General features: G+C 49.9%; 2 protein-coding genes and 1 pseudogene across 2 annotated transcripts; all 3 read left to right on the top strand.

The window, feature by feature from the left end:
• The first annotated feature begins 29,741 nt into the window (after positions 1-29,741).
• Positions 29,742-43,510, top strand: PRELP (proline and arginine rich end leucine rich repeat protein). Its single transcript, XM_070470649.1, has 3 exons — positions 29,742-29,911; positions 37,244-38,229; positions 40,925-43,510. The coding sequence occupies exons 2-3, from the start codon at positions 37,260-37,262 to the stop codon at positions 41,098-41,100; spliced, it is 1,146 nt and encodes a 381-aa protein (XP_070326750.1). The 5' UTR covers positions 29,742-29,911; positions 37,244-37,259; the 3' UTR covers positions 41,101-43,510.
• A 3,303-nt stretch (positions 43,511-46,813) lies between these two features.
• Positions 46,814-55,603, top strand: OPTC (opticin). The gene is made up of 7 exons (XM_070469857.1): positions 46,814-47,031; positions 48,507-48,738; positions 49,614-49,749; positions 51,598-51,756; positions 52,458-52,660; positions 54,307-54,402; positions 54,862-55,603. Exons 2-7 carry the CDS (start codon positions 48,514-48,516, stop codon positions 55,030-55,032), a joined length of 990 nt encoding a protein of 329 aa, XP_070325958.1. The 5' UTR covers positions 46,814-47,031; positions 48,507-48,513; the 3' UTR covers positions 55,033-55,603.
• On the top strand, positions 47,431-47,522 carry LOC139036103 (U6 spliceosomal RNA; annotated as a pseudogene).
• Positions 55,604-70,429: the final 14,826 nt, after the last annotated feature.

Below are 70,429 nucleotides of genomic sequence, written 5' to 3'. Positions count from 1 at the left end.
ATCAGGGTCTTCTACTCCAGCTCTGTCTCCAGGAGAAATTAGATTTCATTGAGAACAACTGGATTCTTTACCAACTGAGCTATCAGGGAAGCCCAAAGAGAACAATGCCATGTCTTAATTAGGTAGCCAACTAATTTTGAAGGGAGGTCCCAGAATCAACCAATCTTCCTTCCCTTCCTCCCTCTAATATTAATTATGGAGCAATTACAAACTGTCGAGCGTGGTGTCAAGTCTGAGAAACAAATGCAGAAAAGAACCAGCCCTTGCCCTTGAGGAACTCACAATCCCCTGAGAAATTTCAGAAAACTGAGGGAGATCTTCACATACACACCCTTACTCTCGGGACAACTTTTCCCCATCTTTACTTTTGAGTTCCTCGTTGAGGGCCCTGAAAAGCTCCTGCTTCTCCCCACAGCCCAGCATCTTCTGTTTGGTCAAGCTCTGGCCAAGCCCTCCTTCCCCGTCCTCTCCTGGAGCTGCTCCAGGTGCAACAGCCAGAGTAGTCGCTGATGCCACAGACAGTTCTCAAAAAGCCTGAGACTTTCACATATCTGGGCTCCTTTCACATATCTGGACATGGCTGGGCCTAGGCCAGCCCAAATTCTCCAGGCCCTAAGTCACACAGGCTCCCAAGCCTGAAACATATAAATGTTCTTTTGGCTTTCAATTTCTTCCCCTCACAGTTACTGATTCAGCCATCTCCTTATGCATAGAAGCTTTCACCACACCCCACTCTCCGTCTGCTGTGAAATCACAGCACGGCCCCTAGAGAGCCATTAGCCACATGGTCCATTCTCAAAGCATTTGCCATCAAATAAACTCAATCTGGCAACCAAAAAAAAAAACTTTCAAAATAACTCAAGTTCTTGAGAATCCTATGAGAAGGATCAAAACAATACATCTCAAAATTCTGTTTTTCCTCTCCTGTTTATTTCTCTGTATACCAGATCTGATCCTGTAGTGCTCTTTTCCAAAATTCTTGCCTCCCAAACTCCTCTTCCAACTCTAGGCACATCCCTTCTTCTCTTCACTTCTCTCCTGATTCTGCAACTCAAAGCCCAAAACACACAGACCCCCACTGGAGAGGTGATGGGAAGATGACTGAGCAAAGCCCTCTCTCCCAGACAAGGGAGAGGGTGAAGCCTGGAAATATTCATGCAATCATCACTTTTTCGCCATCACAGTAGCTGTCACCACAAATAACCCTAAGAGATCACATTAAGCCCCAACTGGACAGGACAATTTCTGGACAAAGTGACCATACCAACCTGACTATTCTGGTCAGTCTTGATCTAAATATTCTGTTGCAATTCAAAGCTACAATGGGCTACCATTAGACAATTGTCCCAATTTTGAGTTGAGGAAAATACGGTCACCGTATCTCTGACCCACCCTTCCTCTTAGTAACCTAAATATATCCTGACTGTATTAAATACTTCCTGTATTGCTACAGACTGAAAGTCTGTGACCCTCTTTATCCTAATTGCCAATGTGGTGGTATTTGGAGGTGGGGCATTTGGACAAAGATCAGGTCACAGGGATAGAGCCCTCATGAACAGATTAGTGCTTCTGTAAAGGAGACCGCAAAGGGCTCCCCGGCCCCTTCTGCCATGTGAGGACGCAGTGAGAAGACAGCACCTTGTGAGTCAGGAAGTGAGCTTTCATCAGATACCAAATCTGCAGGTAACCTGCTTTTGGATTTCCCAGCCTCCAGAAGGATGAGAAATAAATTCTTGTTGTTTATGAGCCACCCAATCAGTAGTATTCTGTTGTAGCAGTCCAATGGCCTAAGACACACATTCTTGTTGATTCCATTAGTGCCTGTTTGGTCACCTGGAGACCGTAGGGTCCTTAAAAGTCTCAGACCATGTGTATTCTCACTCTGTCCTAAGCCTCATGAATGGTTCTGTGGTAGTTAGCTAATGCTGCACAACAAATTATCTCAAATATTAGTGACTTAAAATGATAATAATCATTTATTACCGTTCATTGTTTCTGTGGATCAGGAATCTGAGAATGGCTTGGCTGGGTAGTTCTGATTCAGCTCTCATGAGATTGTGGTCAAAATGTCAGCCAAGGCTACAGTTTCAAAAGGTGTGATTAGGTCTGGAGAACCTACTTTCAAGGTTGCCTATTCACATGGCTGACCAGTTGGTGCTGGCTATTGGGGGAAATCCTTGATTTCTCTTCAAGGGGAAATTTTCATGTGACCTGAGCTTCATGAACATGGCTACTAGGTTCCAAAGTTGAACATTTTGAGATAGAGGGAGCCAGGCAGAAGCTGAAGTTTTTTGTGACCTAAACTTTGGAAGTCACATGGCATCATTTCTGCTGTGTTTTATTGTTCAAGGCAATCCCAGGACCCTGCTGATTCAAGAGGAAAGAGAACATAAAACCTGCCTCTCACTGGGAGGAGTTCCAGTCATCTGTTAAGGAAAGCTTGTACATGTTCAGCCACATCTGACTCTTTGTGACTCTATGGACTGTGGCCCTCCAAGCTCCTGTGTCCGTGGAATTCTCCAGGCAAGAACACTGGAGTGGGTTGCCATTTCCTACTCCAAGGGATCTTCCTGACCCAGAAATCAAACCTGCATTTCCTGTGTCTCCTGGGAAGCCCCGGGAGAGCTCATAGGATTGGATAAATATACAGATGTAGCCACCTTGGGAGAATAGAGAGCCCCCACATCTCTGGCCCTTGCAAACCCATAGCAAATGCTCACGGGTGGACTTTGTATTCACTGGCACCTGGAACTGAAACAGCCGTGTCACAGGAGGAGGGAAATTAACTCAGAGTCCTAACTATTCACCACTCTCTGTACATACATCCTTTGCATGAACTCTTGGCTGTCCTCTCTACCCTGACCCTCGCCCTAACCACATGGCTTGCCTTGACCAACAGGCTGTCAGTAGACATGAGTTTAGCAGAAGCTTTATAAGGCCCTTGCATGTTTCTCCTGGGGCTTCTGCACTTCTGCCCTTGCTGTGAAAATAAACCTGAGCCAGCCCATGGAGGATCCCAGACATGCAGAAAGAAATCGATTTGTCTCAACTGTCCCAGCCGAGAAACCTGGCCTACAAATATGTGAGTGGCATCAGGGAAAGTGAGAACCACTCAGCACCTCACAGGCCTATGAGCTAAACCGACTCCTAGGTTGAAGGCCTGAGTCTGGAGGTTGGTCAGTTATGCTATATATTCAAGGCAATGAGTTACTGACACAGCACTTCATGAGCTGCGAGCCTACTCTAGGTAAGGCTCAGTGTCTGTCATAGACAGGTTATTGACCCCCAATGTCCACATTCTAATCCTCAGAGCCTGTGAATGTGTCACCTCACATGGCAAGCAGGACCTTGCAGATGGGGTTAAGTTAAGGATCTTGAGATAGAAAGATCATCTTGCGTTATCAGGGTGGGCCCAATTTAATCACAAAGGTGCTTATGTGAGGGAGGCAAGTGGGTCAAAGTCAGAGAGGAGGTGTGATGATTGCAGATTTTGAGTGTGTGTTCCTGCTGTGGAGGGCAGGGCCACAGCCAAGGACTGCAGGCAGCCTCTAGAAGCTGCAAAAGGCAAGGAAATAAATTCTCTCCTAGAGCCTCCAGAAGTAACTCAGTTCTGCTGGAACCTTGATTTTCACCTATAAGACACATTTCAGATTTCCAGCCTCCAGAAGTGTAAGAAAATAAACTGATTGCTTTAAGTCATTTATGTTTGTGGCAATTTGTTACAGCAGGAATAGGAAACTAATATAGTGTCTAACAACTACATTCCCTGGAAACAGCTATCACGCTATAAGCCTCACATACTCTTCTGGAAATTGGGGGTGTGTGGTAGATTAAAGGTGGCCACAGACTTTGACTATCCCTCTTTTTGAGATCCAGGTTGGCCTTAGTGGTTTGCTTGACCAGTAGAATATGGCAAAAGTGATGTTCTGGGACTTTTAAGGCTTGTAACAAGAAAGCTTTCTTCCTCCCAGGTGTCGTAAAACACTCCTTAGTAGCCCAGCCCTCCAGCCCCTGTTCCAAGCCAGGCAGCTGGTTATCCTTGCTCGATTTTGCCAAAATGTCTCCTGACACCTCCCCTCCAGTTCCTTCAGTCTCTTTAGGGGGCTTCTAGAATGAAATCTTTGGACAAGTACCCACTGAGCAACTGGACAGAAGTCCAGTTTTCTTCCGGAGTTACAGCTTGGCTCTCCTCTGAGTATCATTCCTTCCACTGCTTCTGGAGGCAGGGCAGAACTGTCAACTCTCCTTGGAGCAATCATCCCAGGCTCTGCCCACGCCTGCCATCTCCCCGGAAGCCAGTGGGTTAGGCCTAGAGTGTGCTGGGGTTGAACAGGTGGGGAGTAGAGTTCACCAGAAGGTCTGGAATCAGAGCCTAGAATCAGAGCTGGACTGGGACAAGGAAGAAGGGAACAAGTTCTTGCCTTTAATTAGAGGAAGTGTTGGTGCATTCCAAAGCTTCCAATTCATTTACTCCAACTTCCCTTTTCCACAAGCTTTTCGCAGCTATGACCGCCAGGTCTGTATTTGTCAAATGTAGGAATAGCATCACCATTTTCAACAGTGAAATTTTCAACCTTTCACAAAAGATGCTATCTATAATTTTAAAATAGATTTTCCACCTCCCCTCTTTTCAAGCACTAGCCTGGCTGTTTCCAGCTTTATATGTGTTATGCGTCTCTCTGCATTCTCTCTAGGAAATGGAAGGGTCTAGGAGTTAAGACTGTGGATTCTAGAATCAGATAGACCTGGGTTTAAATCCCAGCTTGCCTCTTAATAGGCATACAAGTGAGTTACTAAGGCTCTGTAAGCCTTGGTTTTCTTTTCTGAAGAATGGAGTGAATTATTGTCCTTACCTCATAGGGCTATTTGAGGAATTCAGTAAGACAGACCATATCAATAGCCTGGCTTACAAGTGCTGTGAAAGTGAAAGTGAAGTCACTCAGTCGTGTCCAACTCTTTGTGACCCTGTGGACTGTAGCTCACCAGGTTCCTCCGTCCGTGGGATTTGGGATTCTCCAGGCAAGAATACTGGAGTGGGTTGCCATTTCCTTCTCCAGGGGATCTTCCTGACCCAGGGATCAAACCCAGTTCTCCCGCATTGCAGGCAGATGCCTTAACCTCTGAGCCACCTAGCACTTGTTATTTAGACTCTCATTGCTTGGTTAGCTCTGAATAAGTCATTACACAACTGACTTCTCCCTGGATCTTTATCTAGAAGACAAGAATCTGGGGAGACAGGCACAAAGGACCTTGACCCAAGGTGCTTCTGTTCTCCATTCCCACTATGGGTAACGTCAGAGGAGGTGGGCTCATGAGGTCAGAAATACCTAGATTTGATGAGAGACCCTAGGGCTTGGGGTAGCATATTATCCTCTCTGCTCTATTCATTTCTCTGCTCTAGTGACAGACCTTCTAGCCTCAGTCTCATATTCCAGACAGTACGAGAAAATTTATCAAGATAAGGCTTCGTGAGAGCTGGTTTTGGAGGACAGAGCACCATTTAGAGAACTGGGAGAATATAAATATATGCCCAAGTCCACGTCTGTCGGTGTAGTTGAAAGTGGAAGACTTGAAAAAATGCAGAACTGAATGATGGCATTAATCACTCACCCCCTGCTTGCAGGCACTCTGACCTGACTCATGACAAACAGATAAATCCCCAGTTTTCCAGGGGGACATCAGCCAATGGCTTTGGGGCCAGGTGAAATGTAAATGCTCCCCGATGTTTAATGTAAATCCCTCCCCTGAAGCCAGCCTAAGCCCTGTTCTCCCTTCGTGACAGTGAGTGGGCAGTCAGCGGGCCCTCTTCCTCAGCAAGCACATTTTCCAACTGCATGGTTACAGCTCATCCCAGGGGAAGTCGCTGAAGGCAGGCGGTTCCACGGCTCCACCTCACAGAGTTTTTGGGGCCGGGGGACAGGACTCACTTCAGAGGAGCGGGTGAGGCAGCTGTTCCAGACAGCAAGGCTGCCGGGGCGTTGAATACGTAAAGGTCAACGCGGCCTGTGCTGGAGCCTCCTCTGAGTTCCCCTTAGCAGCGGGCGCCAAAACACTGTGTTCATGACCCATTACACCAACTGAGGTGGCAACAGCTACGAGATTGCAAAACATTTTCCATCCTCAGCCCCTGTTCTGGTAACTTCACTCTTCATTGCTAATACTTCTAGTTTTTCCATATTTACCTCAGATGAATGAATGACTAGATTCAGAAGTTTTTTTTGGGGGGGGCGGTTTTTGTTTTTTTCAGTGAAATGGTTGGAAAATTACTGCTAACACTACCATGATCCTCTTTCCCCTTTCTTTTTTTTTTTTTAAAAGAGAGTGGGGTTGGAATAACTTTTTCTTCTTCTTCTAAAAGGCACCTAAAGACTTAGATTCATAGTACAGTGACCACTTGTCTTATATTTTCTCAGAAAGTCCCAGTTTTTTAAAAGGAATTTGTGGAATCTATTCATAAATATGATTTAAATTCTATGAAGCACTATTCACAAACTAATATGTACAAGAGGCGTGATTCATTTTCTTTCATTTCTATTTTGACTTTTTATTCAGTTGGGCTGGCAGAATCTTTGAGAACCAACCTCCTTCCACAAGGTGGTGTCTAATATGCCTAGATCTGATTCTCAGTGCGCCTGTTTGCAGAGAAAGCCTCCTCCAAGACCTCAGCCACCCTCCATGGTCTTGGTGGGTGTGACTCAGGGTGAGTAGATGCCCTGTGTTCTGCCCGCAGTCCCTTCAGGCTGATGGCTCTCTCCGTTATTCTCTGCCACTCTTGGAAGTTTCTGGAGTTCCAACCATGTGCCAGAACAAACAGGAGCCTCCATAAAGCCTTTCCCTGAGTTACACAGTCCAGGCAACGTTTCTGTACACACTTCTTGCCTGGAGCTGTCCCGTCGGTGAGGATCAGACTGCCTGTTTTTGGACCCCTCTTATCTCCCTGGGGTTCTTCCCTCTCTGAGGCTCAGCCTGGTTACTGAGGGAAGAAACAGGTGCAGGGCCCGATTTTCAAAAACTCCTCAGTATTCGTGCCCTTTTGTCGCCCTCCCCTAACTCTGTCTGAATTTTAGGAGGTGTTCCTCTGGCCAGGGTGATGGAGTCTCACATTTCTCTCCCAAACCTTGTATCTAGTCTGTATTCTAATCAAGGGGACAATACTGGGCAGTGGGTGATTTTTGCTCTGCTGATACCACACTGCCCAAGGTAATGAATCAAGAGATCCCCAGCTTTGGTGAGAAAGGGCAAAGAGAAGAAGACAACAAAGGCGGGGAGCGTAAGTCAACAATTCTGAGAGCTTTCCTGCCCAGCCTGAAGACTCACAGCCCTTTAACATGTTGACCATATGTCTGTATTTTGTATGACAGCCCTCAGTTCGAGTTATTTTATTCTTTAAAAGGAGACTCTTAATTAAATCTGTAGCTAACTTTGTTTTAAATTGCATCCTCTGACAGGAATCTCTATACATAACACATTAAAGGTGGGAGAGAGAGGGAGGCTCCCGAGGTGCGCCTTGCTTCCCTCTGCAGGTGTGTCGCATCATTCATTCGAAGTGGTGGTGTCCTTAGGTCCCTTGGCTAACCTGGGTTGAAATAAAACAATGCGCAAAAACTCTTCCCAGGAATAGGGGAGTGTCCCTGAGCACTTCCAGGTCCTGAAGGACAGTGTGTGTGCTTCCTGGCTCCCTGAGCCTGACAGGGCAGCTCGCCCCTCCTCAGGAGAGCTGTGGAATCCTGTCTCCTTCAAGGGCTCTTTCCAAGATGATCTCTCAAGCAGATCATGCCTGAACTTGGAGTAGTCACTCACACCCCATTCATTTCGTTCTCTTCCTGTCCCTTCCTCCAAGGATCACATCCTGCATACTAGCATTTCCTAGTATGTAAATAGCTTATAATTAGGGTCTGTTTTACCTAGTGTGGTGTCCTTAATAAAGGTAAGTGTCATGTATATGAGTCATACCCAAGCCCCATCTGCTTTCTCTCCCCCGCCTACCTTGAACCACCTCAGGGTCATTCCAGCTACCCCCAGGATTTCAGCAAGCCCTGATCTGCAGATGACCCAGTCTCTGTGTCCAGCCTACATTTCTCACTAAACCTCACATCTTTGCACCCATGTGCCTGCTAGACTTCCACTTGGAGGTCAAATGTGAAACATCTCAAATTCAAGTTGTTCAGGAGTGGACTCCTTAATTTCTTCCGTAAACCTGAGGGCCCTTTGCGTTCCATATTCTAGTGTGCCATAGTCTACAGGATTTTTGGTCCATGCATGTTTGTGGATGGACTGGGATGGTGGGCATGTTTATGAACCTCTTAAAATTTTTTGCAAGATTTCCTGTGAACACTTGCTTCCTGCCTGCAATAGAGATGGTAGATTTTTCAGATCCTGACTGAGGGGCAAAATGACCCCTGAGCTAGAGAGTCAAGCTCCTGTCTGTTTCTCTGGCTTCATTTTTTGGCAGTCCACTCTGACTCCTAAGACACACGTCTGAACCTGTGCTCTCGGGCAGTGGCTGACTCTTGGAGTTCTTGGAAAATGCCATCAGTTTCATGTATGCTTGCTCTTCTACTGAAGGGTGTTGCCCACCTTCTTTGCCTGCAACCTTCAAGCAGCACCTCCTCTGGGAAGTCTCCTTTGCCTGACTCAGGCAGAGCTGATCAGCCTTTCCCTAGTGCCCCACCTCCATATGGCATCCATCATACTGTAGGGCAGCCTCTTGCACCCTGGGTGTGCCTCAGAATCCCCTGGGCATCTTTCAATGAAATGCAGATGCTCCAGCCTTGCTTCCTTCCCAGAAAATCAAAATTATGCGAGAGAGGCTCCCAGAGGACCCTAGAGCACACTCTGCATGCTAAACCACAGTTGTAGGGCCTTTTATGGCTTCATATTAGTTGGATGCACCAGACTGTGAAGTCCTTGAGAACAGGGATCTTGTTTCAGTCACTTACCCAATCCCTGCAGCACTTGGAACAGTGCCAAAGCACGGTAGGATGAACTAAGCCTGACCCTGGCCCACTGGGAGCCCAATGCCATTCTGGGGATTTCCATGTACGGCCATTTAGCACCTATGATTTCCCCATGAGGCATGTCATTGATCCCATTTAGACATGAGGAAATATTTGTGAATGAATGAGCGAGTGAATCATACTTTATAGAAAGCTGATTGGTTTAAAGAAATCTGAACGTGATTTATTTCATAAATATGACTTTTACAGGGACAAGAAATAGCTCACTCTGCTCTGATCATGCCCAGGGAGGGGAGAACAAGAGAATCCAGGAACAGATGTGATGATTTTCTGGAAAAGAGACCTACTTGGGTGGTGGCAGAACCAGACCAGGGCTGCCAGGAACTCACCCAAGAGGATCCAGCACAGCCCAAGCTGAGCCCGCTTCTTCCAGACTGGAGGGGTTAGCACCAGGCAGGCCCAGAGGCCACCAGCGGAGGAAGGGCAGCGTTCCTGTCTCCTGCCTGCTCCTCGTGGCCCTTAAGCACAAGGCCCAGCCTCTAGCTGCCATTTGCCCTCTAGGGGGCAAAGTGATCAGGAACCTAGTTTAAATCATAAAATTGTTATAAAGCCCTTGCCTACATAGGAAGTAGGCCACTGGGCCCATTCACTGCCACCCTCAAGCTGAACAATGCCTTTGTGATCACAGAATTCTGCTCCTTACAACAGAAGTAATGGGGGCACCACTCCCAGCCAGAGGTTTGTTTGAAAGGGCACGTAGGTTTCAGAAACGTGCAGAAAGGCGGCAGGTAAGACCGCACTCATACCACAACCGCAGCGCCGGGGTGACCCATCCTTGTTCTAGTTAAAATTTTCCAAAGCCCTGCTCTTCAAGGACCACCTCCTTCAGAAGCCTTCCCAGAATCCGCACACAGTCTCCTCTCTCAGGCATCTACACCCAGCTCAACCCAGGACCTTCCCTCATGCTGACCTTTCCCTCTCCCCGGGGTGCCGGTCCCAGCTTTCCCAGGGGACGTGAGCCCCTCAGACCTGCAACCTCCCATAGGAGCAGCACCCACTGGAGCTCAGGAGCAAACAGCCTGACTGTTTTGTTTACCAACAAGTCTTAAAAAATTAAAACCCTCCCAGTAAAATAACATCCAGCTCTCTGAGTGAAGGATTTGCCCTTACATTTTAATGTAGATTTTAGGGTTGTGCCAGGACAGTTTTCCAGAGACGTAAGATGTTAAAAGAGTACTAAACTCTAGACTGAGACCTCTTGGATTTAAATTCCAGCTCTGCCACTTACTAACTGTAAATTCATGGGCAAGTTCCTTAACCTTGCTGTACCTCAGTTTCCTCATCCATAAAATGGGTATAATAATAGCACCTAGTGATAGGGCTGGTGTGAGGAGCACTAAAGAGTTAATCTAAAGCATTTTTGGACAGTGTCTGCCACACAAACAGGAGTTCATGATATGATCCTGTCATTAAATTGATGTGATTCTCACAACACTAGAAAGCAGGTAATAATATTTCCTCTTCACAGAAGAGGAAACCAGGCTCCAAGAAGTTTTGTGACCTGCCTCAGACAACACAGCTAATACATGAGCACATGGCCACTCACAGCCAGGATTCTGAGCTCCACAGATGTGGCATAAAAAAGCCCTGAAACCCAGCATCCTTACCACGCCTCCATCTCCCCCTCCCCTGACATTCCTGTGGCCGCCCCTCACATTCTGGAAGCCTCCTAGTAAGGGTTGCTTTCCCACCCTAAATCTACCAGAGGCTGAGGGGCTGGTGCCCCCCTTGCCACACGCCTACATTTCTGGCTTGGGCAGAGAGCCACACATGGACCACTCAGAGCTGAGTTGGCACTACTGGTGGGCACTGTGGGTGGGCAGGGGCCACACCCTCATCTGGCTCCCGTGACCCAGTTTGCTCAGGACCCTAAGATCACCTCCGAGAGCCGACCTGCCGGGCTTTGCTTACGCAGTTCCCCGGGCCCGGTGCAGCAGGGCTGTGAGAGCAGGGGGCCTGGACTACAGTTCTCTGCCCTGAGCCGGCGTGTAAAGGAGCTGTGCCAGGAGGAGGCGGGCTCGGCAGCTGAAACAAGCTGCTGACGGAGAGCGGACTGAGGAGCTTGCTCTGCACAAGAGCCAGGTGTGAGCTGAGAGGACACTGATGGTTCAAGGGGATGCGGGTGGGATTCTCAGACAGACGCGACCTGGATGGAGCTTCACCAGCTGTAGCGTGAATGTGATCCTGTCACTGTGTCCTGGGCGTTGTAACTCACCCAGCCCCTTCCGTGTAAACGTTGCCTCTCTAGGTCTCATAACTACCTCTTAGGTAGGTATTGTTATCTCCATTTACAGATGAGGAACTGGAACTCAGACTTCTGATCTCCAATTTAGGGGGTCTTGCTACAGACTTCACTGTTGCACAACACAGATCTAAGCCGGGAGACCAGGCAGGCCCCAGACTTGTGTCTGAGCAGGCGACACTCGGGAGCAGCCTCTGCCCGCGTTCTGATCCCGCCAGGTGGGAATGCAGCCTCAGGATTACAGGGTCTTTGGGTTTTTCCAGAGAAGCTGGAAATCTGGATTTTTAAAATGTGAAATTTCCCATTTTTTAAAGTTAGCAACTAATTTAATTTAGTTTAAAATGTCTAGCGGACTAAACAAAAAACTTCTTGGGCTGGACTTGTCTAAGGCTGCCAATTTGCAGACTTGGGCCAGCACACTGCCTCTAAGATGTGAGTAAGGCTGCGATAAGCCCCATCCTTCTCAATAGAATTAAAATGCTCAAATGACCCGTGTAGGTCATACACATGTAAGTCAACACAAACCAATGACTGGGTAATTATTTACTGGATGCCTGTATATCAAACTTAGTTTTAAGGATACAGGATGTATCTTGCTTGATTGATAAAAGCAGAAAAAACATCAAATTCACAGAATTCACATTCCAATTGGCAGACATATGGTAAAGATAGATTTGTAAAATTTTTAAGGAGAAAAATAAGTCAGAAAGAGGACTTAAGTCTTATGCAGGCTTTTTGATTTCAGACATGGTAGCCAGAGAAAGCCACTGAGAAGGTAAAATGTAATAAAGTCTTGAAGTCAGGGGAGGGAGGGAGTCATACAGGTACCTGCAGGGAGAACAGACAGAAAGAGAAAATAGCAAGTACAAAAGCCCTGAGGCCCAGGGAGGGTTCTGGAGTGGTTGAGAAACAGAAAGGGAGCAAGGAGGCCAGGAGACGGGCAAAGAGCAGGATTAGCTATGAGAGACAGGAGAGTGAGGGAGAGAAGGCCAAAGGATCTAGGGCTTCCGATCTCACTTGGAGGTAGACAGGAAGCCATTGGAGTGACAAGGTCATTATTGTTTCTATGTTGAGGATCAACTGAAGAGAAGCAAGGAAGGAAGCAGAAAGAGCTTTTAAAAGGCTAGTGCAATAATCTGGGTAAGGAGATGCTGGTTTCTGAGGCTGCAGGACTGGCTGTGAGGGTAGTGACACATGATCAGATTCTGGACATATCTTGTGGGTAAGCCCAGTGGTGTGCTGGTAGAGGTTGAACAATAAGCTCTTGCAGGGGGTAGCTAATTTCCATTCCTAACAGTAATGTGAGAGCATCAAGGCTGGAGCACTCCAAGGGGCAGGAAGGTGCCAACTCCACTCTTGCTGGATCAGGCAAGGGCCTGGAGGCAGAGATATGCTTTGCCCACCAATTTTGTTCCCCATCTCCTTCTGTGGGATCTTGGGTACCCCTGCCAGGGGGCGATGAAGAAGTATAAGATGTAGATCTTCGATAGGTGCTACCTGTGTGGCTTTTGACAGGTTGTTAATGTGAATCTCAGTTTCTTTATTTTTAAAGTGGGGATACAGATGAAAATGGATATAAAAATGAAAATGAGGCAATATATTAAGGTTCTTAACATATTGCCTGGCACATAGTAGCCATTTAATGTGTGAAAATTATGATGATGATGTTGATGAAAAGACTAAAACAAGGGGAGCAAGATTAATTTAGGATAGGGTGTCTGTGTGTGTGCTCAGTCGGGTGCAACTCTTGGTGATCTACGGACTGTAGCCTACCAGGCTCTTTTGTCCAAGAAATTTTTTTAGGTGGAATAGTTGTTTAGTTGTTGTTGTGGATCACAAAAAACTGTGGAAAATTCTTAAAGACATGGAAATACCAGACCACCTTACCTGCCTTCTGAGAAATCTGTATGCAGGTCAGGAAGCAACAGTTAGACATGGAACTGGACATGAAACAACAGACTGGTCCCAAACTGGGAAAGGACTACATCAAGGCTATATACTGTCACTCTGCTAATTTAACTTCCATGCAGAGTATATCATGTGAAAAGCTGGGCTGGATGAAGCACTAACTGGAATCAAGATTGCCGAGGAAGTATCAGTAATCTCAGATATGCAGATGATACCACCCTTATAGCAGAAAGTAAAGAGGAACTAAAAAGCCCTTGATGAAGGTGAAAGAACAGAGTGAAAAAGATGTCTTAAAACTCAACTTTGAGAAAACTAAGATCATGGCATCCGGTCCCATCACTTCATGACAAATAGATGGGGAAACAATGGAAACAGTGACAGACTTAATTTTCTTGGACTCCAAAATCACTGCAGATGGTGACTGCAGCCATGAAATTAAAAGACACTTGGTCCTTGTAAGAAAAGCCATGACAAACCTAGACAGCATATTAAAAAGCAGAAATTATTTTGCCAACAAGCTCTGTCTAGTCAAAGCTCTGGTTTTTCCAGTAGTCATATATTGATGTGAGAGTTGCACCAAAAGGAAGACTGAGCACCTAAGAATTGATGCTTTTGAACTGTGGTGTTGGAGAAGACTCTTGAGAGTGCATTGGACTGCAAGGAGATCCAACCAGTCAATCCTAAGGAAATCATCCTGAATATTCATTGGACGGACTTATGCTGAAACTCCAATACTTTGGCCACCTGATGCAAAGAACTGATCATTAGAAACGACCCTGATGCTGGGGAAGATTGAAGGCAGGAGGAGAAGGGGATGACAGAGGACGATATGGTTGGATGGCATCATCGACTCGATAGACATGAGTTTGAGCAAGCTCTGGGAGTTGGTGATGGACAGGGAGGCCCGTGGGGTCGCAAAGAGTCAGGCACGACTGAGTGACTGAACTGAACTGAGACCATGGTGGCACAGGTGGTAAAGAATCCGCCTGCCAATGCAGGAGACGCAGGTTCGATCTGTGGTGAGAAAGATTCCCTGGAGAAAGGAATACCAACCCACTCCAGTATGCTTGCCTAGAAAATTCTGTGGACAGAGGACCCTGGCAGGCTACAGTCCCTGGGGTCACAAGGAGTTGGACACAACTGAATATACACACATACACACATACACACGCACATAAATCAGACAAGCCTTTATTCTTAGAAGAAATTAGGAACAAGAAAATGAAAAAATAATTGGAATGAAAGCATCATTTATACATTACATAAATATGTATTTGTAAGGCCTCCACAGACAACAGTTTTCCATTGTTGAATTTCTTTTTCTTAGGGATGGTTTTGGTTACCAATTCTTGTACAATGTTATGAACCGCCATCCATAGTTCTTCAGGTACTCTATTAGATCTAATCCTTTGAATCTGTTTGTCACTTCCACTGTATAATCATAAGGGATTTGGTTTAGGTCATATCTGAATGGCCTAATGGTTTTCCCTACTTTCTTCAATTTAAGACTGAAGTTTTCAATAAGGGATTCATCATCTGAGCCATAGTCAGCTCCTGGTCTTGTTTTTGTTGACTGTAAAGAACTTCTCCATCTTCGGCTACAAATAATATAATCAATCTGATTTCAGTACTGACCATTGGGTGATGCACATGTGTAGAGTAGTCTCTTGTGTGGTTGGAAAATGGTGTTTGCTATGACCAGTGTGTTCTCTTGGCAAAACTCTGTTAGCCTTTGCTCTGCTTCATTTTGTACTCCAAGGCCAAACTCTCCTGTTACTCCAGGTTTCTCTTGACTTTCTACTTTTGCATTCCAGTCCCCTATGATGAAAAGGACATCTTTTTTTGGTGTTAGTTCTAGAAGGTCTTGTAGGTCTTCATATAACTGTTCAGCTTCATCTTTTTCAACATCAGTGGTTGGGGTATAGACTTGGATTACCAGGTTGTTGAAAGGTTTGCCTTGAAAACAAATTGAGATCATTCTGTCATTTTTGAGATTAAACCCAAGTACTGCATTTCTGACTCTTTTGTTGACTATGAGGGTTACTCCATTTCTTCTAATGGATTCTTGCCCACCGTGTAGATATAAGCATCATCTGAATTAAATTTGCCCATTCCAGTCCATTTTAGTTCACTGATTCCTAATATGTCTATATTCACTCTTGCCATCTCCTGCTGGACCATGTTCATTTACCTTGATTCATGGACCTAACATTCCTGGTTCCTATGCAATATTGTTCTTTATAGCATCGGACTTTACTTTCACCAACAGACACATCCACAAATGGGTACTGTTTCCTCTTTGACTCAACCTTTTTATTCCTTCTGGAGCTATTGCTCCGTCCTTCTCCATTAGCATATTGGACACCTACTGACTTGTGCGGTTCATCTTTCAGTGTCATATTTTTTTGCCTATTCACACTGTTCATGGGGTTCTCAAATGAAGAATGCTGAAGTGGTTTGCCATTCCCTTCTCCCATGGACCACCTTTTGTCAGAACTCTCCACCATGATCCATCTGTCTTGCGTGGCCCCACATGGCATGGCTCATAGTTTCATTAAGTTACACAAATCTGTGATGTATGTGATTATTTTGGTTAGTTTTCTGTGACTGTGGTTTTCATTCTGTCTGCTCTCTGATGGATGAGAATAAGAGGTTTGTGCAAGCTTCTTGATGGGAGGGACTGGCTGTGGGGAAAACTAGGTGTTGCTCTGGTGGGCAGGGCCATGCTCAGTAGGTATTTCATCCAATTTTCTGCTGATGAGTGAGGATGTTTTTCCTCCCTGCACTTTAGCTGAGGCCAAAGTGGTAGGGGCAATGGAGACATTCTCCAAAAGTACTTATTCCAGCACACTGTGTCTCTCAGGACTGCTGCTGCCGGTGACCCTGACCCCGCAGCCAGCCACTGTCAACCCATGCCTCCGCCAGAGACTCCCAAACACTCATAGGCAAGTCTGGCTCAATCTTTGTGGGGTCACTGCTTCTTTCTCCTGGGTCCTTGTGTGCACAGACCTTCATCTGTGCCCTCCAAGAGTCAGTTAAAGGCAAGGGAGAAAAGATATGATATATCCACTTGAATGCAAAGTTCCAAGGAATAGCAGGAGAGATAAGAAACCTTTCTTAAGTGAACAATGCAAAGAATAAAGGAATATAGAATGGGAAAAACTAGAGATCTCTTCAAGAAAGTTAGAGGTATCAAGGGAACATTTCATGCAAAGATGTGCACAATAAAGGACAGAAACAGTGAGGACCTAACAGAAGCAGAAGATATTAAGAAGTGGCAAGAATACATAGAAGAACTGTACAAAAAATGTCTTAATGACCAGATAACCACAATGGTGTGATAACTCACATAGAGTCAGACATCTTGGAGTACGAAGTCAAGTGGACCTTAGGAAGCATCACTATGAACAAAGCTAGTGGAGATGACAGAATTCCAGTTGATCTATTTCAAATCCTAGAAGATGATGCTGTTAAAGTGCTGCACTCAATATGTCAGCAAATTTGGAAAACTCAGCAGTGGCCACAGGACTGGAAAAGTTGGTTTTCATTACAATTCTAAAGAAGGGCAATGCCAAAGAATGCTCAAACTACTGCACAATTGCAATCATTTCGCATGGTAGTGAGGTAGTGCTCAAAATCCTTCAAGCTAAGTTTCAACAGTATGTGAACCAACAACTTCCAGGTATACAAACTGGGTTTAGAAAAGGCAGAGGAACCAGAGATCAAATTGCCAGCATTCGTTGGATCATAGAAAAAGTTCCATAAAAACATCTACTTCTGCTTTATTGAGTATACTGAAGTCTTTGACTGTGTGGATCACAACAAACTGTGGAAAATTCTTCAAGAGATGGGAATACCAGACCACCTTACCTGCCTCCTGAGAAATCTGTATGCAGGTCAAGAAGCAACAGTTAGAACCTGATATGGAACAATGAACTGGTTCCAAATTGGGAAAGGAGGACATCAAGGCTGTATACCATCACCCTTCTTATTTAACAGAGTACATCATGTGAAATGCCAGGCTGGATGAAGCACAAGTTAGAATCAAGATTGCTGGGAGAAATATCAACAACCTCAGATATGCAGATGACACCAATCTTATGGCAGAAAGCAAAAAGGAACTGAAGATGATGAAAGTGAAAGAGGAGAGTGAGAAAGCTGGCTTAAAACTTAACACTCAAAAAACTAAGTTCATGGCATCCAGCCCCATCACTTTATGACAAATAAATGGGGGGAAAATGGAAATAGTGACAGACTTCATTTTCTTCATCTCCAAAATCACTGTGGATGACTGCATCCAAGAAATTAAAAGACACTTGCTCCTTGGAAGGAAAGCTATGACTAACCTAGACAGTGTATTAAAAAGTAGAGAAATCACTTTGCTGACAAAGGGCAGTCTAGTCTAGTTTTTTCCAGTCGTCCTGTACTACAGATGTGAAAGCACCATAAAGAAGACTGAGTGCTGAAGAATGGATTGAGGTATTAGAGAAGACTCTTGAGAGTCCCTTGGACTGCAAGATCAAGCCAGTCAGTCCTAAAGGAAATCAACCTCGAATATTAACAGGGAGTTGTGATGCTGAAGCTGAAGCTCCAATACTTTGGCAAAGTGATGAGAAGACCTGATTCATTGAAAAAGACCCTGATGCTTGGAAAGATTGGGGGCAGGAGGGGAAGGGGATGACAGAGGATAAGCTGGTTGAATGGCATCATTGGCTCAATGGAAGTGAGTTTGAGCAAACTCTGGGAAATAGTGAAGGAAGGAAGGAAAGCCTGGCGTGCTGCAGTCCATGGGGTCACAAAGAGTTAGACATGACTGAACAATATAACAACAATGACATAAATATGTATCAAGGGCCTACCCCTGCTTCATAGCACTACCCCCAATTTTGATATACTTAGATTTATCTATGTGTGTGTTCATTTTTTCCCAGCTCTATTGAGGTATGATTGACAAATAAAAATTATATATATTTGGGTTACACAATGTGATTTTTGTTTTTTGAGGTTATCTTCTGTGTCTTTTGCTAGACTGAACCCTCCAGGAGGGCAGGGACAAAGTCTGTTTTCTTCATAGCTGTGTTGTCTGAGCCTAGCACAGTGCCAGCCACATAGTAGGTGCTCAATAAGCATGTGCAGGATGAATGCCAGGCCTGGGCTGGTGCTGGTACACACTGTAAGCCTTCATAGAACTTTTCATCTCAAGGGGAGGCTGGAGTAACTTAATCCCTCTGAGGGCATTTCTGAGACCTTTGTAAGGCAGGCTGCAGACCACAGGGTTGCAGTCAGGCGCGACTTAGCACGCATGCGCAAGAGCAGCAGCCTTCAGACAAGGGGGCAAAAGTGAGGAGAGAGAGACCAGGAAATGGAGAAAGACAACAGGGCTGGCACATGAACCCTGCCAGGGAGGCGGCAAGAACACCAGAGATGGGCCGGGGTGGGGGCACAGGAGAAAGGGCCCAGTGCTGGGCAGAGAAGGCAGCAAGGGGGCCAGAGGGTGGGGGCGAAGCTTGCCAGAGACAGGCTGTAGAGGAAGCGGCCGGAGCCCCCTGCACCCCCAGGCAGCACGGGCGTCGGGGGTGGGGGACCAGCTCCGGGTCACAGGGACTGTGGAGTCATGGCTGCCCGGCCCGCGCTGAAGGGTCAGGAGAATCCTGGCCAGCTGCAGGGCGCCAAGGCTCTGGGAGGGCTTGGTGGAGGGGAGAAGGCTGCTGGAGGGGAGAGGCCGGGGTGACTTCATCCCGCAGCAATGTGGAGGCTAATGAATTTCATATCCCCTCCCTGAACTCAGCCACAGGAGGGGCCTAAGGCTTGAGGAAAGAGGGAGAAGCCAACGCAGGATGGAGAATAAAGTGAGCCGTCTGAAGAAGAAGAAAGGGAGAGGGAAGGCTGGGTGGGGGAAAGGGAGGGAGCCCAGAGGAGACGGGAGGGAGGGAAAGGGCCGCCTCCCGACGACAGAGCCACTGTGCGGCTCCATGGGCCAGATGACCCGTCTCACTCCTGTGCCTCCACGGGAGGCGACCATCGTAAGTCAAGTTCATAAAGGACGGTCTGGTGGGCGACATAGCCTCTTTCGGGGGAACATCCAACTGCAGGCTAAGGGTGGGGCTAGCTGGCCCCCTGGGAGCCCTGCCTTCCCCCTCTACCCCCTCCTCCCCACCCCGCCTTCTCCCCTCTTTCCTCTTCTCCCCAGAACAAATAGCAGGGAGGTGGCGGCCTGCCCAGAGAGCTACTATATTCAGAAGCAGCAGACAGACAAGCCATGTTCATGACATAATAGTACTAATGACACCACTGTTTACCCAGCACCTATCTCCAGAACCCAAGGCTCTCTTCAAATCTAAGTTCCAGCTCAGGTGGGTGGAGACTTGTCTGCCTGAACACAAAAAAGAAGGTTGAATTCAAGCCTGAGAGAGGCCAGGTAGACTGAAGGAAGAACTTCCTCAGCAGGTCATTGAAACTTAACGTGCTAGGCTAATGGAGACTGAGGGGATGAAGGTAAGACGTGGGGGAGAGTCCTCATTTCTGGGGGTATGCAGTGAAGGCAGAGCCACCACGACCCCAGACTGCCTCCCCACAGCTGCCCACACCACTTTGCTAACTCCACAGCCTCTCACCGAGCCCTGGCCCATGGAGCAGACAGTAGGGGCTGCCAGCCACCTTCCAAAACATGTTTTGCCTTTTTGCCTTCATTTTGTGGCTTGGCTCAACTAGGCCTAAAAATTCCCCACACCTGGGGTGGGCCAAGATGGAATGCTCCACCACTAACATCACTGTTTCCAGCCTGAAAGCCCTGTTCTGTCCTTAGGACAGACTTATGGGGTAGGACAGCAGGCCCTGAGGTCCCAAGAGCCATAAGGGGTGGCTTCCAGGGCCACACAGGGAAAGGACCATCAAGAAGCCACAGTGGAGCCTCTGGGGTCTTGCCGTAGAGCCCCTAGTACCACCCTCAGCATGCCTCCAAGAAAGAGCGTTCACGGTGGTCTTCTAAGACCCGGCCCGAGTGGCCCGATCAGCTTACCGCCAGGAGGTGACTAGATCAAAGGGGTATCATTTGTGCCCAGTGAATTTCTTCCCAATTTGCAACCCTCAGCCCAGAGCTCCCTTGGCTAAATCCTGTTGATGACCGCCAAGGCCTGTGTAAACATTACAAAGGAAACACAGTGTCTCTTGGCAAGGACACTTCATAACAAAGTTCTGAATTCTTCCACAATGCTGTTTCAAGAGCTACAGCCACAAAAAGTATTTATCCTTTACTGTGAATCTCTGGGTTCAGACAGCCGCGATGGGCATTGGTACCAGTTGTCCTGTCTGTGTGTGTATCGTTTGTTTTAGACTGAAAGTCCATGGAACACTTCAGATAGGCCCAACGATGTCCACCTACCCTCCCTGGGCACAGACTGGGAGAACAAGGATGAAGCCAGTCAAGGCTCCTCTTTCCTACACCATCGACTGGGAGAATCCCTTCTCATGCTGCTACTGGGAGATGCCCATCTGATGGGGAGACACCCCTGTCTGGGGGACAATCCAACCTGCCGGTTAGACCATCAGAACCACACCATGTGAAGAACAGAGAAAGGAGATCCAAGAACAAACCGCGGGCAGGCAGGCACATGCGGACAGAAGGAAGGGGAATGCAGCGCAGAAGGGCTGCCGTCCCGCAGGTGGGGAGCTCTGACACAGGCTCCGGGGCAGCGTGCTGGGTCCGCTCTGGACAAGCAAGCTGAGGCCCAAGTCAGCTGCAAAGGTGCTCGCTCCCTCTGCATCAGTCTGCTGGCTGTGTCACCAGCCCCTGAGGCAGCAGGAGCCTCACATACCCAGTTCCGCGACATCCCACGGCAGCACTTGGTAGCACTTCTGAACGTTTGGGGCTGAGAAAGGAGAACTCTGGAACTGAGAGCAATGGCTTGTCTTTGCCTCTGGCTGGGTCTTTCCCCTCTGGTGGCATCAGAATCAGGAGGGAGCTCGGTGGGCAGCCACCCGGCCCAGCCCCTGAGCCCTGTGATTTGGCGTGAGCGAGGCCAGGGCTGTGCCCCGGAGGCTGGCAGAGGGGCCAGGAAGTGAGAGGGGGAAGGGGCACCCTTTCCTGAGGTGCAGGCCAGCCAGCCATTTTTCCAGACTGGGTAAGCAGAGCAGAACATAAGTAAAAAGAAAGAAGGCAAAGCTAATGTGTGTAATGAGAGGAGTAGGTGATCATTGTATCACCTGCTGGAAAAGAGATAACAGCTCTATCTCAGTAAAAGGCACAGACCAGATCTCAGGAGACCAGGGTACCAACCCAGCCTGACACCAGGAGCAGTGTGAGTAGGAGTCGAGTCACATCCTGTTTTGCTAACTAATACCGCCCCCTCCCCTGCCACACACACACACACAAAGCTCACTGCGGATTGCCATTCATTTGCTCAGCAAACGTTATCAGTATAGTGTAGATGGCATGGACACTGGAGCCAGGCCGCCTGGGTTCAAATCCCAACTCTGACACCTAAAAACTGTATGAAAAGTGAAAGTGTTAGTCAATCAGTCATATCCCACTCTTTGCGACCCCATGGACTGTAGTGCACCAGGCTCCTCTGTCCATGGAATTCCTCAGGCAAGAATAAGGAAATAGATTGCCATTTCCTTTGCCGGGGGATCTTCCTTACCCAGGCATCGAACCTGGGTCTCCGACATTGCAGGCAGACTCTTTACTGTTTAAGCTGCTCTGTAAAATGAGGATAATAACAGTAGTACGTACCTACTCCTGTGGTTGTTATGAGGATTAAATGAGCTAATGCACTATAAAGTACATGCAAGGCACATAGTGAGCTCTTGTGAGGGTTAGCTATTCTGGCCATTATTACTCCTCTGTCAAGGTCCTCTGTCAGGAGCTGAATTCCGACCTTGGAGACCCTCCAATCACACAAAAGAGGTAGACTGGGGAAGGAGCAGTAACTGTACTGTGCAGTAAGCGTAATGATAGAGCTGTGCGGTAAGTGTAGTGAACGAGCACAAGCAAGCTCACTCTGCCTGTGGCAATCAGGGAGAGCATCATACAGGAGGTGACGTTTGCTTTGGGCCTTGCAGGGTGATTAGGAGTGCCCCAAATGGAGAATAAGGAAAGAAGGACATTTGAACATAGACTGGGCAAGAACCTAGAGACATGAAAACCCGGGAATACATGACCTCATGAATCTGGCTCTCAAGTTCTGTAGGAATTATGGAAGGAAATCACAATGGCGACAAAGCCAGGTCAAACTGCAGGGCCTCAGCGTCAGGCTATGGCATTTGAACTTTGTTCTGTAAACAACTGAGAGGCACTACAGAATGTCAAGCAAAGGGATTACAAGATTAAGTTTGTGTTTGGGAAAATAATGCACTTATGGATCATGGAAAATAGACTAGAAAGTGAGAGGCCGCTGAAAAGCACCCTGGGTATGTTTTGCACGGCTTGGCAAACACAGAAGAGGAGAAAGTGTTCTAGTGCTTCTGGCCCGCTGCCAGATTACGCTGAGGCCAGGGTTCAGGGAGCTGACACCTACTGTGCGTCAGAAGGCTGTCGGGCCTCAGGGCTGCAAGTAGGGATCAGATCTGACACAAGCCTCTGGGGGGCTGGCAGAGCAGGCAGAGGGCAAGGAAGGGGCACAGGTTCCAGGCTGGGCACACACCAGGGGGTCGCTGGAATATGAGGACAGAGTGCTCCTGGCTTCCCACAGGGTGGAGGAGAAAGCGCTGTCGGGAGAGCGTCCCAGAGGAGCGGCGGCTGCGGCTCCAGGGGGCAGAGAGCTGAGGTGTGGAGACGCGGGCTGCCTGCGGGTCTCTGGGTGCTGTGAGACAAGCACATGACTGGGGTCGAGAGCTTGAGAAATGGGGCTGGAGAGGTAAGGAGTCAGAGCTCTGCCAAGGGCGTGGGTCCAAATCTCTGGTGGCAGCAGCCTTTAAAAATACAGATCTACTGAAATCAGCAAGTATAAGGGGGGCGCCTCAGACATTTTTAAGAACTCTCTGGAGAATCTGACCTGCACCATGGGCTAAGACCAGAGTTTTGGGATTAGCCACCAAAAGGTGACCTGGTCAGATCTGTGCCTTAGGAAGATCCAGCTGGAGGGGCGAGGCCAGAAGACTCAATCAGAAGATCTGGTGGTGGTGCAGGGCCGTGGCCGGCGAGGGGGGTACCTACAAAAGCCATTAAGGAAATGGAACTGACAGAACTTGAGGAGTCCTTACAATCTCACAGTGAAGGGTGAGAAAGAGAGGAGCTGAGTTAGTCTGTATTTTAGGAATGAGAAGTCAGGGCCTAAATCCATGGTTCTCAACCGTTTCAAGTCTGAGCATTTCTTTTCAGCATCAAAAAAAAAAGTGATGATAGTTAAACTTGCATTTATGGAAATTACCTAAGAACACCAGCTACATGGATTTAGAGATCATTTTAAAGAATTTTCACTTTGTTCATCACAACAGCATAGATAAACATGAACAAAAACACTGTAAGCAGAACAAACCGGATTCCAATCTTCAGTTCAGTTCAGTTCAGTTCAGTTCCGTCGCTCAGTCGTGTCGGCCTCTTTGCGATCCCATGAATTGCAGCACGCCAGGCCTCCCTGTCCATCACCCACTCCCGGAGTTTACTCATACTCATGTCCATCAAGTTGGTGATGCCATCCAGCCATCTCATCCTCTGTCATCCCCTTCTCCTCCTACCCCCTTCCCTCCCAGCATCAGAGTCTTTTCCAATGACTCAGCTCTTTGCATCAGGTGGCCAAAGTATTGGAATGTCAGCTTCAGCATCAGTCCTTCCAATGAACACCCAGGACTGACCTCCTTTAGGATGAACTGGTTGGACCTCCTTGCAGTCCAAGGGACTCTCAAGAGTCTTCTCCAACACCATAGTTCAAACACATCAATTCTTCGGTGCTCAGCTTTCTTCACAGTCCAGCTCTCACATCCATACATGACCACTGGAAAATCCATAGCCTCGACTAGATGAACCTTTGTTGGCAAAGTAATGTCTCTGCTTTTTAATATGCTGTCGAGGTTGGTCATAACTTTCCCTCCAAGGAGTAAGCGTTTTTAATTTCATGGCTGCAATCACCATCTGCAGTGATTTTGGAGCCCCAAAATATAAAGTCTGACACTGCTTCCACTGTCTTCCCATCTATTTCCCAGGAAGTGATGGGACCGGATGCCATGATCTTAGTTTTCTGAATGTTGAGCTTTAAGCCAACTTTTTCACTCTCCTCTTTCACTTTCGTCAAGAGGCTTTTTAGTTCCTCTTCACTTTCTGCCATAAGGGTTGTGTCATCTGAATATCTGAGGTTATTGATATTTCTCCTGGCAATCTTGATTCCAGCTTTTGCTTCCTCTAGCCCAGCGTTTCTCATGATGTACTCTGCATATAAGTTAAATAAGCAGGGTGACAATACACAGCCTTGACGTACTCCTTTTCCTATTTGGAACCGGTCTGTTGTCCCATGTCCAGTTCTAACTGTTGCTTCCTGACCTGCATATAGGTTTCTCAAGAGGTGGGGCAGGTGGTCTGGTATTCCCATCTTTTTCAGAATTTTCCACAGTTTATTCCAATCTTACCACTGCCATTATAGCCGTGTGACCTTGGGCGTATCTACCTATGCTTCTGTTACTCACCTGTTAGATGGTTATTTCAGCAGTACCACATCATGGAGCTGTATGAGGACTGAAGAGTTGTTCAAGTCGAAGACTGGGAAGAAGGCTGACATATAATTACCTCAGTGAGCTTTAGCTATTACTACTACTGTTATTCAGGTTAAAGAAGATGTGTGGATGTGGATATAAGGACGCCCAAGGATCACATGTGGATGTAAGGACACCCAAGGTCATGTGTACCAGGTTGGCCTGAGTTGCTCCTGTCCTTTTGAGCTTTGCAACATGGCACAAAATTAACCACATATGTCCACATGTCATAATCACACAGCTGCAGTGTGACTATGCCTATGTAAGGTAATGTTAGTACCCAATATACCAATATACTATTGCATGGAGCAGGATGCCATTGGTGCCTTATCAGAATTATACCTGAAAGCAAGATGTTAGATCCAGGTGTTGTGACTTGCAAAATGCAATTTTACATAAATATTAAGTTAGACTGGAATACCAGACCACCTGATCTGCCGCTTGAGAAATCTGTATGCGGGTCAAGAAGCAACAGTTAGAACTGGACATGGAACAACAAACTGGTTCCAAATAGGAAAAGGAGTATGTCAAGGCTGTATGTTGTCACTCTGCTTATTTAACTTACATGCAGAGTACATCATGAGAAATGCTGGGCTGGATGAAGCACAAGCTGGAATCAAGATTGCCAGGAGAAATATCAATAACCTCAGATATGCAGATGTCACCACCTTTATGGCAGAAAGTGAAGAAGAACTAAAGAGCCTTTTTATAAAAGTAAAAGAGGAGAGTGAACCAGTTGGCTTAAAACTCAACATTCAGAAAACTAAGATCATGGCATCCGGTCCCATCATTTCATGGGAAATAGATGGGGAAACAGTGTCAGACTTTATTTTTGGGGCTCCAAAATCTCTGCAGATGGTGACTGCAGCCATGAAATTAAAAAACGCTTACTCCTTGGAAGGAAAGCTATGACCAACCTAGACAGCATATTAAAAAGCAGAGACATTACTTTGCCAAAAAAGGTCCGTCTAGTCGAGGCTATGGTTTTTCCAGTAGTCATGTGTGAATGTGAGGGTTGGACTATAATGAAAGCTAAGCTGCAAAGAATTGATGTTTTTGAACTATGGTGTTGGAGAAGACTCTTGAGAGTCCCTTGACCTGCAAGGAGATCCAACCAGTCCATCCTAAAGGAGATCAGTCCTGGGTGTTCATTGGAAGAACTGATGCTGAAACTGAAACTCCAATACTTTGGCCACCTGATGCAAAGAGCTGACTCATTGGAAGAGACCCTGATGCTGGGAGGGATTGAACGTGGAAGGAGAAGGGGACAACAGAGGATGAGATGGTTGGATGGCATCACTGACTCAGTGGACATGAGTTTGAGTAAACTCTGGGAGCTGGTGATGGACAGGGAGGCCTGGCGTGCTGCAGTCCATGGGGTTGCAAAGAGTCAGACATGACTGACAAACTAAACTGAACTGAACTGAGACTGGAAATCCAGGATGATGTAGTTGGAGGGTTGGCATCCCAGAACCTTCGAGAACCTCTCCTTGGAAGGCAGAATGCCATTACCACTCTCCTGAACCTGGCTTCTTGAGGACCTGAAGAACTCTGGAGGCGATGCTGACTGAGCAGCCCCCTGGATAGTACTGTCTGCTTGCACCAGCTGATGATGCAGCAAGAGTGCTTAGCTGGCCCACACGTCCTCTAGACAGGATCACGGACGGTGAGCAGAAAGGGCCGTCAGCAGGGCCCTAGGGCACAGCCTCCAGCACCGCTGTGCTCCCCGTGTGGCTGCAGACACGGCTCGCTCCTCCCCTCCCAGTCTCTCCCCTCCCTTTGGTTGACAGGTGAGGGCAGGTCTGTGCTAGGGGAGGCAGGGACGGGAAAGAGCCTATGAGTTCCTTGGCTTCGTTTTCTAGAAACCAGAGCCCTGGGGAGTTTCTGAACATACATACAGTGTCATGGCCAGAAATAAGGAGGACTAGGAAGCTTCTCTGAGAAGAAATGAGCCCTGGTTGGCGCCAAGCCAGGGGAGAATGTGGGATCTGCGGGGCCTGCAGGGTCTGAGCCCCTGGCAATGAGCCAGGAGCCAGCGTGTCTCCAGAAAGGAAATGACCGCCCTGTGGAAGGTTTCTGTTCTGGGCACACAGCCTTAGAAAGTGTCAGAGGTCTGCTAGGCTAGAGGGGCCTTCCAGGACAAAGGGAGTGTCCTGCAGAACTGGAGGGGAAACGCTAACTGCCTACTGACTGGACAGCCCCGGGGAGGGACAATCAAGAGCTGAGATGGAGTTTTCCACTGTACCAGTGATAGGAGAACTCAGACTCAGAAATGAAGTTAACCTTTAAGAGAAAGTTTAAATTGTAGAGTAATTGAACTATCCAGTCTCTAGATGGCAAATGACACCTGCCACATGCAGATGAGAAAACTGAGGCTCAGAAAGGCAAATGAGTAGCCTCAGGCCACTTAGTCAGCGTAGAAAGGAGGCAGAGCCACAACTGGACCCAAGTGTGTGAGACTCCAAGTCCATTACCTTAAAAACGGGTCAGGAGGGGGCAACAAGCCCAAATGTCCATCAGGAGGGGCCGCTCAGATAACTATGGGGCAGAGAGTGAGGGAGAGCCTTAGGTACCAACATGAGTGATCCTCGAGCTACCCTACAGAGCAAAAATAAAAATGCATAGTTGCTTGTACTTATTGCTTACATGTGCATTAAATAAACCTGGCAAGACACAAGAAGCTGGTATGCCGATTGTGTCCTGAAGAAAACTGGATGATGGAGAGAAAGAGGGGAGAAGACTTTTCCCTGCTGCAATCTCTTGTACTGTTTGGAATCTGAATCGAGAGACAGTATTAGCTTTTCAAGCGTTTTTTAAAAGAGAGTGACAGAGAATTTCCTTGTTCAACCTTTTAAATGTGATGAAACAGACTTCTACTGAGCACCAAGGGTGTGCCAAGCCCCGGGTGGGTGCTGCGGCTTATACCATGATGAGCAAGATGCTGCCTCTACCCACCAGGAGCCACTCACCCCAGGTGACCCAGACCCCCCAGGCTGGGCGGTGGGATAAGCAACCACAGGTCTCCCACAGCTCTTCCCTGTTGTGCATTTGCCCAGACCCCCAGCCACCCTAGGCTGGGAGCCTCAGTTGGTGAGAGGTGAGGGTCTGCCCCAGATCCAGCCCTAGTGGGCCTGACCACCAGGAGCCAGTCTGAGCCAAAACTGCCCCAGGCCACACGGCAACTTCCCAGCAGAGTCTCCAGGCAGGGCCGTGGAGGGGTGGGAGCCTGAGCCATCTCCCTGTGGAGAGGATCGTACACAATCACACCCTTTCTTCCCTTGCTTCAAGCACTCACTGCTTATAATCAAGCAGCAGTTGCTGAGCAGATCAAATAAGCAGTGAGCCCTGGAGATGAGATTTCAGCCTGGGTGGGAAGTGTGAGCAGGTCCTGACTCTGGAAATGTATCTGTGATCTCCCACATCGGGGAGCCCCCTCCCTCCCACCGTGCCCTTCCTGCACTTTCCTGCCCCCACATTCTGTCCCCTTGAATACACTTCCTAGGAGCAGGCAGCAGCAGCAGCAGCCCCGGTATCTTGGCTTCCCACCATTCTCCCCAGCAGTAGCTTCATCTTGTCCTTGATACACCAAGAAGAGATAAATACCTCCCTTGGGGTCAAGCTACACCAATTGTTGTCCCCAAGATTCAAGAAAGGGAAGCTCTTTCTGGAGGAAAAGTACAAGTGTCCGTGGAATTCTCCAGGCAAGAATACTAGAGTGGGTAGCCAGCCATTCCCTTCTGCAGGGGGTCTTCCTGACCCAGGGATCGAACTTGGGTCTCCCACATTGCAGATGGATTCTTCATCATCTGAGCCACCAGGGAAGCCCCTTTCTGGAGGAGCTACCTCTTTCTGGAAAAGGCTAAGGGTCGAGCTGTATGAAGCCAGTGAATCACAAAATGCTCTCCCTGTCAATGCTTCCAGTGAAGCTGTTCTATAGAAAATGTAAACATAAGCAAGTTTTCTCAGTCGTCAACTGTGGCAGGAAGTTTTGATGGGCTGCTACTTAACACTTAACTGCAGGTGTGCTACAGTTTTTTAATTGAGAGAAATTCTTAGAGGTGAAGGTCTTACCTGAATGCGTCTCCTGGTAAGACATGGACAGGGGACATTTGGGTTTCCCCCTTTACCATGTTTGATGACCATACAGCACCCAAATCTCTCCTAAGTGTGATATACATGGAGAAGCTGAAAGAAGACACTGACGTTGTCTGCACGGACAGTGACTTTAGGTCTCGCATAAAATCTTTATTCTGCCTTACTTGGCAGTGCAGTCCCAGGCCTGACTTTTCCCTCTCCGGTTCTCAGAGTACCTGGCAGTCAAACCACGGCTATCTCCCATGCCAGCTCACCCAGAGCAGGACTCCATTCCCCTAGCAACATCCTAGAGAAGGTGACCTAGGGAAGGACTGTCACTGCTCAGAAAACACATCCCCACCCCCTACATTTGGGAATTCAAGAGCAGAGGAGTGAGGGGCATCAGAAGCAAGGCAGTTGTCAGGAGGAGGAATGCAAGACTGGTGCTGGACCCAGCCATCCAGTTCTCGCCTGCACAGAGGTTGCTTTCATTCCTTTTCTTCTGTTAATTTGGCCTGTTTTCCAAACATGGGTCAAACAACCCCCCTCCCAGAAGCAGCAGCAGCAGAAGGAAATGTTATTAAAAACGGGTCCGTTAGTGGGCATGGTGTGTGGATGGAGTCTTTGGGATTTTGGCTGCCAAATAAAGACTTTATTGTTGTCATTCCTCCTCTCCCAAGCTCCCCCCCTCTCTTCCCTCCTCCCTTCTTCCCTCCTCCCTCTCTTCCTCCCTTCCTCCCTTCCTCCCTCCCTTCCTCCTCCCCTCCCTACTTACAATCAGCCTGGCCCTCCCCTAACCTAACCTCCCTACCCCAATAGGATCTCGTGGAGGAAGAGTCAGGCAAACACAAGCACGCACACACCACTGGGAGACCAGAACCTCTGGCTGGCTCTCTGCTGCCACAGCTCCACTGCGGGTGGGGGGAGCAGAGGCAGTCTCGCCTCGCCGGAGACAAACCAGAGCTGAGAGGAGAGGCAGGTGGTTCAGGTAAGCCTAAGCCGTCTGGAGGAGGAAGGCTCCGGTCTCCAGCCAGCTCCTTCCCGCCCCATTCACGCCAGGTTACTGCTCTAGGCTCTGTGCTCTCCTTCCTTCCACCCCTCCTTCCTTCCATCCCTCCTTCCTGTCTTCTACCAGATTTTCCTCCTTTCAAAGGAGCTCAAATCAGTCTTCCTCATTTCGTCTCTAGCCTCTCCCTTCTCTTCATCATTCTGCACCCAATTATTGGCTTGTTGCAAAAGTTAAACTTTCTTGGTACAGATGTGTACTGTAGCACAGAGTTATGAGGCACGCAGTATTTCTAAACATCAGGTTCCCATAGAAACTCCACTCTAGAACCCATTTTGCTGCAGCTTTGATGTTTTGTCACACACTGTCACAGGCACACACATGTGCCACACAGATGCTGCACTTTCACTTCACACACACGCACATGCACACACAATGTGAAGGCATCCTGTCCATTCACCTCCATTCTGATGGCATTTGATATGCAGAGCTAGAGCACACAGTGACAAGACCCTGGCCGGAGCACACACAGGCATGCGCACACACACTGCACCTAAGAGAAAAGAGAAAGTGCGTCTTCCCCCCGAGGTGGCAGAGCCAAAGAAATCATGTGTCCTGAGTGCATGCAGAGCAGGAACAGGATGAACAACAGCAGGGGCTGGAAAGATTTCTTTGTTCTTTAGAACTTAATTGGGTGGGAGAGAGAAAAAGCAGCTTTCCAACCTGCACAGTGTATTCCCAGTAGCTCTGACTTTCTCTGCCTCACTAGTCCAAACCACTTTTCTTTTGGAAAGAGAGGGAAGAAAGCAACCCTACTCTGAAGCCTTAGAGGTACTAATTCCCAGCACTGGGGGTATTCATTTCTGTTTCTGGCAGGGAGGCAGAAAAGAATTCTCTTTAAAGCCACTTCAACATAATCCCACATTGGCAAGCGCTCCCTATGGGAGAGGAAAAATGTAGTTCCTTAATCAGTCAAGGGAGGGGAAAACTGAAGTGGGAAACTTAATTTTTTAAATAGGGTGGACCCTCTCTATTTCCCCAGCTCATTCCTCTTCAATTATGCAGAGTGCTATCCCAAGGCAAGAAGGTCATGGTCTAAGAGAGAGTCTCCAAGTATGGTTGGTCTTCGAAATCACCTGGGTGCAGGGGAGGGTGAGAGGTGCTCACTAGAAATACAGATATCTGGACTCTTTGCTTTAGACCCACAGGATCAAGACCCAGGGATCTGCTGTTGTTTCAGGACATGAGAGGCAGCTAGGGTTTGAGAATCTGAACCAGAGGGCTGAGAGAGACGTGTGTGGGACTGAGGAGCCCAGGACTCTGGCAGTGTTAGCTGGGCAGATGGGCTGTGTGCCTTCCCGGACAAGGACTGTCTGATGGAGCAGCTTCAGAGTGTCTCAAAAGGGCCACCCTCTTTTGCAGAGCAGAAGCAAGCACCTGAGGGAACAGGGAAGACCTCCTGTGAGCTCTCCACTTCTCTTCTTGTAAGCACTGGGAGCTGTGTAATGAGGGAACATTCCAGAAAGCAATTTCCCCCAAGGTAGCTCCAAAGAGCTTAGGCTTCCTCCTACCTGCTAATCTGCCTGCCTGGGCCCCCAGGGGCACTGTGCAGGGCTCCTCCCCACCCCTTTTAGATTCCCCCCTCCTGCCCAATAACTGCCTGCTCTGGCGGGACTGCACAGAGGACAGGCCGAACCACCAGGTCTGCACTCCCTCTTCACCTCCCTGGGGGCAACCCCATCTCTTGGGCCTCTGGGGGAAGCTGGAAGGGATAGGCACCCAAGGTTGGGAGGGGAAGTCATGAGTCACAGCGGGACTCCACAGCCAGCTGAGGACAGCAGCCTGCAGTGTCCCTGGTCAGCACCCCTGCAGCTGCTGCCGAAAGGCTCAGGGATGGGAGCCGGTGTTAGTGACGGGGAGGGACAGAGTGAACATTCCCCAAGTGGCTGGGGGCATCTGTGGCTTCTCTAATTATTTGATTCTGAGACCTAAGTGTGGTCTCAGAGGCCTGAAGGGGAGGAACTTGCTCTGGGTAGGAGAGTTGGTGGAAATCCAAGTAACCATCTGCAAGGACCAGCATTCAGTGGAGGGAACGGCTGTCCTCTGGCCAAGCTGAAGGGACAGAGACCCCATTACTTTGAAATAATGTCAATAATAGCTTAACATTCACCGAGCACTTGCTTTTTGCACATTTACTCACTTAACCTTCAAAATAATCTGATAAAAATATGTTAGTACACCCATTTTGCAGATGAGGAAACTGAAGCTTAGTAGAGGTAAGAGATTTCCCAAGAGTTACCCAGCTAAACAGCTGAAGCACTCAACACATCAGACAGATTCTTGTAGGCTTTCTTCACATGGTGGAAAAGCTAGGGAATTGAGGCAGAGAGAAGGACATAGCGAGGAGCCAGGCCGTGAGAGGACAAGAGCCATCTCTCCCTAAATTGTTCCCCTTGCCTTTAGAATGGAAAACTTGTTCTTCTGGACTAGTGGCCTGAGGCCAAAAAACATTGTGTTTACACATTGCCTTGTGGTAGACACTGGGGAGACAGATGGTTTCTCCATTAGAGTGTTAGATTTATTTTTAGCTCTTTTTGATCTGCCGCACATTTTAAAGTCCCTTATCACGTTTACTTCTGAAAATAACCCCATGAGGAACAGAGGGACAGGGAAGATTTCTTTATCTGTGTTTTACAGGTAAGGGAAGTGAGGCTGAAAGCAGGGTCATGTCCCTATAGGCAGTGGCGGCTGGGCGGGGACCCCACACCCTCTGTCTAGTTTGCACCATGATGCTCTCTTTACCTTTGCCCCAGTCAGCCTTACTCCCATTCTGATTTCACTCCCCAAGAAAGGGACAGTGAGTCCGTGACTTGCTGAATTCACCGTGCCTCCATGCTAGCCCTTTCCTCAGAACCCCACAACGCCTACTTGGAGGCCTTGAAGAGTCTCAGGCAGCTGAGGTGGGCCTGCCTCACTCCTCTGTTGGCAGCTGTGCAGAGTACCTGATTCCCCTGGCTTCCAACTCCCTGGTGGGCTTCAGGAAGACTCAGAGAATAGAATGGCTTTCAGAAGTCTGAGTTTTGGACAGAAGGAAGGAAACCAAAAAAGAAGGTCATCCCAACGTCCATGGGCACAGCTCTGGCAGAGGCAGCCCCATTCCAACGGTGGGGTCACTACCTGGGTTAAGCCACGGAGGCTCAGGGGTAATGAGCTAGATATGAAATCTGACAAGAACACCAGGAAGTAGTGTGGAGTCATCTTTCTTTAACCCAAGGAGACACACCCAACCTCACTCTCAACTCAACCCCAATCCCAGGCTCTCTCCATACAAAGCCTATTACCCTAGGATTTGGTAAACCCATGTGGGCCTCAACCCAACCCTGCCCTGAAACTAAACAATGCAAGAGTCCTGGGAATCTGAACCTTAAATGAATGAATTTATGAGCTAAACAGAGACAGGGCTATCTCACTTTAAAAATCAGAGTCTCTTGAGAGGATATGTTCTTTTGCAAACAAATAAATGAATAAATGAAACCCCCACCATTTGCAGAGATTTTATGCTCTATGACATGCCTTCATGTGGATGATCCCATTTGATCCTCACACAGTTGGGGGCCCTGGGCCTGAGGAGGTGGGTCAGAGCCAGGATTCAAGCTTAGGTTTCTAATACTTGAGATTGAAATTTGAATTTAAAACTCTCTTAGGAAATCTTCTCAAATGGGAGAGTGAATTTTGGGTTGGTCAAAGCAATTGCTTTCCACTCACAAATGAGCAGCTTTTTGAGAACAGGTGTTGATGAATGGGGTTACAGGAGGTCAGTGGTTATAAGTGGTCTACATGCATTCATTGATCAAGCAGTGAGCTCGGCCCAGCAGAAAGTGGGGAGGTGTGCTTGTGAAAGCATAAGAAATTTTAAAATCACATACACTTACAATCCAGCCTAAGGGAACTTATGACTGGACAGAAGGTTCTGGAAGACAGGAAGGTGTGACTTTGGGCTTTGTGCGAGAGACTATAGCTCCCTTTGGAGTCCAGGGACTTCTCGTCTGTCCCAAATTCTGGTTTAGAGACTTAGACTGTGGGGACAGCCCAGACTCCATCAGGAAGGAGCACTGTCGCATGAGAAAAGCCTTAGAGATGAGCACTGCTTCCTCAAGGAAGGAGCGTGTGCACACACACACAGAATGGTTCAGCCCCAGGGCTAAGAGCAGGGGAATTCAACAGACCTAGTTTCTCCAAGGAACAGGCCCAGGAGCTTCTCCTCCAGAACCTTCTCTCAGTTCTAAAAGGAGCTTGGCCAGCCCAGAGGTCTGGAGCATAGACAGATCAGACGGTCGGTGGGGAGATAAGGGAAGTTCCCAAAGGGTCTGGCACAGGAGGTGGCGACAAGGACAGCCTGTGTTCACGGGGATGGCAGGGGTGGGAGGCACGCCCGTCGGGTGGAGCTGTGACTGACCGGCGGCTCTGACACGCCTGAGCCAAGCGCAGCCCGGGCCCCGAGACACCAGGAAGCACCCCGCGCCAGGGCCAGCTGCCTGCGTCACAGCGGCAGCTCCGCACGGGCAGGACTTGCTCCACTCAGGGCCCAGGGCCTGGTAAATGCTCCTGCTGACCAAGGCAGCGAAGGGGACAGGGCTCCGCCTGGCTGGGAAGCCTTCCTGGGGCTTCTCACTCCACAAGAGACCTCTTGCTTATTGTCAGGCTCCCAGCTGGTCAAGAAGTAAAAAGTGCCAAAGCAAAAAAAAATTCAAGGTCACAAAAACTGAGGCTTTTAAAAATGTTTGGTTTTAGCACACTAATGTAATGCTTTAACCCCATTTAAAATATCTGTGCAATACTGTTGTGCTATTTTCAAGAAAATTACAGAACTTCTAACATTTTCATTGATAGTTCACCAATTACAAGTGGTGTGGGGTCTGGCAACAAGACTCAAGTTTAATTCTACAATTAGTTTTTAGTTTTACACTTTAGTTTTAAATTAGTTTAGGTTTACAATTAGTTTTTCACCTCAGTCTTTGTGGTGTGTCCCCAAGATTGTTACGTGGGCAACTGGAGATAAAGCCAAGAATCTAAGTGCAGCGTCCTTTGTGATAGAAGGCCAGGGGAAATGGCCCCCTGGGCCCCCTTGAAGAGGTCTGCCCGGCAAGAGGCCACCTTAGAAGGAGGAGGAGAAGGAGGAGAAGCTGCAGGGCGGCCTCCTCCCGCTTCCCTCCCCTCTGTCTCCCTTCTGCTCCTTCCTTTCCACGCTTTCCCCCATGAGGACCCACACACCACACGGAGGAGGGGCGGTGCCTCTGCTCACACGTGTGGCACAGGGAGAGGAGGGTCCGTGCGAGCGTGTGTGGGCTGGGTGTCCAGGGCAGGGGTGTAACAGGCGTAGGTGGACTCCCTCGCCCCTGCAGGGTAAGCCCTGCCCTCGTCCCTGTTTCTTGTCACACTCAGCTCCTTCCAAGGAACAGACTCAGGCTAAATATCTGTGAGGGGCTTCTGCTGAGCTAGCTTTGAAAGCTAGCAGGAAGCCAGTACTGGGTCACACAAGGGAAGAGCTGAGCCGATGTGGGCTCCAAAGAAAGGGGGGGGGGAAGCCTGGAGCAGAGGCAGTGATCCCAGGGTCCAGATGCAGCTGAGATCCAGCCCCCTCTCTCTCAAGGAGCCCCGAGAAACCTGCATCTCCAAAGTGTCCCGGGCCCTAGGAAGGGGAGGGGCAGACCAGCGCAAGTTGTGAAGAAGCAGCAAAGAGGGCCATTGGAAGCAACGTGGAAACAGATCCTGGAGGAGACCAGAGGGGCTGCCACAGGGACCTGGGCAGGGGAAAGGACAGGCAACCCGACAAGCTAGGGCGGGAAGTCTGAGAGAGACGCCAGTTTTTGTCTGCAGCCTTGGGTCTACCACAGTTTCCTCAGCTTAATTTGACTCAAGCCACATGGCCCTATCTGAAGCATCATCAGAACCAATGGGAGAGGCAACCCCAGAGCATCCTTCAGCAACCTATTCCACTATGTCTCTGAGGCGGGCGGGAAGTTCTTTACATCCCACCCCGATGCCATCAACTCCAACGCATATGGGAAGCAGCAATACCAGATCAGAAGAAATGAAAGTGGTTTCCCTGCAGCTTTTTTAAAAATTGAAATATAGTTGATGTACAATATTATCTAAGTTACAGGTGTACAATACAGTGGTTTAAAATATTTAAAGGTTACACTCCATTTATAGTTATTATAAAATATTGGCTATATTTCCTGTGTTGTATAATATATCCTAGCTTATTTTATACATAATAGTCTATACCTCTTAATCCCCTATCCCTCCTTATATTGCCTCTCTCCACTAGTAACAACTGGTTTGTTCTCTATACCTATGAATCTTCTTTTTTTTTTTTGTTATACTCACTAGTTTGTTGTATTCCCCCACAGCTTTCCGTTGTTTCCTTGTTTATTTCCCCAGGAGCCTCCACATCTGGGGAGAAATTCTGGGTGTGTGTCCTGCTGGCAAAGACCAGCATTCTCTGAGCTGAGCCCTGGGGAGGAGGGGTGAGCGGGGGCAGACGCAAGGGGACGGCAGCACTTCCTTCCCAAGAGCTTGCTGAGCCCACGGAGATGTAGGGCTTTGTCCTGGGTCTGCTGTTATGTAGCTTCCTGGCCTTGACAAGCTACTGCTCCCCTCCAGTACTCAATTTTTATAGATAGTTGAGTCTGGACTCTGTGAATTTCAAAACAGTTTTAGCAATGCTACATTTTTTTTCAAATGGATGCTTCAGCTAACCCTTAATATGTGTAGCAGATTTTAAAACCACAGAGCTCCTCAGGTTGGCACAGGGGTGAGTTGCGGGGTCCCCCAAGGCCATCCCCTTAGTCTCCCTCCCTCAGGCGGACTCCACAGAAATGGGGCACAGTTTGAAAACCACTGAGCTATGGAACCAGTAAGGACCCTTCTAGATGTAATACCCCAGGACTCTACGGCTCACATATCCTCACGTCCCTCCTATAAGGGGAGAGATGATTTTCTCATGATGAGGACTAGAGTGGTTAAGGGTGTTCTCCAAGAAACCCTGGGGCTCCTGATTCGTAGCTCAGAGTGCATTTTGCCAAGATGGCTGACACTCTAGCACATCAGCAGCTGGGCCTCTGCGACAGGGAGCCAGACACTCAAACCCCTGCTGCTTTCTCACCTGCTGGATACAGGCCAGCAAGGAGATGCTTCCACAGGTCCCTCCCGCAGCTCCCCGAGCCATCCCGGCCAGTTCCAGCTGCAAAGACACGCGCTCTTTTGACCGAGGCCCAGCAGGCCGATGACCTTCCGCGTTCCTCCCCACAGGTGCATCGCCTGGATCATGAGGTCATCCCTCTGCTGGCTCCTCACACTTCTCCTCATCTTGGCCTCAGCGGCCCAAGGCCAGCCAACAAGACGACCGAGACCCAGACCGAGGACCCGGCCCAGACCCAGACTCAGGCCCACACCCAGCTTTCCGCAGCCCGATGAGCCAACGGAGCCTACAGACCTGCCTCCCCCGCTCCCCCCAGGCCCCCCATCCGTCTTTCCTGACTGTCCCCGGGAGTGCTACTGCCCCCCTGACTTCCCATCCGCCCTCTACTGTGACAGTCGCAACCTCCGAAAGGTCCCCGTCATCCCATCCCGCATCCATTACCTCTATCTCCAGAACAACTTCATCACTGAGCTCCCAGTGGAGTCCTTCAAGAACGCCACGGGCCTGAGGTGGATCAACCTGGACAACAACCGGATTCGAAAGCTGGACCAGAGGGTGCTGGAGAAACTCCCCAGCCTGGTGTTCCTCTACATGGAGAAGAACCAGCTCGAAGAGGTGCCCGCGGCACTGCCCCGGAACTTGGAGCAGCTGAGGCTGAGCCAGAACCAGATCTCCAGGATCCCGCCCGGGGTCTTCAGCAAGCTGGAGAACCTGCTGCTGCTGGACCTGCAGCACAACAAGCTGAGCGATGGCGTCTTCAAGCCCGACACCTTTCAGGGCCTCAAGAACCTCATGCAGCTCAATCTGGCCCACAACACCTTGAGGAAGATGCCCCCCAAGGTACCCGCCGCCATCCACCAGCTCTACCTGGACAGCAACAGAATCGAGGCCATCCCCAGCGGGTACTTCAAGGGCTTCCCCAACCTGGCCTTCATCCGCCTCAACTACAACCAGCTCTCGGACCGGGGCCTCCCCAAGAACTCGTTCAACATCTCCAACCTGCTGGTGCTGCACCTGTCGCACAACAGGATCAGCAGTGTGCCCACCATCAGCAGCAGGCTGGAGCACCTGTACCTCAACAACAACAGCATCGAGAGTGAGTGCAGGCCGGGGGCGGCACTCCGGGGGCAGGGTGGGGGGTGGCCGGCTCTCCCACCTCGGCGCTTTCACGCGGGCCTCACGCCCGAGGACGCAGAAGCACCCGCTCTGGCACATCCTCAAACCTTAGTCTTTCCACTTGCGGCCCACGTGACCTCTCTGGGACGTCTCCTCATTTCTAAAATGGCACAAAATGTATACGAAGATTTACTAGTTTAGTACAGATAAAGTGCCCAGAATACCATGCTTGGAGGGTAACAGCTTTTCTGCCTCCAGCCCTTCTCACCAGCCCCTGCTCCTTTGCCCTCCAGACCTGTAGGTAAGGGAGATGTGAAATACAGTCCTGGACATTCTCCTAAAGAATGGTGACATTTAAATGCTGACTCTGGAATGTCCTGGATCTGTCTACTGCAGCTCTGGGAAAAGAGGCTTCTTCCCAAGCCTGAGCCTAGGTTTTAAAGAGTCTGTAAAAACATACACAGAGAGGCAGTTCTGTGTATACTATGAGTGGCTGGTGGTTTAGTCGCTAAGTTGTGTCTGACTCTTTGCAGCCCTGTGGACTGTAGCCTGCCAGGCTCCTCTGGCCATGGAATTTTCCAGCAAAAATGCTGGAGTGGGTTGCCATTTCCTTCTCTAGGGGATCTTCCCCACCCAGGGATCAAACCTGGGTCTCCTGCATCACAGGCGAATTCTTTTACCAATTGAGCCACCAAGGAAACCCCACACTAAAGAGCATACGATTGGAAAAGACGTGGCAGTCAGAAGAACATGTCTGTATGTGGATGCTTTCTGAATCTACCTGGAAGGCTAAAAGATTTGGTCATAAAAGTCAGTACACTCAATGCAGAATTTGTGTAAGCTACATTTACAGGGTCCCGGGCTTTGGATAAAAATTGTAGGTCAGAAAAAAGACTGGAAGTGACAGTTTTGCCCAATCAAAAACATCAGATCTGAGTAGAGCATCAACAGAGCAATTTAAAAACAAAAGCGAGAATATTCTCTGGCCCCTGGACAAAATCAGGCTACATCCACAAGACAAATGCAGCAGCTGTAGGAATGGAGACCAAGGAGAAAGAGAAGCACCCTAAGATGATATTAGGAATCCTTAGCTTTTAAGCCAAAAGATGAGAGGGAGATTTTTTAATTTCTATAATCTTGAAACAAGTGGATGATAGAACAGGCTCATCTGAGATAATCACACAAAGGTAGGGGAAGGCTTCTTAAATCTTGCAAGAAAGAAATTCAGAAAAAAGCAAAACTGTCTAATTTTACCCTGCAGGTAGCAAACTGATGGAACACATTACTCCCACGAGGCTGTATAGGCCAAAAATCTAGACAGAAAGGATACCCTGATTAATAAATGGTTGACAAGTTTCTACCAGACTGTGGATAAAAACAGGCCGCAGCGGGAGGGGGCGGTTATCCAACCTTCTGAGGTTGAAGACAGAAAGATTTCACCCACTCTCACCATTTCACAGATTTCAGAACAGCGTATCAGGGGGTTAAAGTCCAAAGCCACAAAGGTCATAGGAAGAAAATTCATCTATGTCAGGGCTCTTTCTGCTACTGCAATGCTGAAGAGAGAAGAAAGTGGAGAGAGGGAAGATGAGGAAGAGGATGAAGGAGATGAAGAGCAACCAACCACCCACCCGCAGAAGATAAAAGAAGCAAGGCTTGGGGAGGATAGAAAGCTTCATTTAGAAGAGGGCATAACTCACGTCATCTAACAAAAGGTGAAGGGGAAAACGGAAACCCATCTTCCATTTGAAAACGTATCTCCATTTGCCCGTCTCTTACCTTTCTAGCTCACTTTCCCCAGAGTCAGTCATCACTCCAGCATCAACGGCTCTATCACATCCTGGGGCCCCATGCCCCTCCCTGGTCCCCCTTTCTCTTCGTGTCATCCCTAGTTCAGAAATGTAGCCATCTTCTGCCCACCCTCAAGCCTCAAATCCTGTTTATAGGAAAACCTCCAGGGTAATCCATCCCCTGCTGGCTTCAGATCTTGCTTCCCTCCACTGTTTCTCCACATGTAGCCAGATTCATCTCTCTACAGTATAAACCTGATCATAGGGCCCTTCCAGATTTACCTCCCCCCACCCTGACCCGGGACACTAGTTCATATATCCCACCATCCCTCTCATAACAGCAGTCCTGCTCAGTGACGTTCCTCAGACTAGAAATCAGAGACCCTATCCTTAGTGAAATATCTGAAAGTCTTTCATAATTGGTGGCCAAAACTGGAGCCTCTCCAGTTTACTCTGCTTAGTATATCATGTTGTACTGTTTACTGGTTCCAAGCTCTGCCACGAGCTTTTTGCGCTCCACAACATCATTCAAATAGGTCACAGCATCAGAACACCATCCCCAGGTCTCTACGTGTTAATCCTATCTTTGAAGGGTCAGCTCAAAGTTCACTTCCTCCATGACTCTTTAGAGTGAGTTTACAATAACAATTGTTGATCAGTTCCAACTTAGTTCATTTTACAAACGGGTAAACCAAGCCTGGAGGTTAGGGTCAATCACTCATGGTCGCATGTTCCCAAGAACTGGTGAGACAGTTCCAGAGAAGAAATCTCTAGGGTCCTTATCCTTGTCCACCCTCTTCTCCCTCCACGTTTTGGCCTCTAGCCCTATGTGGCCTGACCCCCTGCCCACCTCTCCTGCTGACTTCTCCTTTTCTTTCTCCACAGAAATCAATGGGACCCAAATTTGCCCCAACAATCTAGTTGCCTTCCACGACTTCTCCTCGGATCTGGAGCACGTGCCGCACCTCCGCTACCTGCGGCTGGATGGGAACTACCTGAAGCCGCCCATCCCGCTGGACCTCATGATGTGCTTCCGCCTGCTGCAGTCCGTGGTCATCTAGGCCCTCCTGTGCCCCTGGAGCTCCTCCAGCCACACTGAACGCCCGTGCCCACAGTTTGTTTGCTCTGTCTCCTTTTCCTGCTCCCAGCTCTGCCTTTCTTATCCCACCTTCCTGAGTCAGAGACAAGCCACATACTCTGCTGCCCCTGCAGCTTCTAGAACAAGATTTCCAAAGGCTTGGTTTGGTCCACCCAGTTCAAAGACACCCACTGTGCACCCCAACTTCTTTTCCCAGAAGCATAGGTGTATGTCTAAAGACGTCCCACTCTTCCTCCCCTCATCACTCCTGGGTTAGCCTGGGCCATGGACTGAAATCTGGTTCTCGTCCTGGCCAAAGCAAGCAGAGAATGATCAGGGGCAGCCTAGACATGAAGTTTGGAAAGTTCTGCTGGAAACTCCTCTACTGTGGGCAGCTCTGACCCAAACAGACTGAGGAACTCAGGTCTCCTGGGTCAAGGATCCCATCTTCCAAAACTGCTGCTGCCCTGCCCCGTTCACGGGCACCAGACGGGCACCCACCCTCCGCCAGCTTGGGTTCTGGAAAGGAAGTGCAAGGGAACGGCTGAAGAAGGGCACAGGCTCAGAGATGCGCACAGGGACCCACTGCTCCTTCACAGGGTGAGACGGGCCCTTTCTTGGCATGCGGCCTCCTGGCTGAGCCTCTGTGCCAACAGTAAGAGCAGGGAGGAACATTCCAGGAGAAGAAAGGCCCAAAAACTGAGGAACCAGCCAGTGGGAGAGGGTCAGAGCCCAGGATGGCCCGTGTGGGTGCAGATGGCCCCGTGGCCGCTGGACAAGAGGCCCAGTGCCTGAGGAGCAGCATCCACGGGGAGGGCACAGAGCCACCAACCCTGCCCTGCCGTGCGCTCTCTGTCCCTCCGCTGCTGGGGAGCGGCTCCTGAGAAACTGCTCGAGAAGGGGCGGAGAGCCAGAAACCTCCCAGAGCCTGCTTCTGCTTGTGCAGCGGCCTCCCCTCTCAGCCAGGCACTGCAGTGACATCTGGTGGCCGCACTGCCCCGTACATCTGTAGGCGTGCTGTACAGCTGGCCCGTGTCCTCATCATCATTCTGGGGCGATTTGCCAAGGTCAGAAGTTGGCCTCAAGTTCCCACTTGAAAAGCTGTGGGCAATACGTATGGTCTCTGTCCTCTGGGGTCTATAGGGCACTCAGGTATAGAGGCACCAAGATAGGGGAACTGGTTCCCATATGAGCGAACCCAAGAGGGAAACTTCAGGAACCCAGAAGAGGATATGGTTTGTTCCCCTCTGCCCTCTCACCTTGCGGGTCCCTTCTGCTCTCTGCTTCCAGGTGGTAGACTAAGGTGGTGGCTACGGTACCCCTCCAAGGACCCTCTGGAGCTCATGTTCCCCACGCAGCTCCACCCTCTAGACCATGTTCTAAGGCAGGACAAGTCCTAAACATTATCCCCTTCCTTTGCAATAATTTATTCCCTGTATGGACTATCCTTCCCCCAAAGTTTTCCCACACACTGCTCCCCAATCTGGCCCCGGGGAGCAGTGTGTGAAAGCCCTCTAAGGGAAGCCCAAGTCCCGCAGAGCCAACTGACCATCATCTCCCCCTTCCTCCCTCTAGTGGGTGGAGCTGCCCCCCTACCGCCCTCAAGTGTACGTTGGTGGGACTGGGGACAGGGTGTGTCCCAGAAATGAATAGGACACAGTGCCCACTCTCAAGTTAGGTTGAGAAAAGTTCCAGAGATATTTAAGAAATTGGATTAAGCTAGCTCCCTAACTTCAAGAAATCTCCATTTTATTCTAATTTTTCTCTTCTGCTAATTTACAGAAAATAGGCCCGTTTCATCAAGTTCCTCCCCATGTTCCCATCCAATTGCTTCATTCTTTGCAGCTGCAGCTAGTTTCTCCAAAGCTCTTGCTGAAAGTCAAGATAAATTGTAGCCAAGGTGCTAGGCTTGGATAAGCCCCCTTGTGTGTCTTACTCCCACCTTGCACCCTCAGCCCCTCTGATAATAAGCACAGCACCTAGGACTCCTCAGGGAGGAGGGGTCATTCCCCTGCTCCTGCAAACCTGAACTGTTTTGTTTCAGTAGCAACAGAATCACCATCATCCCATTGCCCTGTCTAGAATACGCCGGCTTCCTCTAGAGCTCCCTGCAGCTGTAAACCAGAGGAAATGAATTGCCTGTAGAATCACACACACACACAACACGCTGGGTTCCCCTGGGTTTAAGGAGGATGCCTCCTCCATATACAACTTCATATACAACTTCATTCTCTCAGTGCTGTTGGCATAGGCACATACAGATGTGTAAGTAGGTGTGTATGTGTACTCTGTACCTACATCTATTCTTTCTTGAAGGTCATAACAACTTTGTGAAACAACTTTCACATTCCATCACGCTTCACAGCAGAGAAAATAAAGTGATATGAAAAATATCCTGCTTGAATTTGACAATGTAAACAGGTGAGAATAGTACCTTAAATTCATCTTGCCACCCTCTCCCCCTGCCTCCAACCTTACTACCTCTGAGAAGACTGGTAGAGATAGGATCCTATTCCTAAGAAACTCTAGGGAAATGATTCTAAAACCTTTTCTTGGTGAACTTCCCCCATTCCTAAACTCAGATAAAAAAATCTGGCAGCTACATGTGAAGCCCAAAACTCCAAGTTCTTTTCAACCCACAGATACTACTAGATGGTTGAGGGTCTCCCAAATGCTCAGTACTGAGACAGATACAGAGAGACACAAACCAGACTCCATTCCTAACCAGACAAAACTTACAGACTAGTTGAGGATCGGTAGTATAAGATGCACAGAACAGTGTGGCAGAGGTATATCAAGTGCAGTAAGCAAAGGACCAACCACTTCATCTGGAATGGTCTGTAGGCCATGCAGATATTCACCGAGGGGCAAGATCAGGATGCCCTGTAACCTCTCTTCAGGCGAAAGGTTTGTTTCAGAACCAACCTTGTAATCCTCCTGGACTACACCTTCTTTTGGATAAAAAACTGCCAGATACTGTCCCACTCCTGCTACCTTGCCTCCTAAATTTCTGCCTCAGTTCAATTCAGCAAGTGTGTATTCAGCAAGTGTGTATCAACTGTGTGCAAGGTTTCCAGCTAAGAATTCAAGGACATGTAATATATATACCCCCTTGCCCTTGAGGAATTCGTAAAGGGAAAATCCATGAATTAGTAATTGCATGTCTTAAGTGTCTGCAATAATGCTGGGTACAAAAAGCATTGTGGAGAGGGTCTCTACTTCTGCCTGGGAGAAACCAGAATGGTTCCTATCATTTGCGCTGGATCTTAAGATTTGAATCAGATTTTGCCAGGTGGGAGAAGGAGGAAAAAGCACATAAGCAGGAAAGAAGGGAACCAGCTTGAGGAAAAGATCAGAAGACATGGAGTCTATCGTGGGGGAGGGGGTGTGTGGGGTGTGTGTGTGTGTGTGTGTGTGAGAGAGAAGAGGAATGATTTGCAGTCATGGATTTATGTGGCTACAAGCCCTTGGCAGGAAATAGACCCCTGCTATCAAAAAGCAGGGGAGTTCCAGAAACATCCACCTCTGCCTCTCTCTGTGCCCAGGAACAGGGAAGCAACAGGGTCACCCTGCCCCAGACCTCTGTCCCCAGGGCCTGCCACCTCCACTCCATCATCACGCCTCCTGCTTCTCCTAATGAGGCTCGGATTAGAGCGGCTCTCCAGGGCTGAGCTGCCTGGAACAACAGCAGGACAGTTAGAGGGTTCCCATGCAGATCATTCACACACACCCCACAGGCCCTCATACACACGCACACACACACACCATGGACCCTCACACACACGTGCGTGCGCGCGCACACACACACACCATAGACACACACACACACACCATGGACCCTCACACACACGTGCGTGCGCACACACACACACACACACACACACACACCATAGACACACACACACACCATGGACCCTCCCTGAAATCCATGGTAATCAGACAGCGTGTCCGGTGTGTTTGTGAAGCCGAGTAGAAGGGCAAGTTGAAGGTCTAGAACTCGAAGCCTGAATCAGAAGCGGCTCAGCCGGGGGCCTGCGGAGCAGGGAACTGGCGCATGCGCGGAGGGACCAGAAGCGGCCAGCCGAGAGCGGGAGCAGGGCTTGCAGGGGGCACAGGCACCGACCAGAGAGCAGAAGCGCTGGCGGTGCGGCCCAGGGGAGCGGGGGCCGACTGCAGGGGAGATGAAGGAGCAGTCACACCGCTTTCTTCTCAGGGAACAAGCGGTGCGGCCTGCTGACTGGAGTGGGCCGGGGAATCTGAACGCAGAGCCTCGGCTGTGGAGAAGGTTGAGGGCCGCCCACCGCATGCGCCGCCCGCTTCCTGGGCACCTTCCGGGCTCCAGGACTCTCTCCACCTGCAGAGCCCTCTGTGTCTCTCCTCGTGCCAGGGGCTGCCGGGGGATCAGGAACAGATTTTGCTCTGGAGACAAGGTTCCTGGGCTGGGAAAGACCCCTCCATTCCAGCTGGTGCCCAGGAACACTGCAAGCCAGGCTCTGCCCCTTGGGCCAGGCTATTAGCTCTGCCCCTTCAGGCATTGTGCCAGGGCCATCTGTTCTGAGGGCACAGAGACGCGTGGCCTCAGGACTTACAGGGTAAGGCAAAGAAGGCAGCTGCTGCTGAGTCAGCAGTATCAGTCGTATCCGACTCTCTGCAACCCCATAGCTGGCAACCCACCAGGCTCCTCTGTCCCTGGGATTCTCCAGGCAAGAACACTGGAGTGGGTTGCCATTTCCTTCTCCAAAAGAAGGCAGGGGTCATATGAATTAAGGATTTAGGCCCTGACTCTGGCTCTGTGTGATCTTGGGCAAGTCACCTCTCTTTGCTGGGCCTCTGATTCTCCACCTGTACTATAAAAGATTTGGATTAAATGATCCTAATGATTAATTAATGATCCTGAGACCCATGCAGCTGGGATTCAGTACATGATTAGCAGGAGGAAGCAGAGACGAGGCGCATTATGTAAGAACCTGGGCAAACTGTGTACACAGGCTGGCAGAATCAGGAGGAGGGTGTCTGAGCTCCTTCCCACCACCTTCAGCAGGGGCTTGCCTAAGGCACCAGGGAAAGAAGAGTCTCTCCCGAGAAATGAGTCTTTGGTAAGGACCCCGGAGTGGGGAGGTTCTCCTCAGACACCTGAGGGCCCCACACGATGCTTTCTGGTGTTTATGATCAGGAAATGCTTTTCTAGGGCCCAGCCTTGTAGGTCCAGAGAGTTTCCTATATCTTCCTCTCCATCATTGTCTGAGAGCTTGAAGCTGGTTTTCAAATTCTACTGTATCCCCTGTCCATCTCCTCTTTGAATCTCTCTCCCTGTGGTGATTTTGGTGCACTGATAGTCCCATATCAGAGGTTCATGTGGCAGGAAGTGGTGCTAGTCAGAGTACCTCAGCTGAACCTCTTTAAATATTTGAATTTCATCTCTGAAACCAAAGCCGCCTCACTCGGGCTGGAGAAGACAGCGGGAAAGGTGAGCTCCATCCCTCCACAAAGCCCCACGGCTGCCTTCTCTTCTTGGAGAGCTCAGAATCTGAGGGGTGGGTGTCCCCTGTAGGGGTGGTAGCCACTTGCCCCCTCAAAGAGAGTGTGCCAGAAAAAGAGACAGATGGCAGACAGAGAGAGGAAAGGATGAGGTGGGAGGTGGGAGGCGTCCGTGTGGGGCTGGGAGGGGAGGGCTGGGGGGAGGGAGAGAGAGAGTCTTTCCAACCAAGCTGAGGAGTGACGTGAGGGACCCGCTGAGGAAAGAGGAGAAGAAACGGCTGGACGGCAGGAAAGAGAGAAGTCATTGGCTTGACTCGCTCCCCGCCCTCCCCAGGCAACCTTCTACCCAGGCCCCTCAGAGGGTCAAAACTTCTCCGTCAGAGTTCCTGCCTGTCTAGAAGTTGTGAGGCTCCATTTGGAACCCAAAGTCCACAGGGTAAGGTTACAGGCTTTGAGATATTAGGCATATTGGTGCGCAAATGAGGGCGAGTGCGGCGGAGGGGAGCACTGGGCTCAGCGGGGTGGGGTGTTGGCTTTGAGGTTGGAGGGAGGCAGTAACTCTAGTCAGGGCTTTCTTCTTCAAGATTTTTTTGATTATATAATTTGGTTTGGAGTAAGGTATGGGAGGTAAGTTGGAGAGACAGCTCTTGCTGCAGATGGGGGCTTACTCCCTTGCCCAGCTAAAATTAAGAAAGAGGGAAAGTGCTCGTTTTAGCAGCATATATATATATGCTACACACACACGCACACATTTATCTGTGTAATTATGGCTGATTCTAGTTGTATGGCAGAAACCAACACAACATTGTAAAGCAATTATCATCTGATTAAAAAATAAAAAACAAAATAAAATTGGGATGATACAGAAGATTAGCATGGTCCCTGCACAAGGATAACATGCAAATTCATAAATCATTCCATATTTTTTATAACTGAATCACTTTACTACACAGCAAAGATTGGCCCAACACTGTAAATCAACTATACTTCAATTTTAAAAATTGAAGGAAAGAAAGAGTCTCCTAGACTCGTGCAGCTGGCTTTGGGGAAAGGTGTGTTATCAGAAATACACCAGGTACTTCATACCCACACGACACACATTCCCTGACCCATCTGTGCATATGTGGATGAACATGCATGAACATTTGAACTCATCTGTACAGAGATACCTACAGAACTTTCTGGGTGTGTACAACCATACACAAAGAGTTCTTTTGTTTCTGTAATCTTTTGTTTCTAAAAAACTGCATTCATAAATATATTTTAAAGCTAACATTCTTTTCTGTAATCAGTTCTAACTGGAATCAATTTTTAAGCTTATGTTCCCTAAATGGATTAGGCATTCCTGGAACTAGGCTTGCCCTACTTATTTCTGTGCCCCCAGAGACAAATCCAGGGCCTGGGACTATTAAGATAGCTCATAAATGTTTGTCAGGCAAAGGCTCGAATGAATGAATGATCCTCTTAAAAACCACAGGTTTCCTTAATGGTGAAGTTTCTCTAAATCTCGTGTAGTGGCTAATTGTTGTACTCTGAGTGGGTGACTGTATAAGAGAGCACATCTGTGTATGCCTAGTTAGTAGGGAGTTATGTAGACCAGGGGACACACATGAGTGTGTGTGTTGAGATGAGTAAATGAGATTTTGCCAGGTGCCTGCACATTCCTGCACACGTGAATGAATATCAGTGTGTGGCCGAGACTAAAGCAGGGGCTGACAGGAGACATCCCCTGAGATGTAGCCCCAGCCTGGAGGGAGCCTGCACTTGCAATGAAGACCCTAAGTGTGTGACGAACGGCTTAAGGGTCTGCAAGCATGGGGGTGGGAAGTGGGATGAGTTTGTGAGCTGCTCCCCCAGGACAGGACACCTTAGTGATTTGGCTCCCTTCTCATTCCATTCCTCACCTGCCAGGACCCCCATGAAGCTCCTGGCCTTACTGAGCCTTCTGATCCTGATGCTGCAGGAAGCAGGGACAGCATCTCTCTCAAAGGAGGAGAGGGAAGAAGACCAGCCGTACGGAGAAGGCGATTCTTATGCCGTTCTGCATCTGGGGGACTATGTCCTGAGCCTGGACAACTATGATGAGATCATTGATCCAAGCAACTATGACGAGCTCACAGACTACGGGGACCAGCTCCCCCAGGTGAGGGCCAGGCAGCAGACTCGCTGCATTCTCTGAAAGAAACTGGGAACCAGAGGCCTGGTCCCTCTCTACCTCGTAATCAGCTGTCTCAAGCCGCCATCTTTCCTTGCAAAGTGGAAATTGTTGTTCCTCCACAGGAAACTGTCACTTACATAATGCTAAGAAAGAAGACACAAAACTTCACATTTGTAGCAAAAATTGTGAGCCTTCCCTTGGAAGTCATACATCCCTCCCTCCCTCTGTCTTCAAATGAGACTATAAAGTCTATCTCACTGGAACATCAGCAGTGTCCTCACATTCTCCTAGAAAAAAGGAGTGCTTGTATAAGTGACTGTATAAGAGAGCACATCTGTGTATGCCTAGTTAGTAGGGAGTTATGTAGACAAGGGGACACGCATGAGTGTGTATGTTGAGATGAGTAAATGAGATTTTGCCAGGTGCCTGCACATTCCTGCACACGTGAATGAATATCCTGTCCTAGACTGCCTTCCATTCCGAGGTCCATTCCTCAGCCCTGCCTGCCTTTGCAGGGGCTGACATGAAGATTGCACTCATTTGCTGTGTGAGCTGATCCCACAGGCAAGGGAAGGTCCCGGGTCAGGCGGTCTGGAGATAGGTCCCAGCTCTCCCACCAGCTTGGCCGCCTGCTGGCCCCCTGAGCTCAGGCCCTCCCTGTCTGGACCTCTGTTTCTGCCTCCATAGCATGATGAGAGACCAGACGCTCAGAAAGTCCTTGCTTGTCACACTTTCTGCCCGTCCCGCCCCCTTCTCCACGGGGACTCTCTGTAAGCTTGGAATTGGTTGCTGAAGTTCCCAGACTACAAAGTGAAATTCCTCTCAGGCAAAGACTGACTGACTGTGTGCTGTGTCTCCAGGTTAAAGGGACCGGCCTGGCTTCTCTCACCAGGACACGTTTTACTCAGAGCACAGAGGTTGCAAGGACACTCCCTTCAAACCCCATGATGGCCAGGCCTCCGACACTAGGCCTGCTGGCTGCCCCGACCAAACATGGTGAGTTCACAGGCACAATCTCAGTAGCCACAGGTCACCGATTGGGTAGCCACGACTGAGCACCAGGGGTGCCAAAGAGGAGTGTCGTCAGGGGTGGAGAGCAGAGGGTCAGGGAGGGAAGGGGGAACAGCCGTGGGGTGGAACGTGGGAAACGGGGAGAGGCTGACTGTTCCTGATGCTTCTGCCTGAATGCACAACCTGGATGGAAGGCAAAGAAAGCAAGAACTCCCCTGTGCCTAGCAAAGCCACCTACCTTAATTAATGGCATCGCTGGGGGAGCAGGTTGAGTGGTAATTAGATTAAAGACAATTAAAAACCTGTACAGAAGAATAAATAACTTTGTGGCTGTCATTTGGCATGGGGGCAAATGAAGAATTTATTTTGCTTTTCAGCTTGTATTCCCTCCCTAGCATCTTCTCCCCGACTCCCTGAGGCCCTCCTAGAGACTCAGATGCTGGCATATCCATCAGTAGGGGGTTGGCACTCTGCTGGGGTTCAGAACTGAGGCACAGGAGGATGCAGTTAATTCCGGAATTGCTTGTTCTCAGTTCCTATTCTTCTCTTGAGATGTTTGCCTTGAGTGGGTACAGGGTAATGAGGCATCATTAGAAAAAACACTTCAGGCAGGAATCTATGACCTCCCAGGCTTAAAGGGCCTCAGCTGGACCTGCCATCCAAGGCCTGGGGATAAGTACACTGTCTATCATGGCTGGTGAGGAAAAGCTGTCTCTTAATCTTGAGTCCATGTCACTACCAACAGAGTTCCTCTTTGAGCTAGACTAGCAGTGATCTTTAGTAACCTCTGTCCTTTCTAAGAGCAAGAGATAGAAACTTTCTGCAGTGTTCAATAAAACCTTCCTAACTCGTTAAAGCCAGTCTGAGCTCAGTGGCCTGGCCTAAGTCTCATGACCACTGGTCATAGGCTGAGAAGAGGGGAGGGATGTTTCCCAACAGAAAACTGAGATGCTGATATCATAAGAAGGGGAGATGAATCCTAGGCAGTCAGTGTCCACTCCACCTTGACTCTATTACGCTTTTTGGAACCACCTAGAATCTAATTCCTCGCCCACAAGGCAGGTGTCAGAGTCAGCAGCCATTGGCCATTGCGCTGGCTTTGTATCATCTGCAGTGCAATTTTGAGGGCCAGAGAGAAGCCCCATGGAAAGGAGACTAATACACCCACCTCTGTGGTTGCATCTAAATGTCCTAGAAATACCCACATAGGCCCAGAAAAATCTACACAGGACCCGGGTCTGATGGAGGCACTAAGGGCTTGGATTGTAATGGTAATAACTGAGGGAGGCTCTGCTTCTCTCAGTCAAGGGCTGAGTGCCAGACCTAAGCACTTCCAGGGGCACTGTGACAGTCGGTCTGGGTGGCAACCCGAGAAGACACAGGTGACCTCGGCTCAGACACTCCCTGGCCAGGTCTCAAGGGGGTGTGGGGGTGGGGGTGGCGTGTCTCCCATTGGTCCCAGAGGCTGAGGGAGTCTCACAGGGGTGTGTGTGGGGGGAGGGGGTCTCCCATTGGTCCCAGAGGCTGAGGGAGTCTCACAGGGGTTGGGGGGGCTCCCATTGGTCCCAGAGGCTGAGGGAGTCTCACAGGGGTTGGGGGGGGCTCCCATTGGTCCCAGAGGCTGAGGGAGTCTCACAGGGGTGTGGGGGGGCTCCCATTGATCCCAGAGGCTGAGGGAGTCTCACAGGGGTTGGGGGGGGGTCTCCCATTGATCCCAGAGGCTGAGGGAGTCTCACAGGGGTTGGGGGGGGCTCCCATTGGTCCCAGAGGCTGAGGGAGTCTCACGGGTGTGTGTGGGGAATCTCCCTTTGTTCTATCCTCCACCTGGACCAGGCCTGCCAACCTGTCTGATCTGCGTGTGCCTCGGTTCCTCTGTGTACTGTGATGACACAGACCTGGAGAACATCCCTCCTCTTCCCCAGACGACTGCCTACTTATACGCTCGGTTCAACCGCATCAGCCATATTCGGGCTGGAGACTTCAAAGGGCTGAGTATGTAACATCCTGGCAAAGAAAAGAGTGGGTGGGCAGAGGGAACCCCTCGGTTGTTTCCCTTGCCACTCAGCCACACTGAACAGTCATTAGAGTGCCCCACCTGTGTCGGCCCTTCCCTGTGGCTTTCAGTCTCACCAGCTTGGAAATTAGTCTAATTCCTGGCCTTGAAGGTTTTTCTATGGCAGAAGTGACCTGTTCTTGCTTTTGCTCCACAAAGCTATGGGAAGCTGGGGAAGCAAAGCTATGAGCAAGCTTATGTTTTCAGGCTGTCCTAGCAGCTGTAGCTCTCTGCCCTCCTGGCCTCTGGACAAAACCAGGCTAAAGCTGGTCTCTAACCCAGATTCTACCGCTAATTGCTGACAGGCTTCCCAGGCCTCAGAGTTCTTTTGGATTCTTTTGTTAGTTTGTGTAAACTAACAGGTAGAAGTAGGATGGAGCCAGGAATTCCTGCACCTGTTGGGTCTTACCCTTGGAAGATTTCTTCCAAGCCAATCCACACAGGACAGACACTCCAGGGGAAGGTATCATGGAATCTGAGAACTTTGCCAGGTTTATCAAGGTCTTCCTTCTGGTTTGACCCTGGTGCAAGTGGAGCCCTGGCTTGCCTCCCCTGTGCTGAGACAGGAGAAGGGTGTGGGCAGCTCCAGCAGGAGCAAGGGGAGATGGTGTGTCCCTGTGTTCTGCTCTGCACCTCTTAGCAAAACTGAAGAGGATTGATCTCTCTGGCAATTCCATCTCCTCCATCGATGACAAGGCCCTCCGCCTACTGCCTGCTCTGCGGGATCTGATCCTCCCTGAGAACAAGCTCACAGCACTGCCTGCGCTGCCCACCAGTATCGAGGTCCTGGATGTCCGCATGAATCGGCTCCAGAGCTCAGGGATACAGCCTGAAGCCTTCAGGGTGAGCCAAGGCCTTGCATCCCCGTCTACTGCATGCCACCCGTGCCCACAACCACACAGACACGCACCTGGCCCTCATGGAATATCTCTGTCCGAATCCTGCTCTGGGGCATGAAAGTCAAATGTCATTTTCTTTTTTTTTTTTTAATCTTTTGCTTTGATTTGCATTTATTTTTTGTGGCGTTTATTCCCAGGCCATCAGTTTTTGTTTCTTCGGTTTCTTCTGAAAGGATATCTTTTTCTTCTGTGCAAACGTCCTCTTCTGGTTTAGGAACAGTCTGTTCTTTTTCAGTAAGGGTCATCTCAGCGTGGCAGGGGGAGCTCATTTCTGGGTTGATCCAAGTCCCGAGCTGCATCTTCGGGGCTTTGTTCCCATGAGATGCTGAGTGACCAGGGATCTAAGCCTTTCAGTCCAGCGTTACTCTCTGCATTTCTGAGCATATGCAGTAAAAATTCAGCACTTTTTGGGCCGCCAACCCTGCATCCAGCCCCACCCCTTGGCCTGGGCACACCTACCAGTTCTACCATTGTAACAATGGAATGGTGGCCCATATTGCTTCTGTGAAGTGACATCTTTCAGGTAACTTGGTAGCCTTTCAGATATGCATACCCTTAGTGACCTGGGCAGTTTCACGAAAGTTCTTCAAGTGAACAAGAGGATTTAAACCTCTCGATTTGCATGATTTTGTGGGGTCTCCTGGGTCAGGTGGATAGAGAGCTGTTTTTAGAGCTCACCTCAGGCCACTTACCAGAAAGGCCAAGCCCCGTTTTCTTCACCTCAGCCGCCAGCAGCCCCCCTCTCCCTGTCGGGGAGCCTGGCCTCTTGGGTTCTCCCGTGCACCTCCCTGTGCCCCGGTGTTCTCCACACACTCGCGTTCTGCTCCCCAAACACTTGGACGAACAGGGACTTGACCTGGAATAGTGCTGATTCCTGCTCTCACTCTGCATATCTTTTTGTTTTCAGAACCCACCACTAACTGACCAACCATGGTCCTTCTAGGAGCAATTTCTCAAGAGAGACAATCTGGTTGGTCCCTGGCTAGCCAGTTTCAACAGGAAGGGCTAAACGCATGGCACGGATACGGCCCCCTGGGCTGCCCATTCAGCAGTCCAGGGAGCCCTGGGGGCAGTCCCAGTGGGGGAACGGAGAGAGCTGTGAGTGAGGCTGACACCCCAGCTGTCACACTCACATGCACAACTTTCTCCATCGTGTCTGTGACTCTCCTCACGCTGGTCCGAGTATCTCCCAGCCGTGCTCTCCATATTTGGTCCAGATTTAGCATCTGGAGATTGTTTTTCTCTTCTGGAGACTTTTCACTTGGGAAAGTCCCTTCTGATAGCAGGGGTGTTGAAGCTGGGCCAGAATGTCCTGCTGGCCTGCTTCCCAGCCGTCCCTGCCCCTTGCTGGCTCCTTCCAGAGTCCCCCTGACACTGCTGAGCCACTTCATGGCGCTCAGCTACAGCAGCTGTTCCTTCTGCATCCAGTGGGAGATGAGCCGTCCCTGAAGCACCCAGCTCAGGACCCGGCACCTGCCTGAGGCCCAGGAGACGGGCCCAGGAGTGAAGGAATGGGGTCACCTCAGCACCCCTCACTCCCAGGGCCCCACAGAGCCCACCAGCCCCCCGCCTCCTTTGCCTCCTCCCCAGGCACTGGAGAAGCTGCAGTTCCTCTACCTGGCCGATAACCTGCTGGATGCCATCCCCCGGTCCCTGCCCCTGAGCCTGCGCTCGCTGCACCTGCAGGTGAGCGGCTGCTCCGGGAACAAGGGTGTTGGACGGCACAGAAGGTGGAGGTCAGATTGCAGGGAGCCCCCTTCAGCAGTGGTGGGTCTCCGTCACTGAGAGCTCGGAGACCAGAGTTGGTGCCTCTCACTCAGACCACTGTCTACAGCCTCTGTCTCATTCCTTCCCCTTCCTGCCTTTTAAAACACTTCTCCTCCACGTTCTTATCCCACCTCACGCAGTGCTCACCCCTGCTCACCTCCCCCTCTCCCTCCCCCCTTCTCCGTCCTCAGTGGGTCCCCGGGCTCCTTCCCTGGATGTGGCCCCAGCCACATCCTCGGTGTCCCACCATCTGGGCCTCGGTGTCTCCAGTTGCAAAGGGGAGGAGGTGGGCTGGTAGGGAGAGGCCTGAGCCCGCCTCCGTGCTGCCTGAGGGCAGACTCACCAGGCAGAGAAGCATCACAGCTGTGTTCTCTCCAGAATAACATGATAGAGACCATGCAGAGCGACGTCTTCTGCGACGCCGAGGAGCACAGACACACCAGGAGGCAGCTGGAAGACGTCCGCCTGGACGGCAATCCCATCAACCTGAGCCTCTTCCCCAGCGCGTACTTCTGCCTGCCTCGGCTCCCCACCGGCCGCTTTGTCTAAGTCTGCCCGCCTCCTAAACAGCGACCTTTCATCCAGGGGATAGTCAGCCTCAAGATCCAGTGGCAAAAATCCACTGCTCCCCCTCCCTCAACACACACGCACACACACATGCACACACATGCGCATGCACATGCATGCAGACATATACACATATACACATGCACGCATGCATGCACGCACACACGCGCACACACACACACACTGAAATGTCCTCCAGGAGCCAGATTTACATCTCTCCATCCTCTTTCCTTAACACCTTATGGCTCCTGGATCAAAGAATAGAGATGTCTGCAGCAAAGCTCTTTCCCATATTCCACATTCTTCCTACCCACACAGAAGGCCAAAAGAATCATGTAAGAGGCAGAGGAGGAACAGAAAGAGAAGAGGAAGGGGAATAAGCAGTCATGTGCTGGAACCAGTTCTTACTACTAGGCTTGCAAGAACTGATTATTAAATTTTCCAGAATTTTTCAAGCCAGTTGTTAAATGCAGTCATTATTAAAAACTAAATCATATAAGCTCACAATTAAATATTTTATGTTGAAAACAAATGCAATAAATACTCAAACTCACCACTTCCCAATTATTTTATTATGTTATACTATTAACCATGTTCTTGAACTTATTTATGTCTGTGGTATCTGTAGTGGAAATACTATATAATGACATGCTTTTAGTGACATCACACTGGTAGTTTGAAATTGGCCATGGTGGGAGTATTTATACCACAGAATTAGTAAATACTACGTATTAGGATTTTATTAGAGAGAGAGCCTGTTCTTAAGCCTTTGCCAGCAACACTGAGGACGAAAACAGCTGTTTAAACTAGCCTCCCCCTAAATCCAGGTCACCCCACTGGGGGTAGGGTGGGGTTTCTGGGGCTTTTGAAAGTTCCTTGCTTTTCCTATGCCGAAGCTGGCTGTTAGACATGGAGGGAGCCTTTCCTAAGGATGGGGAACAGACATGAGTCTTCATCTGGAGGCCCTTCTTGCAATGCTTACCTATTCCTGGCTCTTCCTGGCCACACTCTCTTCCGTGCTTAACCACCAGATGGCAGCCTTGTACAAAGATAAATAAATAAATACAGCAATTACTCATCTGCAGCTTTCCTGGATTCAGGGCGGGGCCCACTGTGCTGGGAGAATGGGAAGAAGGGCAACTATGACCTGACCAACTTACTCCTTGAATTATAATGGTAGGAGAGATGTCATCTTTCTCCTTATAAAGACTTTGTGGACAAGGGGGTGGTAATAGATGAATGCTTGGCATCAGGTATTCATTGGAGCATAGAAGAGGGATATGTGTGCTCAGTTGCTCAGTCGTGGCCGACTCTGCAACTCCATGGACTGTAGCCCTCCAGGCTCCTCTGTCCATGGGATTCTCCAGGCAAGAATACTGGAGCGGGTTGCCATTTCCTTCTCCAGGGGATCTTCCCGACACAGGGATCAAACCCACATCTCTTGCATCTCCTGCATTGACAGGTGGATTCTTAACCACTGAGCCACCTGGTGAGGCAGGCAGCTCATGTATTCATTCAAGCAAGGGTTTTATTGAGCACCTACCTGCTATGTGCAGATGATATGCAGCAGACATATTCCTTTTCTTCATGGAACTTAGAGTTGAGTGTGGAAGACGTGTTGAACAGATAATCACACAAGTAACCACACTATTCAACTCATGATAAATACTGTAAAAGGAATATACAAAATGCTATGAGAACTTACAGAAGGGGGACACGGGTTAAGGGTCCAAGAGACCTTGAAGAATCAATGTCTAAGCTGAAAGCTGAAGGACTGGGAGCCAGTCAAGCAACCACTCAGTGCCCCCAGGTGATCCTCACATCTGGATGAACGGGTGTGTCCTGTGGTCCACGTGGGAGGGGACCCATCTGTCTGCCTCCTCCGCCTCTGTCTAGCACTTCTGCAAGCACTGTGGATGCTCAGGCCAGTGCTGTAAGCAGACCAGTCAGGGACTATTGTTCACATTCTTCAGATGAAGACTTTGAGAACTAGAGAAGACTCCACACACAAGCTGCAAACCGAGAGTGGGTGGGAAGGGACCCGGTTGAGTTGCTGCTGTCTGCCCTCTCTCCCTGGGGATCCAAGGATTCCAGGACCCGAGGACCTCTCTCTCTCATCCGCCAGTCACATCCTCTCCCTATCCCACACTATTTGATTATGACAAGGCCTTGGCATGCAGCAGCTAGAAACCACAAGATCCCTGAGTGCAAGAAACCCTGATTTGAAATAATCCAGTAAAAAGAACCAAAGAAATTTTCCAGAAGTGGGGCTCTCAGGTACCAGAAACTGCATCATACCCTCACACCCTGAGGTTAATACGTGCTAAGTAAAGAAAGGCATCTGACCCCTGTTCTCATGTAGCAGAAGTGGACTAAGGATTTCTGGACTCCTGGATTCTGCCAGATGTATATTAGGAGTTTTTATGCACATCAACTCACTTAGCCCCAAGCCGCACTCTAGTTAATAGTGATGTTGATCTCCATACTGTGGATGGCAAAACAAGCTTATGGAAGGGAGGTACCCACATCCACACAGCTAATAAGTGGCAGGGCCAGGATTCAGACCTGGGGCCCTCTAAGCACAGGGACCCGAGTCTTGTTCTTACAGCACACAGCGCAGGCACTGCTGTCAAGGCCAGCCCAGCAGGCAGTTTCCTCCCTGAGGCTCAGCCTGCTGTGCAGGGTAGAATTTCCCCAGGGGCCTGCTGCCTCCGCAGCTGCCTCCTAACTAATCCCCTATTTTTGGCTAGGGAAACCCAAGGAACAGAAAACATGCCCTTGTTGGCCGCCCCCCCTCCCCCACAGAAATTCTAAACAGTGCATCTTTGGGCCCTCCCGTGACCCAGGGAGCAGGGAGGGAGGAGAAATCCCAGCAGCTGTTTCATCTTGACTGAAGGATCTGGGGGCTCTTCTCCAGGACCTAGAGAAGCTAGGCTTGGAGCCTGGCAGGGGAAAGAGAGGGTGTCTTTTTATCCGGACTGAGGGTCTCCTGTCCTGAGGAGTGGAAAGATGATGGGAATGAGCCCCCACTTCAGGAAAGAGAGAGCAGAGAGGAGGGGACTGCAGGAGGTCCAGTCAGTCAGGGAGGCACCTCACTGCTGACGCCGATGGACAGGGCTATGCTGGCTTTAGATCCACCTCTTCCAAGAGCCAGTCTTTCCTAGCCTCCCTTGTGCAGGTCCTCGGTGGCAGGCAGCACCGTGCTCCACCGTGGCACACTTGGCAAGGACCCTTGCTCATGGGAGGCTCCTGGTAGCCCTCCTGCCAGCCCTGAGCAAAGGGGAGCACCCACACCACCGCCCCCCCGCAACACCCCCGTGGCCTTCAGGACGGTTCTAGCTCCAAGCAGGCGCCCTGACCAGTTCTGTGACTGTTGTGGGAAGAGGCAGAGCAAAGAGGGAGCGTTTGCAGTGACCGCCCTGTCGGCTGCCTGTCTTCAATTCCACAGCCAGCCCAGGCCGGGAAGGGATGGGTGGGGAACGGAAGGAGGCAGGCATGCTTGAGGGGCTAGAGCCGGAGAGGGTTTCCTCACCCTGACCTTGCCCTGCAGCTTGTTTTCCCTTAAATTTCCTCCCTGAATAATAATCTCTTATGGTTATGCTGTAAATTGGCACTTTGCAGATCTCTTTGACATATGGGGTTGAATTTATAGTCCCTGTAACTCTGTGCAGATGGTATTATTATCTCTGCTTTACAGATAGAAAATGGAAGCTAAGTGATTTGCTCAAGAGCAAGTTGACTTAACAGATGGGAACACAAGGGGGAGTGAGGGAGACAACCTTCACTTGGGAATTCCTGCAGCAGAAATGGAAATCGCAGCCACACCTACTGGAACCATGGATCAGTATCCCCCTCCCCACTCCCCAAGAGCTCTCTGAAAAGCAAAGAGAGCATTTCCCAGACTGGCAAAGCGCCTGCCACCTGCAGAGCTGCCGGCCTACACACGGATGCTGCACCGGAGGTGATGAGGAGGAGATGGCTTCCGCGGATCTCAGCTCGGAAACCTCCAGGCCTCAAGGGCACGCTGCACCCCACCCAGCAGGTGTGCGGACAGCCCAGCACCCACGTGCTCCTGTGTCCCTGCTTCTAGCCTGAAGGAAGGAGGGCCAGCAGATGTGGGCCGCCCACCCCCCCTGCTGTCTGGCTCTCTCCCTCTCTCCTCCCCCGGCCTGCCCCTCCCAGCTCCACACACTAGACACCAGCTGGTTAGGCCTCTCCCCTCTTTCAAGGTCGTCTCTCTCAGCTGGACCAGCTTCCCATCCCCCGGAGCCACCATCTCACAGACTCCCTCCTGCTGCTGCTGGCAGCTTGAAGAGGGTCTGCATGTGGAGGGGGGCCGCTTCTTTCCCCGCAGCTTCCGTGTCTCCCTGCTCTTCCAAGGGTGATAACGCAGCCGAGCGACCGCATCCTGACTGTCTCACTGCTCAGCCTCCCCAACTCAGACCTGCTTCTCATCTTCAGACCAGCCTGTTCATCCCTCCTGGGCACGGCCACACCTATGACTGGGACATATGTGTGCACACCCTGCAGCACACACATGCAAAGCATGCTACACTGGCTCTCTCTTCCCCTCTGCATCTGGCCCCTTTTCTGCAGCCCCTGCTGCGCCCCACGCCCTGGAACAAACAGTGCTTAGCCTTCTGGCAACGCGGGTCCCGGCCCCATTGCCCAGAACCCTCATCTCTGGTGTGTGTCTAACACACAATTCACACACAGGAGGAAACGCAAAGCGTTCAGTGCTGAAGCCACCTGCAAAGGAGCAATGGTTCTGGGAAGAGCGCTGGGATGAGACTCCAGAGCCCTGAGTCTCACCAGCCCAAGCCCTGACGTGCTATGTGACGTGTGGCAAGTCATGCCAGCACCATGCCCTGTCTGCCTCCTGCTTGGGGCTGCTCAGCCTAATTCTGTGGCTCAAGGCATAAACAAGCCTGGTGGACGAGGTGTCTCTCCCCATCCTCATTATTTTTCTCGTCTAGGAACAAAGACCAAACTCTCCCAGGAACCTGGGACATGGACATCCGTCCTGACCCCTCTTGACATGAGAGACAACTCTTGAGTTGCACATTGAGCATGATCAGTAGCCACCCACCAAAGAATAACTGGCCTAGAATCTCACGGGAAGCGCTCCCCTCCCCCAGGGAGGAAGCTGCATCCCAGGATGGGCTCCTGGAGCCCAGGGCCTGCCAGAGGTGCAGCACATCTCTCGGGGACCCTAGAAACCCCCACAGAGCCACGTCCTGGGAGACAAGCATGTTGGCAGGTTGAACCCTGGGAACAAGCAATGGCAGGTGAGCTTGTGGCCTTGAGCAAAGTGCTGCAGGAAGTGGGGATTGGCATGAGCAGAGAGGTAGGACCCTGGTCATACATAAAAATGCCAGGACAAAGGGATGCCCATAGTCCCCATGCTGGAAACGCTCTGCAAAGTAGGAAGGTATTAAGCAGTTACACAGATGGTTCAAGCTAAAGCACCCTTCAGAAGAGGGTAACAGTGTTGGCTTTAAGGATTCACATCTTCCAGATCATCTGTATAGATGGGTTAAAGTCACCTTGCCCATATGGATTCTGGTAACCCTTTGAACAAATCAGTCTGAAAAATAGGGTCCATTTTAAAGTCAGCAGATCAGGGCATGATCTCTGCAGAGATTATGGGAGGTAGAGAAAGATGGCAATGGCACCCCACTCCAGTACTATTTTGCCTGGAAAATCCCATGGATGGAGGAGCCTGGCAGGCTTCAGTCCACGGGGTCGCTAAGAGTCAGACACAACTGAGCGACTTCACTTTCACTTTTCACTTTCATGCATTGGATAAGGAAATGGCAACCCACTCCAGTGTTCTTGCCTGGAGAATCCCAGGGACGGGGGAGCCTGGTGGGCTGCTGTCTATGGGGTCGCACAGAGTCAGACACAACTGAAGCGACTTAGCAGCAGCAGCAGAGAAAGATGGGGAGAAATCCAATCTTCCAAAGGCTTCGAAATTCCTCAGAGCTCTTTAGTCCAAGCCTCCATGTCTAGGCAGTGCTTTATCTAGTGTACAAGGTGGCTTCCCCTGGTTTTAAGTAAGAGCCAGAGCTCCAGGCTACCCAAAGCTACCCAGCCACCATTTGCAGGACACTGTTGCCTGGCCTTGGCCAGTCCTTAGCATTGCTTGCATGGTTACATTTAATCTCCAAAGTAGCTCAATAAAGTGGGCACTGTCTCAATTTTGTAGAACTCTGAGATGTTAAGTTCCTTGTCTAAGGTCACTCAGCAAGTAAGAGGCAAGTTTGAATGGAAATTCAAACTTGGCCTGGCTGCAAAGCCCTCTGGCCCTCTTGGATTGATGCTGGGTGTCTGACATTCCTGGTAACCTCACACTTCCTACAGGAGCCTTGCTGAGGGAACACACCCGATAAGCACCATGTGGCCAGCTCCATGGCAAGGGGTAGGCAGACTTCTGCAGAAATCTGAACATAAACAGCGTCTTTTCTGCCCCCTCTCTACCCCAGTGGTGGCACCCACACACCTGACTCTCTCCTCCAAGCATTTCCAGACTAGATCTCCCTTCCCACACAACTTCCCTTCCTACCCATTGTCTCTGAGCTCCACTTCTTGGCTCCTGATCTTCTATTCACCAAATTCTTTCCGATTCTTTCACCCTGAATACAATCGGCTCCTTCCCTTGCACTGGTAAACAGAATGACAGCACTGGAGGGCGGTGTGCTCTTGACCGGGTTTCAGCTCCTCAAGGAGCCCTCCTGCCATCAGGTCTCCTAACAGAGATGACTTCCTAGCAAGCTGGCCCAGCCTGGCCATGCCTGCCTCTCTGCCCCTGCCATTCTTGCACACTGCAACTTAGGGGCAAGAAGTACGGCACCAAATGTACTGCCTGTTTTTTTAACTCAGAGCCCAGGAACTGCTCTCAGTTCCTGACTGAAATATCGGAAGAGGAATGGGAAAGTGTTTGTTGCCATCACCGAGAAAGTTCCCACCACCCTACACCCAGGCTGAGATCTGATGGGTGGAAGAATTTTGTTTTCCAAGTAACCTCCATGACAGCTGGCGGAGAAGCAGCAATAAACAAGGCAGAGACACCAACACCCAAAAAGGGAGACACACCCACCTGAGCAGAGCAGGCAGCCACAGCTCCTCCATCACGCTGGGGATGTCAGGCGAGTGTATTTTCGTCGGTTCTATCTCAACAAAAACTTAAAGCAACGGACATTAGAGCCCTTGGCGTGTCATAGCTCTCAGACAGACCGTGTTATAGCTCTCAGGTCTCAGACAAACCGTGTTACACCTCTTAAACAGATCAGTGTTACAGCTCCGTGTTACAGCTCAATTTTACTTAGAAAATAGCAGGAAAATATATCCTTGAGGTGTGAAGGCATGCCGACCCAAAGACGTGAAGAGAAGAGACAGCCCTGGCCCTTTGGATCCTCTTTTTATATGTTTTTTCCTCCCCTGGGCCTGCCCTCTGTAAATTGGCTTAGCCAGGGGTGCTGTTTGCTCTACCTGAGGTTCTCACTCCCGTCCTCAGAGCTTCCTTTGACCTTTCCTTGTTATATTTTCATGGCTTTTCCCTTCCTTGTCTTTTAGCCACCGCCATTTTGGACTCCTGTTTCCTATTCTAACTACCTGACATTTCAGTTCAGTTCAGTTCAGTAGCTCAGTCATGTCTGACTCTTTGAGACTCCATGAATCGCAGCACACCAGGCCTCCCTGTCCATCACCAACTCCTGGAGTTTACTCAAACTCATGTCCATTGAGTCGATGATGCCATCCAGCTATCTCATCCTCTGTCATCCCATCTCCTCCTGCCCCCAATCCCTCCCAGCATCAGGGTCTTTTCCAATGAGTCAGCTCTTTGCATGAGGTAGCCAAAGTACTGGAGTTTCAGCTTCAGCATCAGTCCTTCCAATGAACACCCAGGACTGATCTCCTTTAGGATGGACTGGTTGGATCTCCTTGCAGTCCAAGCAAGGGACTCTCAAGAGTCTTCTCCAACACCACAGTTCAAAAGCATCAATTTTTCAGTGCTCAGCTTTCTTCACGGTCCAACTGTCACATCCATACATGACCACTGGAAAAAAAAATAGCCTTGACTAGACGGACCTTTGTTGGCAAAGTAATGTCTCTGCTTTTTAATATGCTATCTAGATTGGTCATCACTTTCCTTCAAAGGAGTAAGCGTCTTTTAATTTCATGACTGCAGTCACTGTCCGCAGTGATTTTGGAGACAAAAAGAATAAAGTCTGACACTGCTTCCACTGTCTACCCGTCTATTTCCCATGAGGCGATGGGACCAGATACCATGATCTTAGTTTTCTGAAGGTTAAGCTTTAAGCCAACTTTTTCACTCTCCTCTTTCACTTTCATTAAGAGGCTTTTCAGTTCCTCTTCACTTTCTGCCATAAGGGTGGTGTCATCTGCATATATGAGGTTATTGATATTTCTCCCAGCAATCTTGATTCCAGCTTGTGCTTCTTCCAGCCCAGTGTTTCTCACGATGTACTCTTCATATAAGTTAAATAAGCAGGGTGACAATATACAGCCGTGAGGTACTCCTTTTCCTATTTGGAACCACTCTGTTGTTCCACGTCCAGTTCTAACTGTTGCTTCCTGACCTGCATACAGATTTCTCAAGAGGCAGGTCAGGTGGTCTGGTATTCCCATCTCCTTCAGAATTTTCCGCAATTTATTGTGATCCACACAGTCGAAGGCTTTGGCATAGTCAATAAAGCAGAAATAGATGTTTTTCTGGAACTTTCTTGCTTTTTTGATGATCCAGTGGATATTGGCCATTTAATCTCTGGTTCCTCTGCCTTTTCTAAAACCAGCTCGAACATCTGGAAGTTCTTGGTTCACCTATTGCTGAAGCCTGGCTTGGAGAAGTTTGAGCATTACTGTACTAGCATGTGAGATGAGTGAAATTGTGCAGTAGTTTGAGCATTCTTTGGCATTGCCTTTCTTAGGGATTGGAATGAAAACTGACCTTTTCCAGTCTTGTGGCCATTGCTGAGTTTTCCAAATTTGCTGGCATATTGAATGCAGCACTTTCACAGCATCATCTTTCAGGATTTGAAATATCTCAACTGGAATTCCATCACATCCACTAGCTTTGTTCGTAGTGAGGCTTTCTAAGGCCCACTTGACTTCACATTCCAGGATGTCTGGCTCTAGGTGAGTGATCACACCATTATGATTATCTGGGTCATGAAGATTTTTTTGTACAGTTCTTTTGCGTACTCTTGCCACCTCTTCTTCATATCTTCTGCTTCTGTTAGGTCCATACCATTTCTGTCCTTTATCGAACCCATCTTTGCCTGAAATGTTCCCTTGATTCTCTAATTTTCTTGAAGAGATCTCTAGTCTTTCCCAGTCTGTTGTTTTCCTCTATTTCTTTGCATTGATCGCTGAGGAAGGCTTTCTTATCTCTCTTTGCTATTCTTTGGAACTCTGCGTTCAAATGGGAATATCTTTCCTTTTCTCCTTTGCTTTTCGCTTCTCTTCATTTCACAGCTATTTGTAAGGCCTCCTCAGACAACCATTTTGCCTTTTTGCATTTCTTTTCCACGGGGATGGTCTTGATCCCTGTCTCCTGTACAATGTCACGAACCTCCGTCCATAGTTCATCAGGCTCTCTGTCTATCAGATCTAGTCCCTTAAATCTATTTCCCACTTTCATTGTATAGTCATAAGGGATTTGATTTAGGTCATACCTGAATGGTCTAGTGGTTTTCCCTGCTTTCTTCAGTTTAAGTCTGAATTTGGCAATAAGGAGTTCATGATCTGAGCCACAGTCAGCTCCTGGTCTTGTTTTTGCTGACTGTATAGAGCTTCTCCATCTTTGGCTGCAAAGAATATAATCAATCTGATTTCAGTGTTGGCCGTCTGGTGAAGTCCATGTGTAGAGTTTTCTCTTGTGTTGTTGGAAGTGGGTGTTTACTATGGCCAGTGAGTTCTCTTGGCAAAACTCTATTAGCCTTTGCCCTGCTTCATTCTGTACTCCAAGGACAAATTTGCCTGTTACTCCAGGTGTTTCTTGACTTCCTACTTTTGCATTCCAGTCCCCTATAATGAAAAGCACATCCGTTTTGGGTGTTAGTTCTAAAAAGTTTTGTAAGTCTTCATAGAACCATTCAATTTCAGCTTCTTCAGCATTACATAGGCTTGGATTACCGTGATATTGAATGGTTTGCCTTGGAAAGGAACAGAGATCATTCTGTCATTTTTGAGATTGCATCCAAGTACTGCATTTCGGACTCTTTTGTTGACTGTGATGGCTACTCCATTTCTTCTAAGGGATTCCTGCCCACAGTAGTAGATATAATGGTCATCTGAGTTAAATTCACCCATTCCAGTCCATCTTAGTTCGCTGATTCCTAGAATGTCGACATTCACTCTTGCCATCTCCTGTGGACCACTTCCAATTTGCCTTGATTCATAGACCTAACATTCCAGGTTCCTATGCAATATTGCTCTTTACAGCATCGGACCTTGCTTCTATCACCAGTCCCATCCACAGCTGGGTGTTGTTTTTGCTTTGGCTCCATCCCTTCATTCTTTCTGGAGTTATTTCTCCACTGATCTCCAGTAGCATATTGGGCACCTACCGACCTGGGAAGTTCCTCTTCCAGTATCCTATCATTTTGCCTTCTCATACTGTTCATGGGGTTCTCAAGGCAAGAATACTGAAGTGGTTTGCCATTCCCTTCTCCAGTGGACCACATTCTGTCAGACCTCTCCACCATGACCCAGCTGTCTTGGGTGGCCCCACATGGCATGGCTTAGTTTCATTGAATTAGACAGGCTGTGGTCCGTGTGATCAGATTGGCTAGTTTTCTGTGATTATGGTTTTAGTGTGTCTGCCCTCTGATGCCCTCTTGCAACACCTACCGTCTTACTTGGGTTTCTCTTACCTCGGACGTCAGGTATCTCTTCACGGCTGCTCCAGCAAAGCGCAGCCACCGCCTCTTACCTTGGAGGAGGGGTATCTTCTCATGGCCGCCCCTCCTGACAGGGATACATTTATTCTTTACTCACACAGATCCTGAGTCTCAGTTTTCTGAGAAGGATGGAGAAGGAGCCCCTGGATCTGCAAGGGTCCATTTACCAAGAGATTCACATACAACCAGGCCCTCCCTCAACCTAAACCATCTCCAGTGTCCTCCATTGAATCTTTGAACAACACTTTATTAAGTACCGAGCATCAGGGACATTATAATAAATAGACAGACAAGGTCCCTGTTAGTGGGGGAGGTAAGTGGTAATGAAATAAATGAACAGCAACAGATCAACAATATAATTCAGACATGCAACGAAATGAAGATGATGTAACAGACTGGTGAGAATGCCTGCAATGTTAGAAAGGGGAATTAAGGAAAGTCTGTTGAAGGTGGTGATGTTGAGCTTGGACTTTCATGACAGGAAGGCAACAGCCATTCCAAATTTGAGGGGAGTGCTCTTCAAGCAGAGGGGAGAGAAGAAACAAAGGCCCTAAGCAGAAACAAGCAAACTTAAAAAGGAGAGAGGAGACCTATGCAAGCAGTCAGAGCTAGTGTGAGGTAGGTGGGAGGCAGCAGACCCTGAACATAAAGATCTTATAGGATTTACTATAAATGGGATGAGTCCTTTTCCAAGGAACTCAAACACTATTACCCCCTTGTCTCTCTGTTAGTGATGCTAAAAAACTAAAAACACAAGGAAGGAGGGGAAGGAAGCTTGATTCACTAGGGATGACAGTGACCAGAGCCAGTGCATCCTTCCAGGGAGGAAGGGTCTGTTGCTTGGCTCTCAGGCCTGGGGAGTATCATGGGGGGAAATGGGAACAGAGAAAAGAGACACCAGGAGCTGAGCAAGGATTGAGAGCAGGTCTTACTCAGGGAGCTTACAGAGCGAAGGGCATGAGCAGCCCCCAGGAGCCAGGGCGCTTTGAAGAGGGGGACAGAGGATTTAAGAAAGTTGGGTGTTCATGCAGTTTAATTTCCCTTGATCATCCTCTTAAGAAGGCCTTGTGTTAATAGTTGTACTATGTCTCAAAGCTTTTAGAATCTAATGTCTGCTCCTTTTGGGTAAGTCTCTAGCTTGAAGTGGGCCTCAGGAGAGGCCCAGTACTAAGTACACTCTGAGACTGGGACACAGGTGAAAAGGCCCCTGCTGGGACACTCACTTGCTGTGAATGTGTGGCCTCACGCCAGTCACTTCTCTGTTCCCTTCCTCTGGACCTGAGATGACTGTTACCTCATCTCCAAAGTGCAAACAGTCTGGGACTCCAAGATGCCACAGGTTCATCCATTTTCTTAACAGAGACTTGAGAAGATCAGCAGGGAGATCCAACCAGTCCATCCTAAAGGAGATCAGTCCTGAATATTCATTGGAAGGACTGATGCTGAAGCTGAAACTCCAGTACTTTGGCCACCTGATGGGAAGAACTGACTCATTGGAAAAGACTCTGATGTGGAGAAAGATTGAAGGCAGGAGGAGAAGGGGACGACAGAGAATGAGATGTTTGGATGGCATCACTGACTCAACAGACAAGAGTTTGAGCAAGCCCTGGGAGTTGGTGGTGGCCAGGGAGGCCTGGCGTGCTGCAGTCCATGGGGTCGCAAAGAGTTGGACATGACTGAGCAACTGAACTGAACTGAACTGACCTCCAGAAGGCGGCCTCACCCCTGAAGCAGGCCAGTCTGCTGCCCTTGACACCAAGGGAGGACAGTTTTAGGGGCCCATCCTCTCCCTAACACCCACACACACTCCTCAGGTCCAGTCTTCTCCAAGGAGCTGACCTCCCTCAGGGACGAGGACTCTCAGAAGCTTCCATCAGCACCTGTCTTTCCATGCCAGGACTGGGCTGGATGCCACCCCTGGCAAGGTAGACCATGTACACCTCTCCCCAAGGAAGGCAGCTCTGACCTCAGTGGGTGAGATACCCCCTGGGGAGCAGAAGAGCCCTGCCTGCTTCTGCAGAGGCCTGGGGTAGCCTGGAACCTGGCGGTCAACAGTTTAGGCCCCTTCTCCTACTCACCCTGCTGCTTCAGGGCCAAGCAGAGTCTCCACACCTTGGTCAGCCCTGGCTGCTTCCTCTAGCTCAGCCCCAGGAGCCTGAGCAAAGCTGCTCTAGCAGACAGCCTGCTTCCTTCAGCACAGAAAGCCTTCCTGGGAAGACACAAGGCTCTCCACTGTCTTAGTAATCAGTGTGGGAACCAGAGCCCCTCCTCCACTGCTCCCTCCCTTCCTCCCTCCCCCCTCCCCCCTCCTCCCACCTTCTCCTCCCTCTCCCCTTCCCTCCTCCCCTCCCCTCCCTCCCCCCTCTCCCCTCCTCCCACCTTCTCCTCCCTCTCCCCTTCCCTCCTCCCCTCCCCTCCTGGCCCCCCTCTCCTCCCCCTCCCCTCCCCTCCCCCATCCTCCCACCTTCTCCTGCTCCTGCCCTCCCCACCTCCTTCCCCCTCTCCTCCCTCCTCCTCCCCTCCCCTCCCCCTCCTCCCCTCCCCTCCCCCCTCCTCCCACCTTCTCCTGCTCCTCTCCTCCCCTCCCCCTCCTCCCCTCCCCTCCCCCTCCTCCCCTCCCCTCCCCCCTCCTCCCACCTTCTCCTGCTCCTCTCCTCCCCTCCCCCTCCTCCCCTCCCCTCCCCCTCCTCCCCTTCCCTCCCCCTCCTCCCCTTCCCTCCCCCCTCCTCCCACCTTCTCCTGCTCCTCCCTCCCCACCTCCTTCCCCCTCCCCTCCGCCCTCCTCCCACTTTCTCTGGCTCCTCCGCAGCCCTCAGAGCCGCTGCCACCTCCTGAGAAACTGAGAGGGTTTATCATCAAATGAGGCTTTGTCATAAGGAAAACAGCTTTCTTTTTCTCACTTCGAGAAGGCGCTGTCAGGAACAGCTAGGTAAAGGGTGTCCTGTGTATTCAGAGCATCCGTCTGTCCTTCCCCACCTTCCCTCAGCCCCACGCCCCGTGGCTGAGTCAGGCACAGCGTTTTCCTCAAAGCCTGCTCCTCTGACCTGCCTCGGGCACCCCATTCTCTTGATCTTCCCCACTGAGCCCGGGCCCACAGGACCCATTCGCTCCTACCCGTTCCTTCATTCAGGTCACCTCACTCCTTCAGCAATTTACAGTCCTGCTTTCAGGGCCTCCAGGCGCTGAGGTAGGAGACACGTGGGAGAGCGGGGTGGGGTGCGGGGCACACGAGGAAACCCCTGTAGTGCAAAGCGGTAACGGGCAGCGGTGACACACAGGCCAAGTGGCCCCCGGGAAGCGGGAGGCGGTGATGCGGGGCCTGATTCCCAGCGGCCCCTGGGGTCCAGGGCTGGGGGGGACGGTGGGAGTTGGGGTGGGGGGTGGGCTTGAGGCGGGGCTGGAGAGACTCATGAAGGGAACCCTTGCTGGGCTGTACTCGGCCGGGGACTGGAAGGCTCGGGCTGGGGTTTCAGAAGTTCTGAGTAATGACAGGCTGGGGTTTCAGAAAGGCGGCTTTGAGGACAAGCCGGCTTCGGGGAGGGAGCCTGGTCAGGAGGCCAATGGCACGAGCACCAGAAGTGAGTTCTGAGTGAAGACTTCCCAGGAGCCATTCAAGATGTGAGAATCCAGGGGAGGGCTGGGGATGATCACTAAGTACAGAGCCGTGAGAAGGGCAGCCAGGGCCCGGCAAGCACGCCCGGTGGGAGGAGCCCCAGGCCAGCAGGTACAGGCCAAAGAGGAGCCTGAGAGAGCAGCGGGAGAAGCCAGTGACCCAGACGGAAGGAGGGCAGGAGGGGGAAGCAGGGAGGAGGCGAGCACCGCTCAGTCCTGCAGTGGGAGGACGCTGGCCCCAGGCACACCTGTGCGAGCAGTCTGGACTCACTGCTGCCGCTCCCCTTGCCTCTGAGGCCTTCCTGGAGGCAACCCCACCACCCATCACAGTGACTGCTGAGCATCAGTTAGCAGGCCGGCCTTCTACAGGCTGTCATCAAAGGGGACAGACGGGCACAGCACTCTTGCTCAGAAAGCCCCTGGTCTAGTGGGGGAGCTTGTGTGTGCACAGAGTCTCCATCCAGTAAGAAAGCAGCCAACAAAGTGCTATCAATCTGAACTGCACCTAAAGTCAGTGGACGCGGGCTGAAGGGACGCCTGGGAGAAGAGGCTGACTCCGGAAGGCAGGCAGGGACACCCCTCGGGCTCTGCCGCTCCGGGACCGACTGGGGCAGGACGTTCGGAATTCATGGCCCGTCAGCCCAGCAGGGCCCAGGGCTCTGACCCCTTTGGAAACTGCTGTCTTCTCTGACAGCAGAGGCTCTCTCCTCGGAGGCCTAGGGCAGGCAGGTTTCCCTGGGAGATGTACTCTGGTGCCCTGCAGTCAGGAAGATGGATGAGGAGGCAAGAGCTGCTCAGGGTCGCTGAGACTAGTGGGGCTGAGCAGGGAGAGAAATGTGGCC

This window comes from Odocoileus virginianus, chromosome 7 (assembly GCF_023699985.2).
Source record: "Odocoileus virginianus isolate 20LAN1187 ecotype Illinois chromosome 7, Ovbor_1.2, whole genome shotgun sequence".
Taxonomy (NCBI): Eukaryota; Metazoa; Chordata; class Mammalia; order Artiodactyla; family Cervidae; genus Odocoileus; species Odocoileus virginianus.
The sequence above is the reverse complement of the archived record's forward strand: the minus strand, read 5'-3'. Positions and strand labels throughout refer to the sequence as shown.

What these genes read in the sequence shown, in the direction of transcription:
- OPTC (XM_070469857.1), top strand. Translation starts at nt 48,514, where the DNA reads ATGAAGCTCCTGGCCTTACTGAGCCTTCTGATCCTGATGCTGCAGGAA. An exon ending in TACAGCCTGAAGCCTTCAGG is followed by an intron (nt 52,661 to 54,306) that starts GTGAGCCAAGGC and finishes CCTCCTCCCCAG; the next exon opens with GCACTGGAGAAGCTGCAGTT. An exon ending in TGCGCTCGCTGCACCTGCAG is followed by an intron (nt 54,403 to 54,861) that starts GTGAGCGGCTGC and finishes TGTTCTCTCCAG; the next exon opens with AATAACATGATAGAGACCAT.
- PRELP (XM_070470649.1), top strand. Translation starts at nt 37,260, where the DNA reads ATGAGGTCATCCCTCTGCTGGCTCCTCACACTTCTCCTCATCTTGGCC. An exon ending in CAACAACAACAGCATCGAGA is followed by an intron (nt 38,230 to 40,924) that starts GTGAGTGCAGGC and finishes CTTTCTCCACAG; the next exon opens with AAATCAATGGGACCCAAATT.